We start from the raw sequence: 60948 nt of genomic DNA on the forward strand, positions 1-60948 counted from the left end.
CAGGACTTGCCTGACCCTATGCAGGTACTTGGTGGTTGCAGCTTTGCTAGCGGCCTCTTTGTGGTTCCCATTTGCCTGTGGGATTCCCAGGTACTTGTTTCTGTCCTCATTGCCGGGGACTACAATGTTGCCTTCTGGTAGTTTAATCCCTTCAGTTCTGAGTACCTTCCCTCTCTTCGTTACCATCCGACTACACCTCCCTAATCCGAATGACATTCCGATATTCTTGCTGTATATCCTGGTGGTGTGGATCAGTGAATCATACAGCATCCACATAGAGGTGGTTGAGAATTGCTCTGTTCCGTAGTCGGTATCCATAGCGAGTCTTGTCATTTATCTCACTGAGGGGGTTCAGGCCTTTGCAGAACAGCAGTGGGGACAGAGCATCTCCTTGGTAGATCCCGCACTTGATGGTAACCTGTGCTATGGGCTTGAAGTTGGCCTCTAGTGTTTTATGCCACATCCCCATCGAGTTGCTAACGTAGCCTCTTAGGGTCCTGTTGATCTTGTACAGGTCTAGGCATTCCAGGATCCAGGTGTGGAGTCATAGGCCTTCTTGTAATCAATCCAGGCAGTGCAAGGTTGGTCAGCCTAGTCTTGCAATCTCAGGCAACTGCTCTATCTACTAGTAGCTGGTGTTTCGCTCCTGTGGTATTCCTGCAAATGCCTTTCTGTGCCCCGCTCATGTATTGTGCCATGTGCCTATTCATCTTAGCCGCTATGATGCCTGACAGGAGCATCCATGTGGTACTGAGGTGGGTTATTGGCTGGTAGTTGGATGGGACCAGTCCCTTCTGGCGTCCTTGGGGATCAGGACTGTCTGGCCTACAGTTAGCCATTCTGGATGTCTCTCATCGACTAGCAGCTGGTTCATTTGTACTGCCAGATCCTTATGGAGTGCAGTCAGCTTAGGGTTAGGACACACACACACACACACACACACACACACACACACACACACACATCCACCCTCGTTTGCACACTTTGGCTCTTGTGATTAGGCAGAGGATCAATAGGGGGTCCACAGCCCTCTTAGGGACACTCCCAATAGGGCTTGCTCTTAGATCTGAAGAAGCTTCTCGGATGAGAGCTGAAACGTCTTCAAGAAACTTAAAGAAGTCCAGACGCAGCTCCTTAGACTACAATGACCTGAATGACTGAGAACCTTCACAAACAAAAGCTAAACGTGCATAAATGAGTTTTTTCTTCAAAAATTTGATTTTTTAAAATGTGTTATCCTACAGCAACACTTAATTTGTTAATATCAGAAAGGTTATAATATCTTTGAAAACATCTGTAACTCAATACATCTTCTGCTGCTCTCACAATTTTATGTATGCAATAGTATTAACTGCAGAACTAGCAAAATGATTTCTGAGATCCTAATAAAGTTAAGAATTGTTACTTTACTTTGTATCAGGACTTTGATGGTACCTGCAGTGGTGACACTGGCCATGTGTTTGTTGTTTTGCCCGGTGTAGCTCAGTTGACTGGAATGAATCAGTATCAAATTTGTTTCTTTCACACACTCAAACTGCACAGTGGACTGGCCTGAAACACATGAAAAAACGAAAAATGCGAACTTATATTAATGCAACCTCCATTGCAGCGATAGTTTAACACAGGCACCAATGAAATCTTTGAGGAAATAAAAGTATAGTAGAGAAACCTAAATGCAGATACAGAGAAAACAAATCACTAATAACAGTGAATAAAACATTTGAAGGTAACTCTTTATAATAATGACAAACTATTAAGGCATCCCCTAAAAGTTTCTTCTGTTCATCTGGACGTCCCGAATCAACTTTTTGGGATTTCTTTACCTGGATGATTGATCATGTATCAAGACTATTAAGCATTAGTAAGGTAATAGTAAGTGTGGGGGCTGGGATGCTTGTGGTGGCAGAGGTTGGCTCCTGGCTAGGTGGCTGGCCTGATCTGGGCGGGGCCAGGTGATAGGTCTGAGGTCCCGGTGCCTGTGGTCGTCTAGTCTCTGGCTGGGTCTCTCCTTTTGATGTGTTGGTCTGGCCACCTCACCATGTAGTGTGGGTCAGCTCACGTTGAGATGTCTGATCTGTGCCTCCAGGACTCATGGGTACCCGTAGGCCAATTGGGTGGGGTGTCCAGGAAAGGGAGCAACTGTTGCCGGGTGCAGCTTGTCTTGGACTCCAGTCTACTCTTTGTGTTGAGGGTTCTGCCCCGGACTACTTGGTGTTCCAGGGGCGATGACATTGTGGGCCCCAGGCCGACTTCTTCCTGTACCATGGTGGGATGTGGGGAGTGGGGATGCCTCCTGAGCTAGCTGTTTGCTGCTCCTTCCATGACAACCCATCTGGGCATCCTCCTTCTCCTGCTGGGATGCATTCAGGGATGTTGCGAAGATGTGTTGCCTTACTTTTTGGTTTACATTTTATGAATATTACTGCTACATTACTGTGTCTGCACATTACTGTTATAGATTTGTATGAGCTTTATATATTTTAGGGTAAGTTGACCTGCAGCATTATATTGTATTTTAAGGATGACATGTGTCTGTATCATCTCTCCTGTTAGACCAATTTACCCATTAAGCATCAGCCTTTTTAATGCTGTGATATATTTTCCCTCTTAAGAAAACGGCACAATTTTCTCATCCAATAAAAAAAGAATATTATCTACAAATTTACCCTTTAATTTTATCTCAAACATCACATCTCAACCTATTGTTACCGTAGTATAACCTTGTGATGCTTACTGAAGATAACTGCAAAACACAATGTTACATATGAGTGAAGATAACTACAAATCAGCATTTATAATTACACACATTAATGACTATTTGCAAGAACAGATAAGCCTTATTTTTCAAAATAAACATGCCTGTCATACACCACAACCATCTCTGCTGCTGCTGGTTTAACTATGTGACTTCTTGTATCAAAAGTGCTTGGTCATTCACTTTGAATACTTTCAGAGGAGTTCTAATTCAGCAAGTTTTTTTTTCCATGCTAATATATTTCACTTGTTAGCATTGTGTTAATGGTCTAGTTTGCTAGCTTGCTAAGCATACTACCATGTGCTCAGATGTTATACATATTTGTGTGAATAATGCACATGATCATTGCCACTTTATAACCACATACTGACATATCAACTTCATACAGTGCATAGGAAAAACATACTCAGACAGCTTATCTGATGTGGCTTGGCTCTTTTGGTGCTGATTACAACACACTCTAGGGTCCTCTTGCTAGACATGTATGCATGATGGGAATGACATTCTGACCATCCAATGTGTGTTGTAATTAAAATGCTCTTTGAAAATGTGTTGCAGCAATTTTGGCAAATTAATGGCTTTTCTGTAACTGCACTACACTATATTATGGGGATAATATTTATTAATAGTTGTATAAGGCCACTACATTCCTGCATTTTCTCTCTCTCTCTCTCTCTCTCTCTCTCACACACACACACACACACACACACACACACACACTAATAACCATGGAACCAATGACTTGTAGTGATTCAAACACATCTGTTTTTGCTAAAGTAGAATTTGAATTTCAATACAGATTGATATTCCCTATCCCACTTTTGCTGAAATAAAGGACCTAAACACCATTTCAACCACTATGAAGAACAGATAATTAATACAAAATGATAGTCAATGCACTGTCAGTCTTCATGTTATACACCTTACTTTAGGGCACAGGGAACTATTTGTACAGTAAGGTTTTACTCACCTGTGAAAATGTAGAGACCATTGTTTGGGTCTGGACTGAGACGAGGCCATAAGGTGATGTTGTAGTACTCAGGAATCACATCCATGGGGAGACGGTAGCTTAGGAGAATAAGCCCAAAAATAATAGGACTTATTTCAGACTTTACTATCCAGCTTGTATTATTTATATTTGATCTTTTACAAATGTTTGTCCTAGAAGTTGATGTGTTACAAGCAGAAAAAATGATTGCGCATCAGTATTTGAGCAAGTTTCAAAATGGCAAATTGTGATAGCTAGACGACTGGGTCAGAGTATCTCCAAAACTGGAGCTCTTGTGGGACAAGACCACAAGACAGGGTCATGGATGGTCAAGGCTAATTAATCCATGTTGTGAAGGCTGGCTCGTATTGTCTGATCTAGTAGGCTCAAATTACCAAAAGGATAATGCTGGTTCTGATAAAAAGGTGTTAGAATACATGGTGCATCACAGTTGTTTTCCCGTTTTTGTAGCAAAAAGGGAACCAATGCAATATTAGGGAAGTGATCATGATATTATTCTTGTTCAGTATGTCTAAATAACAGAAATATTTAAAAAAAAACATATAAATACCTCAAACAGTAAACAAACATTTAAATAGACTAGGTTGCAGTAATTATATGGTCCGTGGTTATAAAATGGTAATAAAAACAATAAAAGGAATGTTTTTGCCAATTAATATCCTACCTGTCCCAAGGAGCTGTGACATCACCATGATCTGTCAGGGCAAGAGTCCACAATGTGACAATGGTTGCTATGGAGACCAAGGCTAAGATTACACACAAAACACACAGAGTACTGACTCTGCAGGTTTTTCCCATTGCAAAGATGTCCTACAGATAGATGTGAACAAAATGGCAGAGTGGAAAAAGTCCAGTTGTTGAATAAACCCTGATCTCAGTCTTCAGTGGCAGTTCAGTTGTGAATTAGCAAAGCCCTGTTTAAACTGAGCTTGTCTGGTTTGCTGAATCTCCTATGAATGACAAAGAGAGGTGACTATCAGCATTTAACTACGACCTCCCCTTCTGCCACAATCAAGTCCTCTCAATGTGTGAAATAAATGGATTATATATTAGGTTGACACTTGTGGGAATTGTGCTGCTGTTGACGATGACTTTCTATTTTGTAGTAGTAAATTGCACAATAATATTTTACAGCCTGTTTACATATCAGTCATAAAACACTGCATGTCCAATCAGAATTCACACCTTGGATAACATAAAGATTCTTATCATCTCTGACTCAGTGTTCAGGGGTCAAACCTTGTAAGATACTGACAACACAAAGGCCCATTACCAGTTATCACTCTTAGCCCTATCTCTTGGTTTTCAAGGCTGACATTTAGAGTTGGGAAATTTGAACGGCGAGATGGTGCAGTATACTGCGTCACAGCTGGTAGCCACCCCAGTTTCCTCCCAAAGACATACATGTTAGCTTAACTATTAATTCTTAACTCACCATTAATGTGAGGTAGATAATGTGGTTAAGCCGTATAGAATGTATGGTCAAAGAAGCTGTTTGTGAGTCTGGAGGTGCAGGACCTGAGTGACCTGTATGTACTGACCCGAGGCAGCGGGTCAGCACATACAGGTGGTGGGCAGGGTGCAAGGTGTCACCCGTGATGGCCCTGGTTTTCCTGAGACTGGAGGAGCTGGCGATCATTGGCTGCCTCCAGGGGTGGTAGCCACTGATTTTTTGGCAGTAAATTACCCTCTGCACAGCCTTCCTGTTCTCAGTAGTGGCACTGATTTAGACACGTCTATATAGAACAAGTAATGCTGGTTTAAACAGCATGTTTTCTTTTTGTTGTTATTGTTATTGATTTTGGTCACTTAGGAATGGTTCTCAGGTGGCATGACTCGTCACTTTTCATGTCTTTTCTTTCGTCCTTGCACACCCAGTAAAATGTTGGATCCAGGGAAGTGGCTAAAAATTGCTAATCAACTAAATGACTTACAAGTGTGCTTTGCACACACTTCTACAGGTTTTTACTAGCTCTTATAACAGCTCTCTGTGCTCGGAGAGAAATTGAGTTAAACTGTAGCAGCGACAGAAAATGTATTTGTTTACAATTTGAAAAATAAAGTTTGCCAAATTAATTATCAGTAGTTGTTATTTGCTGTGGAGCAGTTGAAATAAAGACAAGTGTTATTGTGTTACTTTGATGTTAAAGGAATATTTTAAACCAGAGGATTCCAAGACAAGTTCTCAAGGCTCTGCAAACCAGTCCCAGTAATCTATTGTACAGTATCACATAGCTTCTATGATTTAAAAAAAAAAAATCATTATAATGAGAAGCACACATCATTCCTAAGAAAAAGATAAAATTGTTTCTTAGTCAACTGAGTAAACTTAATTTTATAAAATGTGCACAAATATAAAATGCCTTTATGTTGTTGGCAGTGAGTGCGCATCACTCACTGGTGTACAGCTGTACACGGCTTCAGTTATGTCTGTTGTAGATCCATCGCTCTGGCCTCCGGTCCTGGGTCTTAAGACCACAGGGAAACACCACACGTCTATCTGCTGTTTGTTCTCACTGCTTAAATATTTTTTTGTACAATAATCAAATAATAATCAAATATTTCCATTTGTGTAGTTATTTTTATTTCTAAATCAAAAAATCAATATGAAAGAACTGATCTGTGCTACACATCAGTCTTTTTTAAACTGCAGTTTACCTACAGCTGTTATTTCTATTGTGCAGCGGTGGATGTGCTGATTTATCACTAAGCTTCACTTTAATACTGAAAAACATTCAAGAATTCTAGAGCATGTTTTGAAGCACTCCCATTCAGTCATGTGTGTGCAGTTATATGTGTTTGCTGCAGTCTGGACAGTTTTGTTGGGAGGTTTTGTCAGTAATTTGGCCAAAGTTATAATTGCCAGATTCTGTCGTGCATTTCCTTTTCTGATTCTCGTTTTGAGATTTTTGTTTTTTTAAATGTTTTAAATCATAGAAGCTCTGTAATACTGAACAGATTAATGGGACAGCATTGCAGAGACTTCCAAATTTGCCTTAGAATCCTCTGGTTTAAAATATTTCTACAACATTAAATTCAAACTGAAAATGCAGACCATAAGATAACCCTATATGCTGATGATGTAATACTTTTCCTTCGGAACTCACAAATCTCTCTTCTGAATATGATCACACTTATAGATAAGTTCTCATGTATATCAGAATACTCCATCAACTGGAATACGTATAAATTTTTCTGCCTGGTTTTCAGATTTGGCAGGGTTGAATCACATTCCTCAACTAAAAGTAGTAGAGGATGATCTCACATGTTGGAATACTTGTATGAATCACAGAGAGGGTAGCCAAAATTAAAATGATGGTTATGACTATAATCAACTACTTGTTTTCACTGATCCCAAATAAACCCTCTGTTGATTGGTGTAGGTCACTAGATCTTCAATAATTTAAAATTTAAACTCAAAACACAATTTGTATATTACTAAGTTTTTAGACTCAGTTGGTGTCATGTTTCGGCTGTGTGCAGGCAGGAGAAGGACCCAAACGCAAAACTCACCACGCAGGAATTAAACTCAAAAGCTGCTTTATTGCAGAGTGGCATGAAAACCATAACAAAACTAAACTAATCTGGGACATGGATAAACTGACACACAGGGAAACACAGCCATGAGGGAGACTACGACACTGACAAAGAGAAAACACAGGGCTTAAATACACAGAGGGATAACGAGGGAATTAGACACAGAAGGAGAGCACAGCTGGGAGTAATCAGGCTGGACGAGACAAGGGAAGCAAAACTAGAATCACTCACATGAGACACGGACCTTCAAAGTAAAACAGGAAACACTGACTGAACTCTAAACATGTAACTTAACAGCAACTGGGGAGACAGAACATAGGAACCTGAAACATGGTACAAAAAGGTCACAGTAGACACAACATGGAACACAGGGAAGCCATATTACAAAGCCAAAGAACTAAACCTATGAAACCTAGGGAAACAAGAAACAGTACAACAAAGGACTCAAAACATAAACCATAATATACAAACACAAGATCTCTTCAAAATAAAATAGGAAACCTAATGAGACGCAGACCTGACAACCAGAACTTGACAACGTAAGACACAGACATGAAACACATGAAGAGCAGGGGAGACTTAACAGGGGTTGGAAGACACAAGGGGAATCTAATAACAAAGAACTAGAAAAACTCATGAGCTTAATCATATAAACATCCAAATAAACTAAACTCAAAACACTGGGTCATAAGACCCAGGACCGTGACAGTTGGTCTAAATAACACTTGGTCCCCACTGACCAGTTCCATTGCTTAATGGGGGTGGTCAGCTTTAGTCTTGTCTCTCCACATACCTAGCAGGGGTATAGTGGATATATTGGGCAAAGGAGGCTGTATACAGAAATGTAAGACAGGAGGAAAGGAGGAAGACCACTGAGAAGATTTATAGATTTATTGAAGAAGGGCTAGGATAACAGAGGAGGATACTGGGGATAAGGAACAGCTACTTCTTTTGGTCACTGTCTGTAGGGGACACCATAGCAGACCAGCTGCACTCCATATCATCATAAGTGCCAAGTTTTGGTAGAATAAGTAAAGAATAAGTAAAGAAGTAAAGAATAAATTATATTGCATACACTGTGTTAGTGTAGTCATCAAGTCATTACTGAGGCTGACTTTGACCTTAGAGGTTTCAAGCAAGCTAAGATTTGCCATTTATTTAGCTGCATCAGCTATCTCTTTTTATGGGATATCCAGGCCTCTTATATCTTTAGCATATGTCTGTTGGAGTATATCTAAGATATATTTTATTTGGGTTAAAAACTAATTGATTTCTGTCATCAAGTTTCATAGATAGACATCCCATGTATCATTTGCATAACAATGGAAATGCCTAAGTGACACGTGTAAAATGTAAAGTGTACATGCAGAAATAACTAAACTGTATCTAATTTTTTACTGTACAGTAGGTAGTGTCATGTTTGCTGTGTGGCAAGCAGGATGCAGGACCCAAGTGCAGGACTCACAGATAACAAAAGAGTGAACTAAAGGAGGCAGCTTTATTTAGGCTGTAAAAACTCAAACATACAGAAAACCACACCAAAAGCGAGGAACTAGAAATATGAACAAAATTCAAAAGACTAAGACACTGGGAAGCTAAGGACCTAAACTGGGAAACAGCTAGGAAACTACGAGGAGCAAGGAGGGGGAAAAAGACATAGGGTGGTGCAATGCGACAACAAGCAGGGGAAGACTGAGAATTAAAATACACAGGAAGGATCACGAGAGGATGGGGGACAGGTGGAAACACAGCTGGGACTAATCAGACATAATGAGACGAGAGAAAGCAAAACTAGATACACTGACGTAGGACAAGGACTATCAAAATAAAACAGGAAACACACAGACTGAAACTCAGACTCAGGATACACAAGCTTAACACAGTAACTGGGGAGAACTGTTCATAAACAAACTCACAAAGAACCAAACTAAACACAGAACATGAGAACTAGAAACAAAACAGTGGAAAATGAGCACTAAAACACTAAGAAACTGGAAACGTGGAACTAACAGAAAGCAGTAGCACAGGTAGACTTCACACATGCTAAGATAACTACTAAGGGGGGAAGGAATACAATCACTAAGAACTAATGAAAACCAAAACTATGAACAACAATAATCAAATAATATATTATAGTCTGAAACACAAATACTGTGTTGTGACAGGTAGAGGAAATCTCCTTCACAAACATGGTACAAATTTGATTTGATTTGTGGATGACACAAAAGAAGTTGACCCGCTGTGATGCCGCAGAAGATAGTACTAATATGCAAAGTTAAAGCTTGACAATTTACATTTCTCTTATTTAGAAGATTCAGTTCCAGAATGCAGCCATTTTAGTTAGCTGATTTCTATCTGAGCAATATGAGAAACAAACACCTTCTCTAAAGGGTTTGTAAATTCAAACTAAGCAGAAGAACAGAAGGCTGATTTAGAGATAGTGCTTGGAAAAAGTACAAAGGTTTACAAATGGATGTCATGGATGTGATAAGTGTTTAACTCTCCTGTTCATAATCACTGTGGTTTATAGCTGTGTGACAATAAAATGACACTCATAAAGTAAAAGTGTTATGAAAAACTGTTTGTCTGTTAAACTATAACTAAAGGTTCAAATATAAGACAAATCACCTGGAGACCACACACAGTGATCAAATAAAAATGTTATAATTTACTTATTAAGACATGTATTGGAACAAAACTTGCATCCATTTCTTCTGGATAGTTTTTCTTCCATAAAACTGTAATAAAAAGAAAAAAATATTTGCATCTGAATACAAATTAGGTAGCATTTTTTAAATATATCTTATCCTCAGTAAAATTGAATTTCCCAGAGGAACCTATCCAAGGGATTAATAAAGTTCTATCTATCCAATGTAATCCACTGGGTTATAAAACTTAATTTAGCCCTGTGACTAAATCAAGTCTTTCAGCAACTGGAGTACTAAGTTTGCTGACTTCTTGTTTGCTTCAAAATTAAACATTAACAATTTGGTCCTTATGTAAAAGAGTTTGTCTTTTACATAATACATAGACAATTGTATTATAGTGATAACAGAACTTCAGCACTTTACAATCATCTGTACAGACATCATGCTAACACAAAGCTCAGGTTTACATTGTTAACTGGCAATCATGAGACACTGCGATTCAGCAATGAGAAAGCAATGTAACGAAGATGTGTAATGTGTAATTAGTTACCTATTTAGAAGAGTAATTAAGTTACTTTCCTTAAAAGTAATGTTGTATGTAATTGGTAATGTGTAATACATTTGTTTGTTTTGAGTTTTGTAGAGCAATAACCCTAACACTGTTAGTTATGTAATATAAAAAACAGTTTTGTGTCTACACATGACAGACGATTTTTCATGAAACCAATTTGAATTTTTACAGTCCTGATCAAAAGTTTAAGACCACTTGAAAAATAGCAAAAAATCATATTTTCCATGGTTGGATCTTAACAAGGTTGCAAGTAGAGCTTCAACATGCAACAAGAAGAAATGGGAGTGAGACAAAACATTTTTGAGCATGCAATTTATTGAAAACAACGCTTAAACTGAAACAGGCTGTTTTACAACTGATCAAAAGTCTAGGACCACATGGCTTTAAAAGGCCAAATTTTTTTGCAAAAATGTGGATTCATTGTCATTTTCTGTCAGGTAGTCACACTGTCATGACATTCTGATGGCAAAGGCACAAAAACGTTCCCTTTTTGAATGTGGTCGGGTTGTTGAACTGCAAGCGCTTTGAGTGCTCAGACAGAGTAGAAAAGCGCTATATAAGAACAAGTCCATTTACCATTTACCATAAGCAGGGTCTCTCGCATCACACCATTGCTGCTGAGGTGGGACACAGTAAGACAGTCATTTGGAATTTTTTTAATGATCCTGAGGGTTATGGAACAAAAAAGTCAAGTGGAAGACCCCAAAAAATTCACCTGCACTGAGCTGGAGGATCCAATTGGCTGTCCATCAAGACACTGGATGATCCTCCACCCAAATTAAGGCAGTTACTGGTGCTGACTGCAGGCCTATAACCATCAGACAGCATCTGAGACTGAAGGGCTTCAAAAACAAAAAACATCTTCAAAGACCTCGTCTCCCTGAACATCACAGAACTCACGATTTGGACTTTGCAAGAGAGCACCAAACATGGGACATTTTTAGTTTTATATTTTTTTTATATTCTCTGATGAGAAAAATATATATATATAACCTTGATGATCCTGATGGTTCCAACGTTACTGCCATGGCAAGCAGATCCCATCTGAGATGTTTTCTACACACCACAGTGGAGGGAGCACCATAATGGTCTGGGGTACTTTTTCCTTCAGTGGAACAATGGAGCTTCAGGAGGTGCAGGGGTGTTAAACAGCCACTGGCTATGTCCAGATGTTGCAGAGAGCATGCCTAATGACCGAGCACCCTTATCCGTGTGGTAACGACTGGGTTTGTCAACAGGACAACGCTACAGTACACAATGCCTGCAGGACAAGGGATTTCCAGGACAATAACATCACTCTTGTAACGCCCAGTGATTAGAAATTTATACAACAAAGAGAAAAGGAGTTGCCTGTAAGATTCACATGAGCCCTCCTGGAAATCCTCCACAAAGGTGCTGCTCGAATCCCTGGAGTTCAGCCAGCAGCTGGTGGAAACACTCGCTGCAGAGAACTCAGTGAAATCCCTAACCAAGGGAATGAGCCAACTCTAAAAATTTCTAAAAAAATTAAAGAAACAGTCATCAAGCTGCAGGCCAACAGTATGAGGGAAATTTGGTATTTTCTGGAAACCCAGAGAAGGCAGAAAACGACTCACGAGAAACCCCCCGGAGGATGTAGTCAAAAACAAATCTTTAAACAAACAGATCTTTAAACAAAAAGATCTGCTGAAGAGCTGCAGCCAGAACCTGAGAGGAACGGACTTCAGTGTAAACAGTCAGTTTCCGAAGAAGATCCTGGAGAAACGCAAGGTCCTTCCCAATCTGAAAAAACTTTATGCAAGAAGGGTCTTGAGTTTCTGTCGCGGTTAATAATCTGTACGTCAACAGGCAGCTTTATCCGGACCAAAACAACACCCTATGGCTATACTGACTCAGGTGACGTGTATTTAAACGACTGTCTTTGCTTTTCTCTTTTCACTTTTTATTTTCACTCTCCTTTTCCACTAATCTAATGGAATTGTCTACATAGAACAATTAATGCCGGTTTAATCAGTATAGCCTGTTTATCTTTTGGGGGGTTGTGGTCTGCCGCTCCACTGCAGAGGCGGGATGGTGCAGCGGGCTCATGGATCAATGCCAGGGTGGCTGGCAGGGCAGCTGCCCCCACTTGGCTAAGTGGGCTGCCAGGAAAGCTGCTGGGAAAATCAACAATAACCCTTGTGAAAGACACATTCCTTCCACTGTCAGTGATCATGCATTGCTATCTTTCTCTCTGACACAGTAAAAAGTCACATCACCAGTTAGGAGATGGAGATTTAATACATCATTACTGAAAGAACAAGATTTCATTAATTATTTCAAAAAGAAGCGGGCAATGTACTTAGATAACAATGACCTCAATGAATACCCCCATGTATATGTTCTATGGGAAACAGGAAAGGTAAGAATGTAGAGCAAAATTTACTGTTCATATAAGAAAAAGAAGGAAAAAAGGCTTGTATCAGAACTAGGACTGTGTTGCTTTACCACAAGAACATATAATTACCAACCTGAGAAAAACTAAAACTAGAATAAAATGACATAATTAACGAGAGAACAAAATGTCTGATGCAAAGGCTGCGTTTGAAGAACTTTGAACATGGTAATAAATCTGGAAATTCTTTGCTAACAGGTTCAAGTTAAAGTTAGAAAAGAAACGGGCGAACGCGCAGATGTTGCTGAGACATGTGGCCCCATGTCTTTGGTACTCTTGGGAGCTGCGGATGGTTGTCCTGGTTCCATCTACGTCTGCCTCATTACCAAGTACATTTGTGACAAAGACATTCTCTCTCTCTCTTTCTTTCTCACTGACCCACACTACGACAAAATTTTTGATTTATGTATATTGTGTATTATGTATTTTCTATTTTTTGTATTCCGGATGCTGTATGTTTGTTTTTTCTTACACATGTAGCAGATTTCTCTATAATTGTGGGGACTTTATCTTACATTATAAAGCACCTGGAGGACACTATGAATAAAAACTGAATTGAATTAAATTAAAAAATAATTTGAATTAAGAAGACAGAGAGTTATGGATGTGTTGAAGAATATAGGTGGGTATAACAAAATGTGACTTTAAAGGTTGTTAGAATACAGACACGGTCCATTTATGTTTAGAGACACGGAGACATGTTAGTGATGTACCCAGGGGCACCCAAACTAAAGCCACTCGTCAATGACAAGGCACCAGGACCTATTCTGTTTTGTTTTCTGTTTTCTCTAAATGGGACGATAAATAACAAAATAAAATCATGCTGCACTTTAAACACAAGGCGTGGAACTATAAATGAACTGGTTTATGAGATTCTTATTCAAGTGAGAAGTTAGCAAACTTTCTTGTAGTATGTAGTATGGCATGGTGTACTATGTCTGTCTTTTATCTGTAAGTAATGCAAATGTTATTCCAAAACCATTTTTCACTGTGACTGGATGGCAGCTTTACACATCTAACCTTATTTTGCATGCCTCAGTAATATGTTCTGGGCTTTAAAATTAAGTTAGAAGTGCAGTAAAGTTATGGTGAATTATGGTAAAGTATCAATACCAACAAATAGTTCAGTTCAGTGATCTTTAGGAATTTTATGTTCTAACATGGATTTGACATGCTCAAAATGAAAATAAAAAAATTTCAATATGTTCTTTCATTAAATGCAAGAGCAAATATCAAAACCAATTCTCATCAGAAAGGAACAGTCATATTTGAAAGTGAGGAGTGAGTGAGGAACAATCAAATGTAATCATCCTGAGGTAACTGACAGGCTTTCTTGAGTTTTGTTTCTTGCAAGAAAAATCTGTTCTATCCTCGGCAGATGACGTAGGTATTTACAATGCTACTGTTAATGTATCACCTGTTATTGTAAATGGGAGGAGAAATGCTACCCACAGCTACATATTCAATTTCACCTTTATTCAGTGTCTCAGTGTGGGGCTCCTGGGTAGGCAGGCAACATGGGGAAAGGTTTCTTTATTAGTAAAACTGTTGGGATTGTGGGCATCATCGCAGGTGTGGGAGCCTTAGCCACTATCATAGCTTTGTCAGTTGTTTACTCACAGGAAAAGGGGAAAAACAATAATCAAAATGAAGAACAAACAACCTCCAAACCCCCTACCACAACACCCATTCCATCCAATAAACCTTGGGACAAGTATCGGCTGCCCAAGAACCTGGTGCCAGAGACATATAATGTCACCTTATGGCCAAGACTGACTCCAGACCCAACAACTGGACTTTACATCTTCTTAGGTAAGGCTTTATGACTACTTTTCTCTCTTTCTCTGTAACTTTCATATAATAGACCCTCTCCCCCGGTATCAGCAAGATACCAGCATTCTTCTCAGAGGTAGAGAAGTGTGATTGTAATGCTTTTTATTAGTTTTCCAGAGGATGACTGAAAATGCATAATATAGAACAGACAATAGAATGAATAACAGTGACAACACTTTAAATGTCTTTGAAGAACATCACAGTGAGAGTTGTTGAATCCATTCTAAGCCCAACTAACAGTTGTGCACTATATGGAACAGACATTAAGCACAATACTATTAAGCACAAATGAAGCACATCTTAATGGTAAACTTTCTTGGAAAAACAGGTTGCAGTTAAACAACAGAGACAACAATACTTACAGTAACAGGAACATTTGTGGTGGAAAGCCTTAGAATGCTATAGTGAAATATGCATACAGTCTTGACATAGTTAAAGCAATGGTAAGTCCAGGTGCAGGGGCTTATTTAAAACTACAAAACCAAGTCGATGGAGGGGATATTTTATTTCTTTTAACAGCAGATTTCAACTAAAGTTCAACAGTTTCAGCCTGTGGTGCTCCAACAATGAATTGTCAGAAACTGTCAAAAATAAATGCTTAAAGCTGAACGTGAATCTAAATGTGGACTTGAATAATCAGAAATAGTTATTAAGCTACAAAACTGTTTGTCTTAAATTATGCTGACCTTTAGAAACACAAAAGACAAATACAGTTTGATACAGTTTGAAGTTGAAAAAAAGTATTAAAAACAAAATTAGTTTGGATTTATATGACACCAACACAATGCTGCCATTTTTAAATTACCGTTGCATGTGCTTTTGCAAAAATTAAAAACACATTAAAAGCTTGAGTTTGACCTTATAACTATCACACCTATGATATTAAAAACTATTAATGAAAAAAAGTTCTCATCTTTTAAAAAAGTTTAGATCTGATCACACAGGTGAGAAAATTAAATGTAACAAGTAAACAACACAAAATGAAGAAAAATAAATAAATAGAATAGAATAGAATAGAATAGAATTCAACTTTATTGTCATTGCACATGCACAGGTACAGGGCAACGAAATGCAGTTTGCATCCATCCAGAAAGTGCTTTAGCCATGATATAGATATATTACAATATATATTAGCAATAATATAGATGTGTAAGTATATTACAGAAATGGGTCTATTATGGTATGTTATAATGTACACGGTATGAAGTATGTTATGAATATTCTGTAACTATAAGTATGTACAGGGTGTAGTACAAGCTATGTACAGGCTATAAATATGAAATAAAAAAACTATACAGAAATCTGAGATATACAGCTATACAGAAATGTGAACTATGCAAGTTATAAACAGTTGTAGGATTAAAAATTATCGTATGTACAGAATGATTATTTACACAGAACTATACAGTACTGCAGTTAAGATAAGTGAGATATGTGGATAATTTCTACAGAGGCTATATAAAGTGCTAGTGGTTGTGAGTGGTGGTTCAGTCCATGTTATTATTGTGTGTTTGAGGGTACAGTTGTCCATTGTGTGTGTGTGTAGGTGGTTGTGGGTGTGTGTATGTTCAGTCCATGAGTTTAACGTGGGTCAGATGTCAGGAGGCAGAGTTCAGGAGTCTGACAGCTGTGGGGAAGAAGCTGTTCCGGTACCTGGTGGTCTTAGTCCGGAGGCTCCTGTAGCACCTCCCAGAGGGCAGGAGGGTGAAGAGTCCATGTGATGGGTGACTGGGGTCTCTGATGATTTTCCCAGCCCTTTTTTTGAAAGTGTCTGAAACTTAAAGTCCTTTTTAGGTGTGCAGCCAATTGGTTTTTTTTTTCAGTGTGCTGTTTGAATATTCTCTAGTGGCAAAAGAGTTATGGTGTTTATAAAGTTTTGATAGGTGAACTAAAGTGTATTAGCTATGGGTTGCTATTAGCGTTACCTGATGCAACTGAGTTGACATTTTTATATTTTTTGGCAACAAAATCATGGATTGGATAAACCGGTCACATATCCTAAAGTGACTGCAAATAATTTGAAGGTTTCTACGTTTAAACAACTGATTAAAGTGCACATTATTTCTTGGTGTTTCAGGCAATTCCGTTGTGGACTTTGAATGTGTGGAGGACACTGACCTGATTCTTATCCATTCTAATAAATTGAATTACACCAAATCTGGGAACCGGTTGGCAAGACTCATGTCAGTGAGTAGTGTTGAAGCCCCCGCAATCAAGTCCTCCTGGTTCCAAGATGTCACACAGTACCTGGTCCTGGAGCTGGATGGTACACTGAAAAAGGGACACAAGTATCGCCTCTACACTGAATTCATTGGAGAACTCGCTGATGACCTTGGAGGCTTCTACAGGAGTGAATACGTGGAGGATGGAAAGAAAAAGTAAGTGTATATAGTGTCAACAAACCTGGAAAACATCAACATAAGTAACAATGAAGATAGCAAAAAAGAGTACTTGTTTAATAATTACATTTAGTTTTTTGTTTGAATCATCAAGTTAATCTCTTTCCAAACTTCAACCTCATCTAGAACAACTGCAAAATAGTTGTTAAAATCAACACTTACAGTTTCACAGTTATTTCAATAATGAATTGATGAATGCTATCATAAATTAATGGAAAATTCCTACAGTACATACTTTTGATATCTTTTGTTTGACAAAAGTGTCTAAAAATAAAAATTTTACTGTCTTACAAGATAACAAAAGGCATCATGTCTTTGTAATTGAGGACTTAGTTAAACTAGCTCATCTTTCTTATTATAGTAAATTGAATTTCTTCTAAACTGGAGACATTTTTACATAAAGGGAAGAATTACATGGATAAAAGACAGAAACATCACTTAAATCTGAATTTCTCTAGAAGTTTGAAGAACAAAAAAAGTCACTGTTTGTTTTTAATGCATATATAGTTATAATTTTTTCTAAATGATGACATTTGTCATCATGCTAACGTTGATACTGAATTCGCACAAATAGGATAAACTACAAAATGGCATTAGCTGCTGGTTCAGAAATGAATCTAAGACAACTTTGGAGTCTTAAGGTTTGTTTGTTTGTTTGTTTTTTATTTGTCTAAAGCTAAGCCAGCTACTTTACTTGGTTTTTTGTTGTTGGTGGGTTTTTTGCTTATCTAGGCTAACAAAGTTTTGGGTATATAGCTATCACATCATCTGGATTTTGGTGAACCTCCATCCATTCTGTAGCACTTTCTTTACGCACAAGGCTAATTTATCTGCTTCTTGTCAGGGTCATGGCTACCACCCAGATGCAGGCTACAGATGCCAGGAAATCTTTCCCTTGTTTTGATGAGCCAGCTATGAAAGCTTACTTCTACATTACGCTGATCCATGACCGTGGAACTACAGCCCTGTCCAATGGCAAGGAAATAGGTTAGTTTGACCGCAGTGAGAACAGAGCAGATATTTTTGTTTTAAAAATAGATCTCACTACATAGTTAAACATTGAGAATGTAACACATAATTAAACAATAAAATATGTCAACAACAATAATGTATAATAACACTTTATGTGTCTAGTCAGTAATATGGTAAGAAGTGGAAAGCAATCAAATAAAAATGTTACCTCTTTATTTTATTTCTTTTCAGAAACAACTGAAATCAACCTTGATGGCCAGGATGTGCTTAAGACAGTTTTTGAGCGAACAGAGAAAATGTCGACTTACTTGTTGGCATTCATTGTCAGTGACTACGAATATATCGGTAACAGCATTGATGGCGTTGAGGTAATTGTTGTCCCATAGTAATTTTGACATTCTTTAAACAAAGTGGTTTGAATTTCCAAGAAACTTTCACAGGTGAATTTCAGTCATTTCCACAGTTGCCTTTTCTTCCGATCAAGTAGAGCAAATATGTTATTAGTAAAACAGAAAACTAATTAGTAAACGTTTCTTGAGCTCATCCAACTGAAGATACTACAGTTAGGCGGTGTCTGGATGATTCCCATGAGCCATAGCTCAAGTATTACACAGTACATACTCTTAACATACACTGCTGAGAAAATTTAAAGGAACACTTTAATCAAGTAAATAGCATCAATTCAATTTAACATCTGGCCCCCAGGAGGCCCCAGAGGCTGGGCAGGCTCGGCTGAGCCCTGAGCAAGGCAGGAATGAGAACCTCCGGGGGTTAACTAAGACCTTAAACCTGGTCTCTGGCCATGACCCAAACAGAGTTTATGTCTCAAAGGAGCTCTGTTTTGCTGAGCAACAAACAGTCCCAGAATAAACAGTCTAGAAACACACAGTGCTGGGAGTCAGCTGGCTGGGACACCAAACAATCAAGACCTGATACAGAATCCCAACAAACAAAGAGATGCTCAGAAATAAAATGATGAAAACCATCAACTAATAAATAGCTGGTCTCTAGCCGCATACATAAAATACAATTAAACAGAACAGAGATGTCCATCTTGAGGACTGTATTCCAGTCTGTATTCCAACCCTTGTGGCTTCCACAAACCAGTGCCCACACCTATGCATTTTTAATGGACTCATTCTAAGTTCATATAAGTGAGTACATAAGACATAAGTCACACTAATCAATGAATATTTGCCAGTACAACATTATTCTTTTCTTAGAACTGCAAAAAATGATTGACTGTACCTTCACGATCATAGACTAGACTGTACCCTGTACTCTTTCTATAGATTTAAGCTATTTGAAATACAGGTGTATAGAATAATGTTACTTTGCAAAGTGGTGTAAAGTGCTTTTCAATTTTATTTTGTTTTGTGTAATCTGGGTTTAGATCCGCATTTTTGCCCGGAAGTCCGCCATTGCAGCTGGTCAAGGACAGTATGCCCTAAGCAAAACTGGACCAATCCTTAAATTCTTTGAGCAGTATTATAATACCACGTACCCTCTACCCAAGTCTGGTAAGACCACCACACAATTAGCTAGACATATACATCCCTGCACATTTACAACTGCACATGATTTAGCTTCACTGTATCATGTGTCAGTACAGCTGTCCTGAAACACCAGCATGGATTTCCTAAGTCTATGAAATCTTAATCTTATATCTATTATGTACATTTAATTCGATCAAAGTCTATATTTAATAAGTAACAATACTCACATATCAAGTACTAAGTGAATACCTGATCTGAGGCCTTGTCATGAAGTAACTTTATGTTTCTTGCTTGTCATAAGTGACTAAACCCAAATAAAAGACTGTGAGAGCAAGAAAACCTATCCTATAGTGACATTAAATGACTATAAGCAAATGCAAAATTCCATTAAAAAGATGCAAAATAACATCAAGTTTTTATTTTTTGTTTGCTGTTTTTATGCAAATGGGACAAAATTTGGAAGAGATTATATTTCTTTAAAAAAATACAACAAAATGACAAAGCAATGAAAAAACAGGGAGGTATAGAAATGCCATACTTTTTCTTTTACCAGTTGATATGATAGACTTCAGCAGCATCACAATTTCTGTTAGTGTACAAAAAACAGATTCCATATCTTCTTTAAAGCAATGCCTTATCTTTATGGTGTCCTGTTTGAAGTTCATTTTGTTTCCTAAGAAATGTGCCCAATGCACCTTTCTCTGCTCACATGTGAAGTGGGGACATGTGTCTATTCAGTGTACTGATCTAATCTCAGTGGTCATCAGTTTTTGGTCTCATGTTTATTGGCATCAGGTGTATATTTATGGCAAAACTGTAAAATATATAGTTTTACAGCCCAAGACCTTGGCTGCAGCATCCAGTCAGCTCCATTATGTTCTTATCATACGCACATCTTTCAGTTGTGACTTTTTATGACATGTTATGAGAAGGTTATCTTCATTATCAATTATTAACAGGTAAAATGTGATTCTTCATCTTTATATAATATTAGCCTGTCCTATGTTGCAGGCCAAGATTTGATTTACTTGTACTTATTTTATTTTACATTTTGTTATACTTATACAAACTGATATTTATGACACCTTTGAAACTTTTATTTACATTATTTTACTTACTTTTAATTAAGTAGGTTTTTAATCAAAGATTTTTTTTTTTACCCATAGTGGATTAAATTTATATTGTTGCACTGTGATTGGATAAAGGTTTTCAGTATTTCTGCTGTTTTAAACTGGTAATCTCTTTCACTTCAAGCAATTAATCAGCCACATAATCTTTGTCCTAACACAGATCAGATAGCAATCCCCGACTTTAATTCAGGGGCCATGGAAAACTGGGGTCTGATCACATACCGGGAGACACTTCTACTATACGATGAAGCATTCTCCTCCAACGCCAACAAGGAAAGGATCGCTACGATCATTGCTCATGAACTGGCTCACATGGTGAGTTTCAAGTCCTGGAAATAAAGTTTAAGAGGATTCTTGAGATGTTGCATATAGTAATTTGGAAAACATTCATATCAACTCTCAGGTCCTAAGATGCAATTTCAGATATATTTCCAAGTAACTGGTAACTGGACTGGTTCTTATATAGTGCTTTTCTACTCTACCTGAGCACATACAGCTTGGCTGATTCACCCATTCACACCCATTCATATGTCATAGCAAAGGGTTGAAGTTCTATTCACTTCTTTGTAAACTAGTTCAAATGCCGACGTCAATTCTCACATTCCGTCAAAACACAAGCCTTAAATTTGCATTAACCCTAAGAAACAATTTCAAGCTGAGTTTGTGCTAAATAATTATTTATTGGGCTAAAACTGCCTGTGCCTCATTTATAAGTTTTGTTTTCTGAACTGTCCCTCTAGTGGTTTGGTAATCTGGTGACACTCAGATGGTGGAATGACTTGTGGCTGAATGAAGGCTTTGCATCCTATGTTGAGTACTTGGGAGCAAATTATGCTGAACCTGACTGGAATGTGGTAAGAAGTTCATTAACACTAAATTGTCTTGAATATAAGTGTTGGTGCTCGACACATGTTGTTAAGTATACAGTCTCATTTGTTTCATAATAGACAGACCTCATCGTGCTCGGTGACATCCATAGGGTGTTTGCTATTGATGCCCTGGTTTCTTCTCACCCTCTGTCATCTAAAGAAGAAGATATCCAGAGGCCAGCACAGATTAGTGAGCTGTTTGATGCTATTTCATACAGCAAGGTAAAGCCCACATAGACTCTCTAAACCAAAAAGCAAAAACCAAAAAATTTAACAGTGTGTTTTCTCCTCATCAGGGAGCATCTGTCCTCAGGATGTTGTCAGATTTCCTGACTGAAGAGGTCTTCCAGCTGGGTCTGAGGGTAAGGACCACAATATAACAGAACACAATGTGTTTCTATGAAGGTGACTCAACCAGCCAGTCATCCTTGCAGTGGTTTTTGCTGTAATGGCTCAGTCACACATGTAGCAACAGGATAGTATCTACATTGTTTTAAAAACGTACCAGAAGAAGACTAAAAGAACTGCACGCTGCATTTGCCTCAGTTAAGGTCAGTGTTCATGGTTCAACAAGAAGGAGAAAATCAACACCATATCAACAGTTAAACATCTTGCAGAAGACCGCTGTATGCAGAAGGTGATCACCAGCTCAGTCTTAGGTTCAGCAGTTGCCCGTATGTTCTATATGAGCAACTAACTTAAAGGGGGAAAACTGGCTTAAGTCACTTTGCCATCTATATTTGTATGGTACACTCCTAGTAAAATCTAACCACAGTTATAAAAGTACAATATAAAATCTATCCTACATTGCAGAGGCAAAGCATCAGGAGCGACCCTTTCCCTGTATGCAGAAGTTGACCAGCCACTCTAGATTAGTTAACTGAGCGCTCAATATTCTCAACATTCTTATTTGTTTTGCATTTTTCAGCAGGGTCATGGTTTAAAACTAGCTGCACACCTGTTGAATGACCTTTAATTTAATTTAAGTAAAATGAGGGCTAAGGGGTACATCCCCTGTCTGACCTATGTAGTCCCACCTGCTCAGTGTTCTCAGTCATGTTGGTTACTACAATTGCTGCAAAAGCACAAAACTACTCACTCAAATAATTATTTAAACTTTCACTGCAATAACTTTTCAGCATAAGTGTGTTTAGTTTTTTTCCATTACCAAATTATATGAAATAATGTAACTTCAAAGTGCATTTCCAGATTTCATTTGTCACTGCTTCAGCAACAGCCAGCATTCATATCCTTGCATCAACCTGTCTTAAGTCTTAAACAGCCCATTCATACACCAGTTATCTTTGTCAAATTACAATTTGCCCAATGGTGAGTGAGAAATATAAATAAACTAAGAAATCAGGAAGGGGGCAAATACTTATTCACAGCATGGTACATACCCTGTCATCTGTGAAAAGGATAACCCTTTCAGTGAAAAAACTTGGAAGACATTGTAGCAAAATGTTGAACACTTGTACACATTTTTTGAAAGTTTTGCCAACGCATTAATTCTTCATGTAAACAAAGCAGTATGTCTGACACATCTCTCTGTTTCCTGGTTTTTTCTGCAGTCCTATCTGACTGAATTTAGCTTTGGGAATGCAGTCTACACAGACCTTTGGAATCATCTGCAAAAGGCATGTTATCATCTCTCTGCTCTTTTTATTTGAATATTTAGTTAAAATCTAATTAATTACCACCTGTATCTAATATTTTTTCTAGTGCTTTTGAAACATCAGTCTTATGTATATTCATATATATATAGATATATATATACACATACGTATATATACATACACAGTATGTGTGTTAAAGAGATGTACTTTTTTCTTCTCTTTTTTTTGGTGTTGGACCTTCACAGGCTGCTGATTCTAGCATGTTAGAGCTTCCTGATACTCTTGATAACATAATGAACACCTGGGTGCTGCAGATGGGCTTTCCTGTGGTTACCATTGACACTGGGACTGGAAGTGTTTCCCAGCAGCACTTCCTTCTGGATCCAGAAGCTGTAGTCACCACTCCATCCCCCTTCAAGTATTTGCACTGCCTTTTTTTTAATCTTTTCCTCCTAATAGATCAAGTAAAGACCATATTCTTTACGCAGTTCTTCAATTTTTATTATTTTTTAATTTATTTTTTTATTAAATGGCAAAATGGCTACAGGCTGTTTTTAGTTAATAAAAAGCTAAATAAAGAAAAAGAAGCTGCATAAATAATGTTTCAAATGTTCTGCCGTAGTTATCAATGGACCGTTCCAATCAAATGGATGAGGACTGGCACTATGCAGAATCCACTGTGGCTAAAATCCAAATCAGGTAGATAATCCATTCCCAGCTTAAGACTGCCGGATCATTTTCAAAATGTGGTGGTCCTCTGCAGCCCAGCAACCTTTTAATCACAATCTTTTAATTATCACACAAGCATTTTCTAAGTATTGTCATCTTTGTGTTTTCACTGATTTATTTTCACCTTCTAACAATTTGCTTGTTGGAGTTGATTCTCCATTAGCAGAAACCACTGAACAATTGGTTCTGTTTCTTTTTTATATGTAAGTATTTACATTGACATTAAAATGTATATTTTTAAAATTATATTATATGACATTTAAATTCTTGTGGTCCATCTATAGTACCTTAATGTCCCTGAGATAGATGATACAAAAAGCAAACAATATGATGATGATTTTGTGTTCATAAATGAAACAGTTGCAGTCTCTTGACAGTTTAGAGAGTTAAAACTTGAACTTAAACTATCTCAAAAATACAAAAGTCACAAAAAATACAATTCAAACTCAAAATGCTGGGTCAAAAGCCCCAGCGCACTGACACAACAGCTGAAACTTGGCCAAAACTGAGCTATATAACTGGACAATTGTCCAAAGCACACCACTTAAGGTATCTGTACTTTAATTAAGTAGGTTTTTTTTACTCCCTTCATTTTTAAACAAATGTCTGTACTTTCTACTCCTTACATTTTTTAAACAGGCTCACTTGCGGATATTTATTATTTCACGTCAATACAAGACTTTATACATCAAACTGATTTGAGCCTTAATACATCAAACAGTAACACATGAAAGGCAATTCTGTTCAAGTATTAATCACCAGGTGATGTCACATAAAAACAGTGACATAGTAAGGGGTCTAAGTAGCTCGTTACTTTGTTTGGGTTTTTTTGTTTTTGCACGATACTGGAACAACTGCAGGTGTCCAGACGCTGTGGCTGTGTGCATTAGCCCAGATCAGCTGATCACAGCCTGTACACTAAGAAAATCTAACAGAGCTCTCAACAGAAATGATTGAAGTTGTGTTTCTTTTCACAATTGATTTTGGGGTTCACCAGCTGAATCCCACTTTAATCCCTGACTGTGCTCATTTTCCACTTTAGAGGTAGTCACACTCTATAATGTTGGCCTAAGAAAATCTAGATTTTTTTAAATTTTCCTTCTTTTTCTTCTGATTCAAGCTGAGGACTATTAGAATTAAAAATGAGAATAAAGTTTGTATTTCCATTTTTCGAATATTATTTTATTATTACATTATTATAGCACAAGGCTCAGTAATCTTTTCACAAAAATAGCTGGTAGAAACAAAAAGCCTCCAAAATGCTGATTTTTGCTTTCTTACTTTGAGCAAATTTCAAAGCCTGTACTTTTTTACTTTTACTTGAGTAAAGAAGTTGAATCAGTACTTCAACTTTTACTGGGGTATTTTTTTTCACACTGGTATCTGTATTTCTACTTAAGTGCAGAATGGCTGTCCTTTTGCCACCATTGGCTCTTGCAGGATCTTAAGAGAACTATGCATATTGAATACCTGCAACCCTCAATAAACTAAGGCAACTTTATAAGAAACAGTAGATCAGAATTCCTCCACAGCAAGAACCAGAGTCAAGGGATTTACAAAGGATTGCAGAGAGTCCTGTGAAAACCTTTTTTCTTTTTTCCTTTTTTACACATAACTGTATATATTTGAAACAATCTAACAATAGATTGTTGTATTGTTAATACAAATCCCAGAACACAAACACTAAGTAAATCATTAGCTTACATTAGGTAAAAGTTTACATTTATTTTGTTCTTGTGCACCAACTTTGAGTTCTGTTTCTTCACTTTCTAGAAACATCTGAAGCTATGAAAACATCAGGAGATCAGTGGGTGCTAGCCAACGTCAACATGGTTGGTTACTACAGGGTTAACTATGATGATGGCAACTGGGCAAAACTCTTAAATGTTCTGCAGAGTAATCATCAGGTAAGACGGAGGAGCCCAACACACAGTGATTATCAGTCATTATCAGTGATTATCAGTCATTATCAGTGATTATAAGCATGTCTCTTGATGTTTCTTTAAGCTCATTCCACTGATCAACAGAGCTCAGATATTGGATGACGCCTTCAATCTGGCCAGGTAAGTTTGCTGGTGTAGTCTCACATGTACATGATAACTGTTATGATTACAAGATGTACACTGCTGTGAAGCAGGTCATCTAGTAATAGGAGGGTTGGTGGTTTGATCCCTTGCCAGTCTGCATGCCAAATATTTTTGGGCAAGGTACTAACCCCAAGTTGCTCTCCACTGCATTCATTAGAGTATCAGTGTGTGTGAATATTAGATAGAAAGCAATTACATAGAAAAAGCATAGAAAAAGTGCTTTGTGAATGATTTAAGTTGTATAAAGTGCTTTGAGTGCTGAGGTAGAGTATGAAACCACTATATAAGAACCAGTCCATTTACCATTTTGTTTATTTCAGCTTTTTTATATTGGGATCAATATGACCTCAGTAGGGTTTAATCATCTAAAAATCAATACAAATAATATTTTCTTGAAATTACAGAACTGAATACCAGAATCAGGCTGTTATGTAATTGTACTTTGGATAAAATCTGCAAGTTGCATCAAACAATAAAACTTATGTTTTATTTAAAAAAAAAATGTGAACATTTTATAACTGTAATAACAATAATAATAATAATAATCTATTTTTCATATAGTGATATTAACGTGGTAACAATATACTATGAGAAGAATTAAGCCTTACTATTATTCTTATTTTCATATTACGAATTCTCTTGGGGTCCCCAGGGATCCCAGTCAGTCCATGTATTTTAAATATGTTGGTAGGCTGTGGGCTTAAATACTTACCTATCAGATATTAATTAATAGTATTTGTGGTAATATCTTAAAATTATGACAATGGAAAACATAAACATGAAGTATCTGATTAATTTTTACTATATTCTACCCCTTAGAGCCAAGATCATTTCTACAGTGCGGGCGCTTGAAACCACCAAGTACCTGAATAATGAGAGAGATTACATTCCATGGAAGGCAGCCCTTAACAACCTGGACTTTTTCTACCTCATGTTTGACCGCAGCGAAGTGTATGGCCCCATGCAGGTGAACTTCTTCCAACGACATATATATGCAAAAGAAACAAAACACAAATAAGTTGTCACATTTTCTGAGTTCTGTCTTTGTTGCTTTCAGGAATATCTCGGGAAAAAAATCTCCCCTCTGTTTGAATACTACAAGCAAATGACAGACAACTGGAGCAAAGTCCCTGATGGACACTTGGACCAGTGAGTGAAGACACATTTTAAGTTTCAACATACAGCTGACAGCAATCTAAACTGTATTCAAAAATCAGATAGATAGGTTAGACTTTTTCTATAAAATAATAATTTATGTTGTGATGTAATTGTAGAAGTTGTTCTTTTCTGGACCAAGGATACAGTTTTTTTACATGTATTATTTAAAATGTGTAATTCTACAAATTCAGTTCAGCACATATGATAGTTGGAACTTAGAAACTCTGCTACTCGGCTTATATGATGTTGTGTCTGTGAAGGTTCTCAGTCATCCAGGTCATCGTAGTCTAATGAGCTTGGAAAGAAAAGCGTCTGAACTTCTTATATGATGTTGAACTAGGAAATATCCGTATTTGTTATCCCCTTGCTCTCCCCAGTTTTTCCCTAAATGTTCTTGTCAATACATCTGTTTTCTGTTTGTCCATCCTCCAGGTATAATCAGGTGAATTCTATTAGCCAGGCTTGCAGAACAGGGATGCAGGAATGTCAAAACCTGACCAAGACCTGGTTTAAAGAGTGGATGGATACTGGCAGCAACAGGTGTGTGTCCATGTCAATTCAGGTTTGCAAACCATTATAAGAAAAACACTGCTCATAAAAATTACTAGGATAATTTTACAGGTGGAGGTCACTGACACTGACTTTCCCTGCTCATTTTTTCTAACTGTTTTTTTTTTCACTAGTTTGGATTTGGCTTGGGTCAGTCTCATTATTCGTAGCTTGAGGCAATACCTGACATACCTGAGATAGTCCATCTTCTCCAGCAAACCTAGCAATGGCTAATCAATATGTGCCATTGCCAGAAGATTTGCTGTGATTCCCAGCACAGTCAGAGGTTCATGGAGGTGATTCCAGAATACTGGCAGTTACTCAAGGAGAGCTGGACAGTGCAGTAGAAGGTCTCTGCTCATTTATGCAAAGCTCTGCCAAAGCCCTACAAAACGACCCCCAGCAGGCCACTGGCGTAAATATCTGAGCAAACAATCAAAAACCGATTTCATGAGAGCGGGCCCTGTGCCCACTGCCTAACATCATAGACCCTGATTAGCATTTGCCATAGAACACCAGAACTGGAACGTCCACCACTTTCACAGATAAGAGCAAATTCACTGTGACACAATACAGGACCCACGTACACAGGTGTTGGGTCTAACACTTAAACCTTGCTGACTCAGCGACCAATCACTTGTGTACAAAAGCAAGACCACAGCACTTTCTGTCTTTTACTTGCTGCAAGGGGAGAACCTCTTCATCTGATCTTAGCCCAACTCCAAACTCCAGCCTTCCCTCGCAGCCCTTTTATTAACTTCAGTGGTTATACAAACATCTCATTAATCATGTGACAGATAAAACACTCACATGTGAACATGTGTCGTGTGTGTCTGCGACAGTGAACATGTGATGTGTGTGTGTGGAAAACAGGTGAGCATTCTTGCTAATGATCTAATCATCTTGCACAATGACAACATATTGATCCACAGTTCTGTAACAACAGCATTGCACGCTGAGGGAAGTTTTATTCAGTATTCTTTGGTACTTTTTAGTGTGCAGCTTTCCAGCTTCCCTCCTCTCCACACCACACCATACACAGCTCTCCCGTTTCAGTGTCCCACTCAAATAGACAAGGCATGATTAGACCATGGTCATCAGCTGTCCTGGTTAATGACCCCTGATACCACAACCTGAACCCACTGCTCCACCCTTCCCCTTCAGCTGAGCCGCAAATCATACATACCACCACATACTGACATAGGCCAGCCTACCCCTCCCCACGACCGTCTGCTCCCCTGACTTATGGACCCCCTTGAACTTAAAAGGCTGGAGAGCCAGATACCACTGAGTGATCCAGGCTTTGGCATCCTTCATTTAGGTGCATCGCCTCTGTCAGTGCGCCCCAAGGTGGCTGTGGCTACAATGTAGCTTGCCATCACCAGTGTGTGAATGTGTGTGTGAATGGGTGGATGACAGGTTGTGTAAAGCGCTTTGGGGTCCTTAGGGACTAGAAAGCGCTATACAAATACTGGCCATTTACCATTCATGCCATGGAGCCACTAAAGAGGTACCCAGTGGTACCCCAAATATTGTACCTTGCGCCACACTTTTTCAGGTTGGCCTTGTGCCCCACCTGCCTCAGGGACTCTAGGACCACAGCCAGCACTGGACATGCTGGTGTCACTGTGTATAATCACATCATCCAGGTAGGAAGCAGCATATGCAGCAGCAGAGCACCAGGAGCTCGTCAACCAAGGCGAAAGGGGTAGGGTGTTGCAATGCAACCAATATCTGCTCTCTGGACCTTTGTGAGATAGTCATCATAATGGAGGAAGGTGGGAATGGTGGAATGTGGAACCTCAACTCATCTCTTTCCCTAACCAGGCTCATCAGAGAAACAGTTTCAGCTTCTCGCCATGCTTTTAGGAGATTGAGGTGATATACCAGTGTGGCTCCTCCCCTGTCATAGTCAACGTCACCCACTCCCTGTGTGACCACAAAGGGTTCTTGCCACTTGGCAAGTAACTCTGAGCTAGAAGAAGGGAGCAATACAAGCACTTTCCCTTGAGATGAAAATTGTCTGAGTCTAGCCCCTCTGTTGTACAGAGACTGCTGAGGTTCCTGGGCCTGGAGCAAACTCCCTTGTGATTACTTCCCCAATCTGTATAACTTTGCTTTCAGGTCTAGAATATATTGAATATCATTTTTAGCTGGGCTTGCACCTTGCTCCCACTTTTCTTTAATAAGGTCCAACACACCCCGCAGGTTCCTGACAAACAGTAACTTGAAGGGAGAAGAAATCCCACTACAAACAAAATAGGGTCTAACCAGTGATCTCCACTTGGTTCATCATCGTGAATAGAAGTCTTATTCAGCCACTCTGCCAGCCTGTCAGTCTGACGGTGGTAGACCCTGGTCTGAATAGATTTAATGGCAGTAATTCGTACAGTTCTTTTAGTGTGTGAGACATGAAGTGTCAGTCAGTATCTCTTTCAGGATTGTGACTAGTGTGATGAACTGAAACTGATGAGATCCATTCCAATGCGTTCAAATGGCACCTTCATTAAGGTTGGCACTAGTGGGCACAAGGGCACTTTTGAAAAAGAACACTCCAGGCAGGATGCACACCATTGGCAGCCACCAGATGCCAGGCCAATAATATTGGGCCATGATTCACTCCAGAGTTTTATCATATCCCATATGCTCTGCCATGAGGTTATAATGAGCCACCTGGAAAATCATCACAGAGAGCAGAGAAAAGCACAGACAAGCTGGCCAGCTGGTGCCAGCAGGCCCACTCTGAGGTCTCTGCAGGGATCCCCGCTATGAACATTCACCTTGAGCACATATTAAAACATAAAGACAGGATTATGAGATGTACACTCGCACAACATACAGCCATACATGTCATATCAGTATACTGGGAGGTACTGGGATGAAATCCTTGGTACAATTGTCAGATTCTACACTGGTGCAGTGAGTCCTGGGTTCCTCCTGGTGGACAACAATGCCCGGCCTTAAATGGCAAAAGTATGTATGCAGACAGTACCAGGAGGATAAAGGAATCAATATGCATGACTGGGCCTCACGTTTACCTGACATAAATCCAATAGATCCAGGGATGAGCTTGTTAGTAATCTGAAGGAGCACACGTAGAAGCAGACGAATAAGGTCATGTAGTGACTTTGGAAGTGTCCACACTTTAATCCCATAGAAAATCTTGGGAGTGAGTTGTAGTTTCAAGTTCTGAAGCAGCAGCCAATAATATCATTTAAAATGAAACTGTAAAAATTTGAGACAGTTCATTTCCTTTTCTTTTAATTAAGCAATCTTACTAATTCAGCAGGGGGATAAAATAATTATTCCCCTATAGTATAAAGTAATACTCTGTATAATCTATGGTGTACTGAAGTCTGACAATATCCTCTTTCTCTAGGATCCACCCTAACCTGCGCTCCGCTGTGTACTGCAATGCTATTGCAGCAGGTGGCGAGAAAGAATGGGATTTTGCGTGGTCACAGTTTAAGAATGCCACTACTGCTATTGAATCTGATAAACTTCGCTATGCTATGTCCTGCACCAAAGAACCTTGGCTGCTCAACAGGTACATTCATTGCTTTATTAATAAATATGCCACATTATGTAACTTAAAGTTACTATCTAGCACACATATTTACTCTTTGACTGTTCAGGTATCTGGAATACACTCTGGATCCAAACATGATCCGAAAGCAGGATGCCACTACCACCATTATCAACATTGCCAGTAATGTGGTTGGTCAGTCTCTGGCATGGGACTTTGTCAGGGCTCGATGGTCATACATCTTCAATCAGTGAGTACAACATAATACCTCTAAAAAGGCACCAGAATTTCAGTTTAGGAAGGATAGTTTTTTAAAGTGATGCTGGTGTGGGACTGATGATGCTTTTGTTTTCCATGTGATTCCAAGTTTTGGATTTAAAGCAGAGCCTGAACTGACTAGGAGACATTAGGAGAATCATCACCAGATATTATATTAAAGTTGCTAAAAATGACAAAGGGAAAGCAAATAATTTATTTTTCTCATAAACAAAAAAGTAAAATGTCTCATACTTCAGCTTGTGTAGCTTCATAGGAGCCATTACCCTAAGCCATTAGCCATTAACCACTTTTAGGTTAATGAAAAAATAATAAACAAAATATCTTCAAAAAGAAAAGATAACTGACTTTGATGTTCAGCAAGATTTTTATAAATAATTTCAGATATAGACTTCATCCCCCAAAACCATTATTACGGTTTTCTTTAATTTCTTTTCTTTTTTTTCCTCTTCTTTCCTTTCTCATAAACAGCTTGAATATCTTACAGTTTGGAAGGAATTGCACTCTTAAATGATCAGAGTATTTAAAAAAAATATCATCTATAGTATACTCATTAAATAGATGTATATATTTGTAACGAATTATATTTAATTTATGAAAACATGTAGAAGTTCAGTAATTTCTGTGAAATTACTTAAACACGTTCTCAATGAAAGAGAAGACCGTTCTTAAGTGACTAGGACATCAATTTCTGCTAACTGACGTTTGCCTTTGACTGTGCGTCCCTCTCACAGGTATGGTGGTGGCTTATTCTCATTCTCCAACCTCATCAACGGCGTCACCAAACGTTTCTCCACTGAGTTTGAGCTTCAGCAGGTTAGATATTTCTTTGAAATGACTTTTCCACAATGTGGTTTCCCTTTGGTCTCAAAGCAAATTTCAAGTATTGTTTTCAAGCCTTCCAGACTTTACAAGATGTTAATTTGATTTGAACTGAAGTGAACTAATAAGTCTGACAGGACAGGCATTTAACTGCTAGGTGATAGTGTTCTCATTACCAGTATTTAAACCTAAAGACAGTGATAACAAGATAGGTCTGTCTGGCTTATTGTCACATTGAATTCATTTTGGTTGTCATGGCCCTCCATAGCATCAAAGCGCAGTGGTCTCCCATTGCCCCAGTATTCATAATAAACAATCACTTTCGCATCTTCTGAAAACACTTTTAACATAAACAGTATTAAAATACACCTCTCATCATATCCTATTTGGATTTATTTAAACATTGACTGAAATCATACTGACAAGTTTTTAACATTGATAGACTTCTATTACCACACCACATTCAAAAATAGATTAGATGAATGAACAAACTACACATTCATTCATGCTTTTATTTCTATTCTTGGTAGTGATTATTACATTGTTGCAAGACAGGCAACAGTTAAATAGTTAAAATGACAATAAAGGTTTTGGGGGAGACACCAAGGACAGGTCAGAGAGATGAAACTGAGACAGACGGGGCCAAAGGGAACTAACATAATCAAAAAAGAAACCAAGAAATATAAAAAAAATTTAAAAAAAACAATAGGAAATCAGTACACACAAACCTGAATATGATTTATCTCATACGTCCAAGGAAAGAATCAGAAGCCTAGGACAAAACTCAAAAATACTTGGTCAGAGACCCAGGACTATGACAACTTTAACATCAACATGCAAGCATTCAGTTTTGTGCCATAACCAAGGTGCAATATTTGGTCAGTTTATAAAAAGTTAAAATGACTGTGTGCAAGAAGAAATAGTCAAAACACTAAATATGTCAGTGTGCTGCAACATTCATCCAGTAACAATAACGATAGGTTTTTGTTTTTGTAGCATTTTATTAATCACAAACAATATGTCTCATTAATAAAATATTGGAAAAAACATAATTTTAATATTTAAAAAAAGAGATGAGTGATATGAACAAAGCCATGCATTTTCAGTATATGTCTTTTGTTTAAAACTACTCACTGATTTACATTGTCTCTGTTGCATCAGCTGAAGCAGTTCAAGGCTGACAATTCCGATGTTGGTTTTGGCTCTGGGACCTTAGCACTGGAACAATGCATTGAGAAAACCATCGCTAACATTAAATGGGTTGAAGAAAACAAGAAGAGTGTTCTGGACTGGTTCACAACTGACGCTAACGCCCAATGAAGAAGCTGTTTTTACTTTTTCATCATTCGTTTAAAAATGAAAACAGAGGTTCGATCGACCTGAAAATTTTTATATTACATAATCACCTGTGGAACAAAACCGGTTTACCGAACTTTTGCTAAACTTCACTTTGATTCAAGTTGAACTAGAAAAAATAGATACTTAAAATATTATGATAAATTAAAATGATACATTAAGTACTTAGAAGGTACTTAGATCAATTATCTTTGAGGTTTTATACTTTCTAGAATTATTATTTTACAGTGTCACAAAAGCCTTAAGTTTGTGTCAGCATCTACTGTTTCTGTTTTTTATATATTTAATATCGGGATTCTCCAAAACTTTATTCTTTTCTTTTTCTCCTTTCTAAAATAAATGTTTAAAAATGTAAATAATTTTAAGCCCTATCTTTTTTGTTCTTCATATTTGTCTGAACAGTCTCAAACGAAAAAATTTGACAAAAGAAAAAGATTCACAAATTCTGACACGAAATGGAGTTACTGTGGACAATACAGATGCAACTGTACTCTGCTTCAGCACTGAAACTGCTTTTTTACTTTTTGCTTTCTACTTCTATTGCTTTATATTTTAGATGCAAATGAAGCTTAAGTTACTTCTTACTTTGCAGATTTTTTAAATAGAAAAATGTATATGAAGTACATTTAATTGTTAAACCTTTTATGTTACAGTTTCGGACAGATTATGACTTAAGTCCAAAAATGTTTTCACTACTTTAAGAAAAAGTTTTAGACTCTTGCGTATGAAAACCAAGTCTGTATCTTCTTAAAAAAAAATTTATACATGAGTAGAGAGGAAAAAAACTGTAAAGATGCCAGATTTTCATAGTGTAAACTACTGAAAATGCAACTGGTTTTCCTCTTAATGGTGAATGTATGTAGTGTAACTTTACTGGACTATACAACATGTCCTCAGATTGTATCTTTCTTTCTTTGTCTTTTTTCTGATTCATAAAGTTTCATATGTATAATTTTGCATTTCTCCATTTCAGCAATTTTCAAATAAATCTTTCACATTTTATTTTTGTGTCTGAACAATTTTATTAGGCAAAATCAGTAACATTTGATTTTTTTAAAAAAGTCTAAAAACAATAGTGGGCCAGGTTTTATTCACTGGTTACAGAGTTTGAGATCGACGGATTTCCAATGTTTTAACATATATGAAAAACTTTTTGATTGTTTTAGTGTGTTTTGCACCGAGAGGTTTGGGTTATGAACAATGCATTAACTATTTTGAGAACTCCATGAAGAGTGGTAAAAATGACATTCCTGCTCTGAGAATTCCACAAAGCAAATGAGCAAAGCTATAAGGCAGCTCTGAGGACAAAAGGTGATACAGCCTTACACTACCAAGCTATAGCTAATAAAGTAGTCAATGAGTGCATATTTATTGTGCTTGTGTATTATTAGCAGCACCAACACTGATGATGTGTTACTGGCCTTGCCCTTTCATACATGTTTGAAAGGCGTTTAAAGTAATTTGATTGGAAACAAAAATGCAGTGAATGCGAAATGCAAAGCAGGTGTTCTTGGTAAAGATAGTGCTCCATGTGACATGTGTTAATTTTGTTGACACTTTTGCTCTCCCTGCTGCGGAAGTCATCAAGAGCACCAAATTCCTTGATGTTCACTTGGCGGAGAACCTCTTCTGGTCCCTCAACACCAGCTCCATAACTAACAAAGTCTCTCTACTTCTTGCAAAAGCTGAGAATAAAGCCCATCTCCAACCACCCATTCTCACCATCTTCTACAGAGAGAATATCGAGAGCATCCTGAGCAGCTGCATCAAAGTCTAGTATGGAAACTGCACTGTATCGGATCGCAATACCCTACAACGGATAGTGAGAACAGCTGAGAAGATCATTGGACCCTCTCTTCCCTCCATCACAAGCACTTATTGCACCCCTGCAGTCACAAAGCCACCAGCAATGTGTAGGACCCCATGCACCCCTCACACACATTCTACACCCTGCTGCCTTCTGGCAAGAGGTACCAGAGCATCCGGGCCTTCACTGCCAGACTGCGAAACAGTTTCTTCCCCTGAGCCGTCAGACTACTGAACACTCAGTGACTGGGCTGACACACACATATACACACATACCTTCATACACGTCACTACCTCAAGTACTTATCTGCACAATGTCACAGACACACACACCTTTATACATTATCTCAAGTGCACAGTGCTCAGTCTTTTTGCACAACCCACGGTCATTGTTACATGTTTCTGTTGCACTGTTGTGCCTTCACCGTGTTGTGTCTGTATTGTTCTGTCTGGTGTTGCATTGATTTTTGCATAGCTTCACTTTATGTAGTCCCGTGTTGATTTTCTGTTATATGTAGCACCATGGTCTTGAAGGAACCTGTCTCATTTCACTGTGTACTGTATATGGTTGAAATGACAATGACAAGCCACTTGATTTGATGCTCTGGCTCCCTCTAGTGGTAGGTATAATAATTTTGCAGTATGGACCAGGGATTTCCCACAGAGAGCCTTCTTTACCTGCATGAATGCTGGTCTCTCTGCTGGACCACATCTGTGGCAACCTTTCGTGTGAGGTCAGTTAAGGGGCTGTTTACCTCCGTGACGTTCAGCACAAACCAGCAGTAATAATTAGCCAGCTCCTAAAACTGCCTCACCTCTTTTTTGGTTTTGGGACGTGGACAGGACGTGATGGCTGTTGTTTTCTCCACCTGAGGGCACACCTGCCTGCCTCCCAATTGGTTCCCCAGATACAGTACCTCCCTCTGTCCAACCGCACACTTCTTCGGGTAGGCTGTGGGCACGTCTACCTCAGAGACTCCAGGACTATGGTCACTCAAAAAAGTATCATCTCTGTATAAGGAGATACCCAGAAAGGTGCAGAAGAAGAAACGTGAGCCAATATCAGACCTAAGGCCACCCTCAGCTGTTTTAAATAATCATATTAACATTCTGTTTCTGTGACCTGCTATAAAAGTGTTTGTTGCCTGAGATGTGGTGCTCTTTGTTCGTTTGGGTCTTCTGAATGAGCAAAGAGACACGGCAGCTGTGTTTAACTTGAAACTTGAATTCCTTAATAAATTTAAGAAAATGTACTTTGCTCATATTTTTCTTCTCTCTCAAAAATGAAGCCAGCACTTTGCTGTACTGTGATGGATTTAAAGTAAAGAACAGTGTGTGACTGATATTATGGTCAGAGTTAGGTTACATCAAGTGTAGCAGAAATTCATATGAATTTTAGCTGATGATGCTTAGAGCCACTGACTGAATTCTACCAACATAAACAGTGTACTGTCAGTGTAGAGGAAACTCATGAAACATCTGGTTGAATTAAGTTGTGTAGATCCACAAAAAGCAGCACTCAGTAGAAATTATTGTGAGTTGTGATTCTTTCCCCACACTGAGCCATTACAACCAATTTTAGGATTCCTCCACCTGCTCAACCCAATTTAACACAAAGTCACCCTCTACAATGTAGGTGTTACAGCGCTGAAATGATGGGCCTACTCACCCCCTGTGCAACATATTTATTTTTTTGCAGAAAACTGTAAAAACAGAAAAATGTCAGATGAATCAGTTCTTTGGGCCGTACGCTGCCTCTTCCCCACTGACACTACTTCTTCTAGTGAAACTAACATTACTTTTTCCAAACTTGTAGAGTTTCATATTCACATGCACCACTTTTATAAATTGCTTAAATCACAAAAATACATCTTACTGTATGCACAAACACCATAATGAACTGTGATTACCGCTTTCTCTTGTTTTTACTACTGTTCTAATCTATTTATCAATCAGTCTTATTAACTGTATTTATTAAACTAGATCTCTTTCAAATAAAGGTTTTTCTTAACATATTTCTACAGCAATTCACATTTTTTCTTATTGTGGAGCTCACAGACTTTCAGCATAGTCTGATAACTGGATTAACACAGGCTAACAACAGGACCAACTTGGAAATTAGCTCTCTAGCTTAACATTCGCCACAAACAAGACATTTATCATCAATCGCCACTGCTGTCTGTCACCTTTAGAAAATCTGTTTTATATTATCAACCACCCAGCTAACCTGTAAAAACAGTGACAAACAGTGACAAAAACAAACTACCGTAGTGAAGCGTGAGCTACCGATGCGTACGAGACTGAGCGCCCTCTGCTGGAGGAAATTACATAACAGTAAAACTGACATTACAGTGGTCTTACCAAAAGAAAGTGTCTCTGAGCGTAAAATAAAATGGGGGGCTACTATTTTCATGTCTCTATATTTAACAGAGTGCCACATTGGCAACAGAAAACAGAGCTACATTTTTTATTTTCCTTCTTTTTCTTCAAATTCAAGCTGAGTTTAATCAGAATTTTAAAAATTAGACTAAAGTTTGTATTCCCATCTACTGATATTATATTATCATTATTTTAAATAGCAAAAGGTTCAGAGCATGTACTTTTTTACTTTTACTTGAGCAGAGGGTTCACCCAAAGTTGGATCAGTACTTCAACTTTTACTTCTGCTGAGTATTTTTTTTAACAGTTTTTTAACAGTAATATATGTACTTAAGTACAAAATGTCACCTCTGCTCCCTACTGATTGCAAATGCACCCTCACACACGACCAATCCTGTTCCCAAAATTAAGAGGTGCATCAACCGTGGGCTTATGCAACCCCATACGCCCCTCCCAGAAGCGGCACTGATGATCCTCAGGGGAGAGGCTCAGCCGGTCCAAAATCACCCACTGCTCATATCCGAAGATGGTCCTCTGTTTTATATTATATTCTGTTTTGTTTTCTGTTTTCTCTAAATGGGACCATAAATAACTAAAATAAAATCATGCTGCACTTTAAAAGCCTTTAAACAAAGGTATGGAACTAGAAATGCACTAGTTCAGGGGTAGGCAACCTTTCTGATGATGAGTGCCATCTAAAATTTCCTCAGAAGTCAATGTGCCATATGATTGCATTAGCAATAAATTTAATAATGCTCTATATGAACAGTTACACACTATATAGAACAACTTTATAGAATTATATTTGTTCGCAGATGTTGGCAGCTATCAGCGATTAGTTATCAGCTATTTTGAAACAAAAAAAAGACACTTTTTATCCATAACAGCAAATGAACTGTACAACAGAAAATACAAATGCTATTTATGGTCTCCTCACAACAATGATAAGAAAAATAAACTGGGCCAATATGGCATGTTTGTTAATACAGGGATACACATGTTAATGTGATCTCTGGTCTCCCACTCAGAGACACAGGTCTCCAAGTGTCCAGCATTCGGATTGCTACCTGAGGACACTCATGTGAGAGAAAATCTGCTCACACAGATATGTAGAGCCAAATACTGTCAATAAGGCCTCTGCAATGTTCTGAAGACAGTTAAACTTGTCAGGTAGTGATGTCCAGCAGGTGAAAATGCAAGCTCCATGAACACGCACAGCCATGGATTCCAGCTGCGTTCGTAGTTCTGCAAACTTTGACCCCCACAGAGTCGAGCTTTTCAGTTCAATCAGCTGCATTTCGATGTCACATTAACTGGCATTAATGCCAGTTAATGCGAGACAAATCCAGCTGCTCATTAAAGCTTTCTGGTTTGATCAGAAAAGAAAACATTGGTCCATACACCTGAAAGTCCCGAAAACACATTGTGAATTCTATCTCGAGTCTACGGATGTATCCATGTATTTCCGTGGTGCTGATGCAGCGCTGAGCGGACAGCTCCTGAAGCATTTGAAGTGTTGGAATGTGGAAATTTCAACATCGCTTGAAAAAACTGCCAGCTAACAACATCCCTCTTACCGGTAGGCTGAGTTATTTTTAGCCAATTACAAGTTGAATCTGGTAGTTGGGGTTGTTAGCTAAGATACCGTCATTAAGAAGCGGCACAACTAATGTGTGTATGCGAGCTAATTTGCAATGTTCACCGCTACCCCGGCCATTTATTTTTTTAATGCACCTTCTCAGATTAATTCACTGCCTGTCGTGCCCAGGGCTGGACTGGGACAAAAAATCGGCCCGGGCATTTTGACTAGAGACCAGCCCACCAGGTATTACAGGAAAAGCCATAAAGCCTTTGAATGAAAACTAACCTTACAAACAAAATAAAGTCCAACATCAGTAGCATGATAGCACCCACCCAGCAGTCTATAAACTCCGTCATGCTAGCTAGCACGCAGTAGGCTACGAGTTATTATAACTGACGGTAAAAAGTCAGCACAACGAAAATAAATTACACCTAAACTTGGTTTATATCTGACCCAGATAGACTGCAGGTCATATCTTCTTCCTGAAGTTCAGTTCACCTGATACTTGGACCGCCTCGGGTCTCTCCTCCTCCTGCCTCCCCTTTCCCTCATCCACCTGCTGGCCTCTGTGGCAGCTCCGCCATAGCCACCACCAAACAACTGACTTATTTTTACACATCGGCCAGCATCTGGCCAATCCACCACCTTATACTGTTTATACCGTTACAAAAAAAACAAAACAAAACAAAAAAAAACCAAAAAAAAAAAAAAAATCACTGGCCCATGAAAACGAAAAATCACCATCGCCAGTCCAGCTATGGTCGTGCCATCAGTTAATCCTTTGCCCAGGGTTGCAGACCCCTGCACTAGTTTATGAGATTCTTAGTCAAGTGAGAAGATAGCAAACTTTCTTGTAGTATGTAGTATGGCATGGTGTACTATGTCTGTCTTGTTTTCTAAGTAATGCAAATGTACTTCCTAAACCATTTTTCACTGTGACTGGATGGCAGCTTTACACATCTAACCTTATTTTGCATGCCTCAGTAATATGTTCTTGGCTTCAAAATTAAGTTAGAAGTGCAGTAAAGTTATGGTGAATTATGGTAAAGTATCAATACCAACAAATAGTTCAGTTCAGTGATCTTTAGGAATTTTATGTTCTAACATGGATTTGACATGCTCAAAATGAAAATTAATGAAATCTTCTTTCATTAAATGCAAGAGCAAATATCAAAACCAATTCTCATCAGAAAGGAACAGTCATATTTGAAAGTGAGGAGTGAGTGAGGAACAATCAAATGTAATCATCCTGAGGTAACTGACAGGCTTTCTTGAGTTTTGTTTCTTGCAAGAAAAATCTGTTCTATCCTCGGCAGATGACGTAGGTATTTACAATGCTATTGTTAATGTATCACCTGTTATTGTAAATGGGAGGAGAAATGCTACCCACAGCTACATATTCAATTTCACCTTCATTCAGTGTCTCAGTGTTGGGCTCCTGGGTAGGCAGGCAACATGGGGAAAGGTTTCTTTATTAGTAAAACTGTTGGGATTTTGGGGATCATCATAGGTGTGGGAGCCTTAGCCTCAGTTGTTCCCTCACAGGAAAGGGGGAAAAACACTCATAGAAATGGAGAACCAACAATCTCCAAACGCCTTGCCACATCACCCACTGAACCTTGGGACGAGTATCGGCTGCCCAAGAACCTGGTGCCAGAGACATATAATGTCACCTTATGGCCAAGACTGACTCCAGACCCAACAACTGGACTTTACATCTTCTTAGGTAAGGCTTTATGACTACTTTTCTCTCTTTCTCTGTAACTTTCATATAATAGACCCTCCGGGTATCAGCAAGAACTAAAACCAGAGGGTGTTTAACAGCATTCTTCTCAGAGGTAGAGAAGTATGATTGTAATGCTTTTTATTAGTTTTCCAGGGGATGACTGAAAATGCATAATATAGAACAGACAATAGAATGAATAACAGTGATAACACTTTTAAGTCAATGAGAGTTGCTGAATCCATTCTAAGCCCAACTAACTGTTGTGTACTATATGGAACAGACATTAAGCACAATATTATTAAGTACAAATGAAGCACATTTTAATGGTAAACTGCCTTGAAAAAACAGGTTGCAGTTAAACAACAGAGACAACAATACTTACAGTAAAAAGAACATTTGCGGTGGAAAGGCTTAGAATGCTATAGTGAAATTAACTGGAAACTTTAAATTGCCCGTACATATGAATACAGGAGTGAATATAAGTGCGAATGGTTGTCTGTGTCCTGTGACAGACTGGTGACCTGTCCAGGGTGTACTCTGCCTCCAGCCCCCCCACGACCCTGAAAAAGATAAGCGGAAGGGAAATGATAGATTTAAGCTACAAAACTGTTTTATCTTAAATTATGCTGACCTTTAGAAACACAAAAGACAAATACAGCTTGAAGTAAAAAACTATTAAAAACAAAATTAGTTTGGATTTATATGACACCAACGCAATGCTGCTATTTTTAAATTACTGTTACATGTGCTTTTGCAAAAATTAAAAACACATTAAAAGCTTGAGTTTGACCTTATAACTATCACACCTATGATATTAAAAACTATTAATGAAAAAAAGTTCTCATCTTTTAAAAAAGTTTAGATCTGATCACACAGGTGAGAAAATTAAATGTAACAATAGTAAACAACACAAAATGAAGAACAATAAATAAAGCATCTGAAAGTGTCTGAAACTTAAAGTCCTTTTTAGGTGTGCAGCCAATTGTTTTGTTTTTTTCAGTTTGCTGTTTGAATATTCTCTAATGGCAAAAGAGTTATGGTGTTTATAAAGTTTTGATAGGTGAACTAAAGTGTATTAGCTATGGGTTGCTATTAGCATTACCTGATGCAACTGAGTTGACATTTTTATATTTTTTGGCAGCAAAATCATGGATTGGATAAACCGGTCACATATCCTAAAGTGACTGCAAATAATTTGAAGGTTTCTACGTTTAAACAACTGATTAAAGTGCACATTATTTCTTGGTGTTTCAGGCAAATCCATTGTGGACTTCGAATGTGTGGAGGACACTGACCTGATTCTTATCCATTCTAATAAATTGAATTACACCAAATTTGAGAACCAGTTGGCAAGACTCATGCCAGTGAGTAGTGTTGAAGCCCCCGCAATCAAGTCCTCCTGGTTCCAAGATGTCACACAGTACCTGGTCCTGGAGCTGGATGGTACACTGAAAAAGGGACACAAGTATCGCCTCTACACTGAATTCATTGGAGAACTCGCTGATGACCTTGGAGGCTTCTACAGGAGTGAATACGTGGAGGATGGAAAGAAAAGGTAAGTGTATATAGTGTCAACAAACCTGGAAAACATCAACATAAGTAACAATGAAAATGTTTTTTTTTAAAGAGTACTCGTTAAATAATTACATTTTGTTTTTTGTTTGAATCATTAAGTTAATCTCTCTCCAAACTTTAACAACATCTAGAACAACTGCAAAATAGTTCTTTTTACATAGAAGACATATTACATCTAAAATCAACAGTTTCGATTTTGTTCGACAAAGTGTCTGAAAATAAAAATTTTACTGTCTTACAAGATAACAAAAGGCATCATGTATTTGTAATTGAGGACTTTAAAAAAGTGGGATTTCGTTAAACTAGCTCATCTTTCTTAGTATACTGACTTGAATTTCTTCTAAACTGGAGACATTTTTACATAAAGGGAAGAATTACATGGATAAAAGACAGAAACGTCACTTAAATCTGAATTTCTCTAGAAGTTTGAAGAACAAAAATATATATAACTATATATAACATATATAGTTATAAATATAGTGGTGGCTAATCATTTTCTAAATGATGACATTTCTCATCGTGCTAACGTTGATACTGAATTCGCACAAATAGGATAAACTACAAAATGACATTAGCTGCTGGTTCAGAAATGAATCTAAGACAACTTTGGAGTCTTAAGGTTTTTTTGTTTGTTTGTTTTTTATTTGTCTAAAGCTAAGCCAGCTACTTTACTTGGTTTTTTATTGTTGTTGTTGTTTTTGCTTATCTAACAAAGTTTTGGGCATATACTTATTACATCATCTAGATTTTGGCGAACCTTCAGTCAACCATTTTGATTAAATTGTGTAGCACTTTCTTTACGCACAAGGCTAATTTATCTGCTTCTTGTCAGGGTCATGGCTACCACCCAGATGCAGCCTACAGATGCCAGGAAATCTTTCCCTTGTTTTGATGAGCCAGCTATGAAAGCTTACTTCTACATTACGCTGATCCATGACCGTGGAACTACAGCCCTGTCCAATGGCAAGGAAATAGGTTAGTTTCACCGCAGTGAGAACAGAGCAGATATTTTTGTTTTAAAAATAGATCTCACTAAAATATTGAGGATGTAACACATAGTTAAACAATAAAATATGTCAACAACAATAATGTATAATAACACTTTATGTGTCTAGTCAGTAATATGGTAAGAAGTGGAAAGCAATCAAATAAAAATGTTACCTCTTTATTTTATTTCTTTTCAGAAACAACTGAAATCAACCTTGATGGCCAGGATGTGCTTAAGACAGTTTTTGAGCGAACAGAGAAAATGTCGACTTACTTGTTGGCATTCATTGTCAGTGACTACGAATATATCGGTAACAGCATTGATGGCGTTGAGGTAATTGTTGTCCCATAGTAATTTTGACATTCTTTAAACAAAGTGGTTTGAATTTCCAAGAAACTTTCACAGGTGAATTTCAGTCATTTCCACAGTTGCCTTTTCTTCCGATCAAGTAGAGCAAATATGTTATTAGTAAAACAGAAAACTAATTAGTAAACGTTTCTTGAGCTCATCCAACTGAAGATACTACAGTTAGGCGGTGTCTGGATGATTCCCATGAGCCATAGCTCAAGTATTACACAGTACATACTCTTAACATACACTGCTGAGAAAATTTAAAGGAACACTTTAATCAAGTAAATAGCATCAATTCAATTTAACATCTGGCCCCCAGGAGGCCCCAGAGGCTGGGCAGGCTCGGCTGAGCCCTGAGCAAGGCAGGAATGAGAACCTCCGGGGGTTAACTAAGACCTTAAACCTGGTCTCTGGCCATGACCCGGGCAGAGTTTATGTCTTAAGGCAGCCCTTAAGACATAAACGGCCGAACAACAAAAAGTCCCAGAATAAACAGTCTAGAAACACACAGTCTTGGGAGTCAGCTGGCTGGGACACCAAACAATCAGGACCTGATACAGAATCCCAACAAAGACATGCTCAGAAATAAAATGATGAAAACCATCAACTAATAAATAGCTGGTCTCTAGCCGCATACATAAAATACATATAGACAGAACAGCGATGTCCATCTTGAAGACTGTATTCCAGAGTAGCAGGCAACCTTGTGGCTTCAAAAAACCAGTGCCCACACCTATGCATTTTTAATGGACTCATTCTAAGTTCATATAAGTGAGTACATAAGACATAAGTCATACTAATCAATGAATATTTGCCAGTACAACATTATTCTTTTCTTAGAACTGCAAAAAATGATTGACTGTACCTTCACGATCATAGACTAGACTGTACCCTGTACTCTTACTATAGATTTAAGCTATTTGAAATACAGGTGTATAGAATAATGTTACTTTGCAAAGTGGTGTAAAGTGCTTTTCAATTTTATTTTGTTTTGTGTAATCTGGGTTTAGATCCGCATTTTTGCCCGGAAGTCCGCCATTGCAGCTGGTCAAGGACAGTATGCCCTTAGCAAAACTGGACCAATCCTTAAATTCTTTGAGCAGTATTACGATTCCAAGTACCCTCTACCCAAGTCTGGTAAGACCACCACACAGTTAGCTAGACATATACATATGTTTACAATTTCTCACTTTTTAGCTGAGTCAGTACAGCTGTCCTGGTGCATCATCATGGATTTCCTAAGTCTATGAAATCTTAATCTTATATCTATTATGTACATTTAATTCGATCAAAGTCTATATTTAATAAGTAACAATACTAACATATCAAGTACTAAGTGAATACCTGATCTGAGGCCTTGTCATGAAGTAACTTTATGTTTCTTGTTGTCATAAGTGACTAAACCCAAATAAAAGACTGTGAGAGCAAGAAAACCTATCCTATAGTGACATTAAATGACTATAAGCAAATGCAAAATTCCATTTAAAAGATTCAAAATAACATCAAGTTTTTATTTTTTGTTTGCTGTTTTTATGCAAATGGGACAAAATTTGGAAGAGATTATATATTTTTTTAAAAATACAACAAAATGACAAAGCAATGAAAAAACAGGGAGGTATAGAAATGCCATACTTTTTCTTTTACCAGTTGATATGATAGACTTCAGCAGCATCACAGTTTCTGTTGGTGTACAAAAAACAGATTCCATATCTTCTTTAAAGCAATGCCTTATCTTTATGGTGTCCTGTTTGAAGTTCATTTTGTTTCCTAAGAAATGTGCCCAGTGCACCTTTCTCTGCTCACATGTGAAGTGGGGACATGTGTCTATTCAGTGTACTGATCTAATCTCAGTGGTCATCAGTTTTTGGTCTCATGTTTATTGGCATCAGGTGTATATTTATGGCAAAACTGTAAAATATATAGTTTTATAGCCCAAGACCTTGGCTGCAGCATCCAGTCAGCTCCGTTATGTTCTTATCATACGCACATCTTTCAGTTGTGACTTTTTATGACATGTTATGAGAAGGTTATCTTCATTATCAATTATTAACAGGTAAAATGTGATTCTTCATCTTTATATAATATTAGCCTGTCCTATGTTGCAGGCCAAGATTTGATTTACTTGCACTTATTTTATTTTACATTTTCTTATATTTTTATAAACTGATATTTATGACACCTTTGAATTTTTTATTTACATTATTTTACTTACTTTTAATTAAGTAGGATTTTAATCATTAATTTTTTTTACCCATAGTGGACTAAATTCACATTGTTGCACTGTGATTGGATAAAGGTTTTCAGTATTTCTGCTGTTTTAAACTGGTAATCTCTTTCACTTCAAGCAATTAATCAGCCACATAATCTTTGTCCTAACACAGATCAGATAGCAATCCCAGACTTTAATGCAGGGGCCATGGAAAACTGGGGTCTGATCACATACCGGGAGACAGCTCTACTATACGATGAAGCATTCTCCTCCAACGCCAACAAGGAAAGGATCGCTACGATCATTGCTCATGAACTGGCTCACATGGTGAGTTTCAAGTCCTGGAAATAAAGTTTAAGAGGATTCTTGAGATGTTGAATATAGGCAATAATTATGTTTTAAGTAATTTGGAAAACATTCATATCAACTCTCAGGTCCTAGAAAGCAATTTCAGATATATTTCCAAGTAACTGGTAACTGGACTGGTTCTGATGTAGTGCTTTTCTAATCTACCTGAGCACATACAGCTTGGCTGATTCACCCATTCACACCCATTCATATCTCATAGCAAAGGGTTGAAGAGCCAGAAAATAACTTCAAGTTGAGTCTCAAGTGAAAAAAAACTTCAAGAAACAGATTCGTCAATTCTCACATTCTGTCAAAACACAAGCCTTAAATTTGCATTAACCCTAAGAAACAATTTCAAGCTGAGTTTGTGCTAAATAATTATTTATTGGGCTAAAACTGCCTGTGCCTCATTTATAAGTTTTGTTTTCTGAACTGTCCCTCTAGTGGTTTGGTAATCTGGTGACACTCAGATGGTGGAATGACTTGTGGCTGAATGAAGGCTTTGCATCCTATGTTGAGTACTTGGGAGCAAATTATGCTGAACCTGACTGGAATGTGGTAAGAAGTTCATTAACACTAAATTGTCTTGAATATAAGTGTTGGTGCTCGACACATGTTGTTAAGTATACAGTCTCATTTGTTTCATAAAAGGGTGATCTCTTCGTGCTCGGTGACATTCAGAAGGTGTTTGCTATTGATGCCCTGGTTTCTTCTCACCCTCTGTCATCTAAAGAAGAAGATATCAAGACGCCAGCACAGATTAATGAGCTGTTTGATTCTATTTCATACAGCAAGGTAAAGTCCACATAGACTCTCTAAACCACAAAAAAACAGAAACAAAAAACTTAACAGTGTGTTTTCTCCTCATCAGGGAGCATCTGTGCTCAGGATGTTGTCAGATTTCCTGACTGAAGATGTCTTCCGGCTGGGTCTGAGGGTAAGGACCACAATATAACAGAACACAATGTGTTTCTATGAAGGTGACTCAACCAGCCAGTCATCCTTGCAGTGGTTTTTGCTGTAATGGCTCAGTCACACATGTAGCAACAGGATAGTATCTACATTGTTTTAAAAACGTACCAGAAGAAGACTAAAAGAACTGCACGCTGCAATTGCCTCAGTTAAGGTCAGTGTTCATGGTTCAACAAGAAGGAGAAAATCAACACCATATCAACAGTTAAACATCTTGCAGAAAACCGCTGTATGCAGAAGGTGATCACCAGCTCAGTCATGCTGGTTACCAAGATTGTTGCAAAAGCGCAAAACTTCTCGCTCAAATAATTATCTAAACTTTCACTGCAATACAACTTTCACTTGCAGATATAATTTGTCACTGCTTCAGCCACAGCCAGCATTCATATCCTTGCATCAACCTGGCATAGGTTAACACCCATCTTCAGTCCTCCCTTGCCCAGTTTCTGCACATAAAAAGCAAGATGTTAGTCATGAAAGTGTTTTACTTCCTTTGAGAGAGTATATACACTTGTTTCTTTAACCATACTTTCCATAATTTATCTTATCTACATAAGGTTTAGTAGGTTTTTGAGTATGATTTAGGAATACTGTGTGTCCAAAATGGGTAACAACTTAATGGTATGTGGTAAGCGGTCACATGTCTGCAAAACCTCTATAAAGGTTTTGTTTTGTGCAGCCACATGTGGAGTTGTATTTGTTCAGCCCACTTCCTCCCCATCGCCACCTCACAGACACTCCAACTTTCCAATCCAACTTTATTTATAGAGCACTTTAAAAACAACATGGTTGACCAAAATGCTTTCCAGTAAAAAACAGTGAAAAAAGTTTAAAATCTTACATTAAACAGACAAAAAAATTAAATAATAATAAACTAAATAAATAAGTGAAAAAAAAGATTAAAATGATTCAGTAAATATTAAAACATGAATAAAACAGAAAAAAAGTCGACTCTGGTACTACTCCTAAAACGCCTTGGAAAAAAGATGTGTTTTTAAAAGTGATTTGAAATTTTCAAGCATTTGGCCCAGCCTAATATAGAGGGGCAACTTATAAACACTTCAGTAAGAGTTCTATCCAAGTGTCAGTCTTCATCTTCACCACCTCCAGCATGTCGACTCTGGGGGGCCCTGTCCTAAATCCTGTCACCACTGGGTTTCTATTCTGCCATGATGGGTCATCAGAGTCTAATCACCAAATACATGTCTTATATAACCCATCGATATACCAGTTATCTTTGTCAAATTACATTTTGCCCAATGGTGAGTGAGAAATATAAATAAACTAAGAAATCAGGAAGGGGGCAAATACTTATTCACGGCATGGTACATACCCTGTCATCTGTGAAAAGGATAACCCTTTCAGTGAAAAAACTTGGAAGACATTGTAGCAAAATGTTGAACACTTGTACACATTTTTTGAAAGTTTTGCCAACGCATTAATTCTTCATGTATCCAAAGCAGTATGTCTGACACATCTCTCTGTTTCCTGTTTTTTTCTGCAGTCCTATCTGACTCAATTTAGATTTGGGAATGCAGTCTACACAGACCTTTGGAATCATCTGCAAAAGGCATGTTATCATCTCTCTGCTCTTTTTGAATATTTAGTTAAGATCTACGTTATTACTGATTAATTACCACCTGTGCCTAGAATTGTTTTCTAATGCTTTTGAAACATCAGAGAGCATCAGCTGTAGAAATATTGAAACTAAAATAATCTTTTCTACGTATTTAAAAAAAAAAAAAAATTTCATTAAATAGCTTTTGGCAATGAGTATGTTTTTCACTCCATAACATTTGACATTTTATGTTTCTTTTGTATAATGTTTAAAAGATCTGACCAAAGTCTTAACAAAATAGGTAGTGTTTTGACTATAACAGTGTGTGTGTGTGTGTGTGTGTGTGTGTGTGTGTGTGTGTGTGTGTGTGTGTGTGTGTGTGTGTGTGTGTGTGTGTGTGTGTGTGTGTGTGTGTGTGTGTGTGTGTGTAAAAATGTATTTACTTTTTTCTTTTTTGTTTTTTCACAGGCTGCTGATTCTAGCATGTTAGAGCTTCCTGATACTCTCGATAACATAATGAACACCTGGGTGCTGCAGATGGGCTTTCCTGTGGTTACCATTGACACTGAGACTGGAAGTGTTTCCCAGCAGTACTTCCTTCTGGATCCAGAAGCTGTAGTCACCACTCCATCCCCCTTCAAGTATTTGCACTGCCTTTTTTTAATCTTTTCCTCCTAATATATCAAGTAAAGACCATATTCTTTATGCAGTTCTTCATTTTTTATTATTTATTTATTTATTAAATGGCAAAATGGTTACAGGCTGTTTTTAGTTAATAAAAAGCAAAAAAAAAGAAAGAAAGAAAGAAAGAAGCTGCATAAATAATGTTTCAAATGTTCTGCCATAGTTATCAATGGACCGTTCCAATCAAATGGATGAAGACTGGCACTATGCAGAATCCACTGTGGCTAACATCCAAATCAGGTAGATAATCCATTCCCAGCTTAAGACTGCCAAATCATTTTAATCACAATCTTTTAATTATCACACAAGCATTTTCTAAGTATTTTCACCTTTGTGTTTGCACTGATTTATTTTCACCTTCTAACAATTTGCTTGTTGGAGTTGATTCTCCATTAGCAGAAACCACTGAACAATTGGTTCTGTTTCTTTTTTATATGTAAGTATTTACATTGACTCAAAAATTTATATTTTTTAAAACTAATATTACCTTTAAATTCTTGTGGTCCATCTATAGTACCTGAATGTCCCTGAGATAGAGCAAACAACATGATGATGATTTTGTGTTCATAAATGAAACAGTTGCAGTCTCTTGACAGTTTAGAGAGTTAAAACTTGAACTTCATTTCAAATATACAAAGGTAACAAAAAATACAATTCAAACTCCAAATGCTGGGTCAAAAGCCCCAGCGCACTGACAAAAGCTGAAACTTGGCCAAAACTGAGCTATATAACTGGACAATTGTCCAAAGCACAGCACCACTCTGTACTTTAATTGAGTTGGATTTTTAAGTTTATTCCCTTCATTTTTAAACAAATGTCTGTACTTTCTACTCCTTACATTTTAAAAACAGGTTCAATTGCAGAGATTTATTATTTCACGTCAATACAAGCCTTTACACATCAAACCAATTTGAGCCTTAATAAATCAAGCAGTAACACATGAAAGGCAATCCTGTTCAAGTATTAATCACCATCGAATCTCACATAAAAATAGATGGCGTGTGACATAGTCAGGGGTCAACGTAGCTCGTTATTTTGTTTGTTTGTTTTTTGTTTGTTTTTTTTGTTTGTCCAGAAGCTGTGGCTGCGTCCATTAGCCCAGATCAGCTGATCACAGCCTGTACCTCCAAAAAGCTGATTTTTACTCTTTTACTTTGAGCAAATTTCAAAGCCTGTACTTTTTTACTTTTACTTGAGTAAAGAAGTTGAATCAGTATTTCAACTTTTACTGGGGTATTTTTTTTCACACTGGTATCTGTATTTCTACTTAAGTGCAGAATGGCTGTCCTTTTGCCACCATTGGCTCTTGCAGGATCTTAAGAGAACTATGCATATTGAATACCTGCAACCCTCAATAAACTAAGGCAACTTTATAAGAAACAGTAGATCAGAATTCCTCCACAGCAAGAACCAGAGTCAAGGGATTTACAAAGGATTGCAGAGAGTCCTGTGAAAACCTTTTTTCTTTTTTCCTTTTTTACACATAACTGTATATATTTGAAACAATCTAACAATAGATTGTTGTATTGTTAATACAAATCCCAGAACACAAACACTAAGTAAATCATTAGCTTACATTAGGTAAAAGTTTACATTTATTTTGTTCTTGTGCACCAACTTTGAGTTCTGTTTCTTCACTTTCTAGAAACATCTGAAGCTATGAAAACATCAGGAGATCAGTGGGTGCTAGCCAACGTCAACATGGTTGGTTACTACAGGGTTAACTATGATGATGGCAACTGGGCAAAACTCTTAAATGTTCTGCAGAGTAATCATCAGGTAAGACAGAGGAGCCCAACACACAGTGATTATCAGTCATTATCAGTCATTATCAGTGATTGTAAACAGGTTTCTTGATGTTTCTTTAAGCTCATTCCACGCATCAACAGAGCTCAGATATTGGATGACGCCTTCAATCTGGCCAGGTAAGTTTGCTGGTGTAGTCTCACATGTACATGATAACCGTTATGATTAAGAGATGTACACTACTGTGAAAAACTATTTACTTTCATTCCAGCTTTGTCACTTCATGATTATTAAATCGTGAATCAACTGCGATACTTTGATTAAATACATTATTATTATAAGTTCAATTTCACAAGCCACATCAGGCCTGATTATTAACAGACATGTTTAAATGATATATCAATTAAACAGATGTCAGATGTCATTTGCATCTGACTTTGTTACTCTAGAAAGAGTTACAAAACCATTTCTAAGGCTTTGGGACTCCAGTGAATCACTGGGCGAGCCGTTACCCGCAAATGGAGAAGACATGGATAACTGTCTTTTCTAAAGGGAATGTTTGATATATATGAGGGTCACTTCCCTCAGTGCTTCACCATGGGGACCACTGATGCTTTCGTCTTCCACATTCTCTCAGCCCTTGCTATTTCTTGAGCTTCTCGTGTTCCTTTTTCCTGATGTTCTATCATTTGGAATAGCTACATCTATCACTACAGCCATTTCTGCTTGTCTGACACCACTATGTCTGATTAGTTAGCCATCACCAGGCTCTAAATAGAGTAGAGCAGGTCATCTAGTAATAGGGGGGTTGGTGGTTTGATCCCTTGCCACTCTGCATGATGCCAAATATTTTTGGGCAAGGTACTAACCCCAAGTTGCTCTCCACTGCATTCATTAGAGTATCAGTGTGTGTGAATATTAGATAGAAAGCACTTACATAGAAAAGGCATAGAAAAAGTGCTTTTATGAATGAGCTAAGTTGTATAAAGTGCTTTGAGTGCTGAGGTAGAGTATGAAACCACTATATAAGAACCAGTCCATTTACCATTTTGTTTATTTCAGCTTTTTTATATTGGGATCAATATGACCTCAGTAGGGTTTAATCATCTAAAAATCAATACAAATAATATTTTCTTGAAATTACAGAACTGAATACCAGAATCAGGCTGTGATGTAATTGTACTTTGCATAAAATCTGCAAGTTGCATCAAACAATAAAACTTATGTTTTATTTAAATAATTATAATAATTATAATAACAGTTATAATAATTATAACTGTAATAACAATAATAATAATAATCTATTTTTCATATAGTGACATTAACGTGGTAACAATAATACTATGAGAAGAATTAAGCCTTACTATTATTCTTATTTTCATATTACGAATTCTCTTGGGGTCCCAGGGATCCCAGTCAGTCCATGTATTTTAAATATGTTGGTAGGCTGTGGGCTTAAATACTTACCTATCAGATATTAATTAATAGTATTTGTGGTAATAGCTTAAAATTATGACAATGAAAAACATAAACATGAAGTATCTGATTAATTTTTACTATATTCTACCCCTTAGAGCCAAGATCATTTCTACAGTGCGGGCGCTTGAAACCACCAAGTACCTGAATAATGAGAGAGATTACATTCCATGGAAGGCAGCCCTTAACAACCTGGACTTTTTCTACCTCATGTTTGACCGCAGCGAAGTGTATGGCCCCATGCAGGTGAACTTCTTCCAACGACATATATATACAAAAGAAACAAAACACAAATAAGTTGTCACATTTTCTGAGTTCTGTCTTTGTTGCTTTCAGGAATATCTCGGGAAAAAAGTCTACCCTCTGTTTGAATACTACAAGCAAATGACAGACAACTGGAGTAAAGTCCCTGATGGACACTTGGACCAGTGAGTGAAACACATTTTAAGTTTCAACATACAGCTGACAGCAGTCTAAACTGTATTCAAAAATCAGATGGATAGGTTAGACTTTTTCTATAAAATAATAATTTATGTTGTGATGTAATTGTAGAAGTTGTTCTTTTCTGGACCGAGGATACAGTTTTTTTACATGTATTATTTAAAATGTGTAATTCTACAAATTCGGTTTAGCACATGTGATAGTTGGAACTTAGAAACTGAGTAGAAGAGTTTCTATGATGTTGAAATCGGAAATTTCCTTATTCATTATGCCTTTGCTTTCCCCAGATTTTACCTAAATGTTCTTGTTAATACACCTGTTTTCTATTTGTCCATCCTCCAGGTATAATCAGGTGAATGCAATTAGCCAGGCTTGCAGGACAGGGTTGGAGGAATGCCAAAACCTGGTCACGAAATGGTTTCAAGATTGGATGGTTACTGGCACCAACAGGTATGTGTCCATTTCAATTTTGTAGTCAAGAAGATTTCCTCAGGTTTGTAAACATTTAAGAAACAATACACTGCTCGTGAAAATTAATGGAGTCTTTTTAACTGGAGTATATCAGTCAGATTAATGTCTGGGATATTGATCTGAAGCAGCAGTAGGGGTGGTTAATCACTTTCAGTTGCGCTAATGTTAATGAAATTCATAACAGGTGCACCGGTTTCCCAAAACTGGAATAATTTTACAGGTGGAGGTCACTGACATTTCCCTGCTCATCTGTTTTTTTCTCTAGTTTGGATTTGGCTTGGGTCAGTCTTACTACTGGTAGCTTGAGGCAATACCTGACATACATGAGATAGTCCACCTTCTCCAGCAAACCTAGCAACGGCTAATCAATATGTGCCATTGCCAGAAGATTTGCTGTGATTCCCAGCACAGTCAGAGGTTCATGGAGGTGATTCCAGAATACTGGCAGTTACTCAAGGAGAGCTGGACAGTGCAGTAGAAGGTCTCTGCTCAGTTATGCATGGCGGAATAGAATGAGCGCTGCCAAAGCCCTACAAAATGACCCCCAGCAGGCCACTGATGTAAATATCTAAGAAAACAATCAGAAACAGACTTAATGAGAGCGGGCCCTGTGCCCAATGCCTAACATCATAGAGCCTAATTAGCATTTGCCATAGAACACCAGAATTGGAATGTTCACCACTTTCACAGATGAGAGCAAATTCACTGTGACACAATAAAGGTAAAGATACAAGTGGTACCCATAATACTGTACCTCACTCCATCCAAGCACACACATCATCCAGGTAGGAAGCAGCATATGCAGCAGCAGAGCACCAGGAGCACGTGAGGAAAAGGGTCGGGTGTTGCAATACAGCAACATCCTCTCTCTGGGCCTTTGTGACATAGTTATCACAATGGAGGCAGCATGCCTTCCTAATGGTGGAATTTGGCACCCCAACTCATCTCTTTCCATAACCAGGCTCATCAGAGAAACAGTTTCAGCTTCTCGCCCTACTTTTAGGAGATTGAGATGATATACCAGTATGGCTCCTCCTGTGTCAAGGGTCAATGTCACCCACTCCCTGTTTGACCACAAAGGATCCTTGGCACTTGGCAACTTTGAGCTAGAAGATACAAGCACTTTACTTCGAGATGCGTCTAGCCCCTCTGTTGTACAGGGACTGATGACATTCGTGGGCCTTGAGCAAACTCCCTTGTGTTACCTCCCCAATGTGTGTAGCTTTGCTCTCAGGTCTAGAACATAATGAATTTAATTTTTAGCTGGGATTGGACCTTCCTCCCAGTTTTCTTTAATAAGGTCCATCACCCCCCGTAGGTTCCTGCTAAACAGTAACTTAAAATTAGAAAATCGTGTGGATGCCTGGGGAACCTCTCGCACTACAAACAACAGAGGGTCTAACCAGTGATCCCAATGGGTTCATCCTAATCAATGAATGTCATTACATTTTAGCCACTTCACCCCTCAGCCACTTTACATTTTACACCGCCAGATTGCACCTCAGACTGTTGAGGAGCTCAGTGACGACCTCCAGATCCTGGAGACCACATAGGACACCATTCTTTTTCTCATTAGGAGCATGCCCCAATGTTGTCAGTCGTGCATACAAGCGCATGTGGTCCACACAAACTACTAAGTACCATTTTCAGTTGCTGCAATTAAGATTTAGTAAAATGGACTTGCTTGCAACATTTTTTTTTTTTTTCATTTTCATTTTTGGGTTATCCTCTGTAGGTTGATCATTTGATCTTGCCCCATGGGGTGAGGATGCTCATGAGAAAGGTGGTGGAAAACCCAGGAACTTCAAGGACAAGCTTGTAATAAATGTGAAGAAGCACATGTAGAAGCACATGAAAGAGATCATGTGGTGACTTTGGCTGTCTCCACACTTTAATCCTATAGAAAATCTTGGGAGGGAGTTGAAGAAATGAAATGAATGAAAAATGAAACCATAAAAATTTGAGACAGTTCATTTCCTTTTCTTTTAATTAAGCAATCTTACAAATTCAGCAGGGGGATAAAATAATTATTTCCCTATAGTATAAAGTAATACTCTGTATAATCTATGGTGTACTGAAGTCTGACAATATCCTCTTTTTCTAGGATCCACCCTAACCTGCGCTCTGCTGTGTACTGCAATGCTATTGCAGCAGGTGGCGAGAAAGAATGGGATTTTGCTTGGTCACAGTTTAAGACTGCCAATATTGCTATTGAATCTGATAAACTTCGCTATGCTCTGTCCTGCACCAAAGAACCTTGGCTGCTCAACAGGTACATTCATTGCTTTATTAATAAATATGCCACATTATGTAACTTAAAGTTACTATCTAGCACACATATTTACTCTGTGACTGTTCAGGTATCTGGAATACACTCTGGATCCAAACATGATCCGAAAGCAGGATGCCACCGCCACCATTGTCGACATTGCCAGTAATGTGGTTGGTCAGTCTCTGGCATGGGACTTTGTCAGGGCTCAATGGTCATACATCTTCAATCAGTGAGTACAACATAATACCTCTAAAAAGGCACCAGAATTTCAGTTTAGGAAGGATAGTTTTAATATGAAACAAGACTATTCAGAATTACAGTTTATCTTCAAAGTGACAGTTTAAAAAAAGGTTGCAACACATATATGAAGTGTTATGTGTCATATCTATGTGAACCAAAGAACACTTACAGCATAATCCATAACATAATCATAACATAAAGCCAACTGATGCAACCATCAGCTGAGGATCCACTGTGGTTAGTGCACAGTGTGTCATGCTGGTGTATGACTGATGATGCTTTTGTTTTCCATGTGATTCCAAGTTTTGGATTTAAAGCAGAGCCTGAACTGACTAGGAGAAAATCACAAGATATTATATAAAAGTTGCTAAAAATACTAAAAGGAAAGCAAAAAATGTATTTTTCTCATTAAAAAAAAAAAAAACTAGTAAAATGTCTCATACTTCAGCTTGTGTGGCTTCATAAAAGCGATTAACCTTCAAAATTTAAGGCAGCTTTCAGTCACTTTCAAGTTGATAAAAAGTAATAAACAATTATCTTCAAAAAGGGGGGGTAACTGACTTTGATGTTCAGCAAGATTTTAAAAAAATAATTTCAGATAAATAGATTTCATCCCCTAAAATCGTTATTACGGTTTTCTTGAATTTCCTTTCTTACATCATAAATGCAGCTTACAATTTGGATAGAATTGCACTTTCAAATGACCAAGCCTGAGTATTTAAAAAATATCATCTATAGTATACTCACTAAATATATGTATACATTTGTGAAGAATTATATCTAATTCATATAATTTATGAAAACATGTAGAAGTTCAGTAATTTCACAGATGATAATCACGTTCTCAATGAAAGAGAAGACCGTTCTTAAGTGACTAGGACATCAATTTCTGCTAACTGACGTTTGCCTTTGACTGTGCGTCCCTCTCACAGGTATGGTGGTGGCTCATTCTCATTCTCCAACCTCATCAACGGCGTCACCAAACGTTTCTCCACTGAGTTTGAGCTTCAGCAGGTTAGATATTTCTTTGAAATGACTTTTCCACAATGTGGCTTCACTTTTGTTCATTTTGTTATCCTACTTTTCAATGTAGATACTTTAAGTCTTATCAAATCTCAAGTCATCCTCTGGTCTCAAAGCAAATTTCAAGTATTAATTTCAAGCCTTCCAGACCTTACAAGGGTTTAATTTGATTTGAACTGAAGTGAACTAATAAGTCTGACAGGACAGGCATTTAACTGCTAGGTGATAGTGTTCTCATTACCAGTATTTAAACCTAAAGACAGTGATATCAAAATAGGTCTGTGTGGCTTATTGTCACATTGAAATCACTTTGGTTGTCATGGCCCTCCATAGCATCAAAGTGCAGTGGTCTCCCATTGCCCCAGTATTCATAAGCACAATCACTTTCCCATCTTCTTTCAGCTGGTGTTGTCAACATTAACGCTGCATTAACACGTCATAACGATTAACGCAAACACAATTTTTAAAGCAATCAGTCCATCTGGAGCTCAGAATGGACAAACTTTGGACAAACTGCCCGAAATGCATTGACAGAGACATTTCAGGGATTTTGAATCATTCTGCGCTCCAGATGGGTTGATTGCGTTAATTGTGATGACGCAGTGTTAACATGTTAAAGTTGACAGCCCTACTTTTAACGCAAACAGTATTAACATATACCTCTCATGATATCCTATTTGGATTTATTTAGACATTGACTGAAATCATACTGACAATTTTTTTTGACATTGATAGACTTCTATTACCACACCACATTCAAAAACAGATTGAACGAACTACACATTCATTCATGCTTTTATTTCTATCCTTGGTAATGATTATTCCCATGCTCGCATTGTTGCAAGGCAGGCAACAGTTAAAATACTCAAAGTTAAATAGTTAAAATGGCAATAAAAGTTCTGACCAGAGAGATAGCCCATGTGAAGCCTTAACTATTGATAATCTTCAATTCAAGGCTTCATGACGCTTCATCACTAGTCTGGACTGACTCATAGAAACAGACTGACAGAGGTTGACACAACAAAGAACACAGATGCAGACTATATATACACAGGAGGACATTAGGGCAGAGTAGACACACAAGGGAGCACAACAGAGAAGAACAGAACTAACAAGACAAGGGAAGCAAAACTGAAAATGATACACACAAGAGAGAGGTCTAAGAAAATAAAACAAGAAGTAACACACACTGAGACACAGACTAAGACGCATGAACTTGACACAGAGACCGGAGCTAGACAGAAACATGACTGGCTGGGGAGACAGAAAGGGATACAAACATGGAGACAACCACTGTGATTACCACAGAGACACTGAGTTAGTGAGAACAGGTTAATTGGAAACACTAAATTGTCCATAGGTGTGAATGGGTGGGTGAATGGGAGTGAGATTGGTTGTCTCTGTCTATGTGTTAGCCCTGCGACAGACTGGCGACCTGTCCAGGGTGTACCCTGCCTCTCACCCTAAGACAACTGGGATAGTCTCCAGCTCCCCCCGCAACCTTGAAAATAAAAATAAATAAATAAAATTTTATTTATATAGCACCTCTCTAGAAAGAAAAGAAGTACTGCACATAAGATAACAAGTCATAAAAGATAAAACAAACAATATAAAACGATAAGAGGAAACGAATGATTGGATGGATGGACACTGAGGTGACACAGAGGTGACAGACAGGGCACCAAAGGGAACTAACATAATCAAACAAGTAACCAAGAAATATGAATAAAAACAGATAAACAAGTAATAGGAAATCAATACACAAAAACCTGAATATGATTTATCGCAAATGTCCAAAGAAAGAATCATAAGTCCAGAACAAAAACTGAAAAATACTTGGTCAGAGACCCAGGACTATGACAACTTTAACATCAACATGCAAGCATTCAGTTTTGTGCCATAACCAAGCTGCAATATTTGGTCAGTTTATAAAAAGTTGCAGTGACTGTGTGCAAGAAGAACATTCATCCAATAACAATAACAAAAGGTTTGTGTTTTTGTAGCATTTTATGAATGACAAACAATATGTCTCATTAATAAAATGTTGGAAAAAACATAATTTTAATATAAAAAAGAGAGAAAGAGATGAGTGATATGAACAAAGCCATGCATTTTCAGTATATGTCTTTTGTTTAAAACTACTCACTGATTTACATTGTCTCTGTTGCATCAGCTGAAGGAGTTCAAGGCTGACAATTCCGATGTTGGTTTTGGCTCTGCCACCTTAGCGCTGGATCAATCCATTGAGAGAACCGTCGCTAACATTAAATGGGTTGACGAGAACAAGAAGAGTGTTCTGGACTGGTTCACAACTGAAGCTAACGCCCAATGAAGAAGCTGTTTTTACTTGTTCATCATTCAATTAAAAATAAAAACAGAGTTTCGATCGAAATATATATGAAGTACATTTAATTGTTAAACCTTTTATGTTATGGTTTGGGGCGTATTACAACTTTTAAGTCCAAAAATGTTTTAACTACTTTACAAAACAGTTTTAGACTCTTGTGTATGAAAACAGCTTTTATACAAGACTAGTGGAGGAAAAAAATATAACGATGCCAGATTTTCATAGTGTAGACTACTGAAAAAGCAACTGGTTTTCCTCTTAATGGTGAATGTATGTAGTGTAACTTTACTGGACTATACAACGTGTCCTCAGATTGTATCTTTCTTTCTTTGTCTTTTTTCTGATTCATAAAGTACAATTTTGCATTTCTCCATTTCAGCAATTTTCAAATAAATCTTTCACATTTCATTTTTGTGTCTGAACACTTTTATTCTTCGTCATTAGGCAAAATCAGTAACATTTGATTTACAAAAAAAAAAGTCTAAAAACAATAGTGGGCCTGGTTTTATTCACTGGTTACAGAGTTTGAGATCGACGGACTTCCAGTGTTTTAACATATATGAAAAACTTTCTGATTGTTTTAGTGTGTTTTGCACCGAGAGGTTTGGGTTATGAACAATGCATTAACTATTTTGAGAACTCCATGAAGAGTGGTAAAAATGACATTCCTGCTCTGAGAATTCCACAAAGCAATTGAGCAAAGCTATAAGGCAGCTCTGAGGACAAAAGCTGATACAGCCTTACACTACCAAGCTATAGCTAATAAAGTAGTCAATGAGTGCATATTTATTGTGCTTGTGTATTATTAGCAGCACCAACACTGATGATGTGTTACTGGCCTTGCCCTTTCATTCATGTTTGAAAGACGTGCTAGGCTGAACGAACGGCAGAACACACAGAAATGCAGGGAATGCAGAAAGTGCTCTTTATTTACAATGTCTGGATTATTTACAAAGGGTGGGAGATTGTGTACAGTGATAAATAAACGAAGGGAAACCAGGGA

The 60948-nt window shown here is 37.7% G+C and overlaps 3 protein-coding genes across 3 annotated transcripts in view; 2 read left to right on the forward strand and 1 right to left on the reverse strand.

The window, feature by feature from the left end:
• The window catches only part of LOC116331015 (aminopeptidase N-like), a 37325-nt gene extending 29956 nt beyond the window's left edge, over positions 1-7369 (reverse strand). Inside the window, exons 1-4 of the mRNA XM_031753528.2 lie at positions 7278-7369; positions 4429-4714; positions 3726-3823; positions 1435-1551 (exon numbers count right to left, since the gene is read on the reverse strand). Coding sequence (XP_031609388.2) covers positions 1435-1551; positions 3726-3823; positions 4429-4562 — 349 coding nt within the window. The 5' untranslated portion in view covers positions 4563-4714; positions 7278-7369. The remainder of the gene's footprint in view (positions 1-1434; positions 1552-3725; positions 3824-4428; positions 4715-7277) is intronic.
• Positions 7370-14433: 7064 nt separating this feature from the next.
• LOC116331014 (aminopeptidase Ey-like) lies at positions 14434-34753 on the forward strand. The gene is made up of 21 exons (XM_031753527.2): positions 14434-14745; positions 16844-17144; positions 18010-18152; positions 18369-18505; positions 19531-19657; positions 20924-21078; positions 21504-21617; positions 21711-21854; positions 21929-21994; positions 23204-23269; positions 23494-23666; positions 23871-23947; positions 25751-25884; positions 25985-26040; positions 26884-27031; positions 27122-27213; positions 27655-27762; positions 31151-31318; positions 31407-31547; positions 32308-32389; positions 33557-34753. The coding sequence occupies exons 1-21, from the start codon at positions 14451-14453 to the stop codon at positions 33713-33715; spliced, it is 2886 nt and encodes a 961-aa protein (XP_031609387.2). The 5' UTR covers positions 14434-14450; the 3' UTR covers positions 33716-34753.
• A 6211-nt stretch (positions 34754-40964) lies between these two features.
• Positions 40965-60325, forward strand: LOC116331013 (aminopeptidase Ey-like). Its single transcript, XM_039614441.1, has 21 exons — positions 40965-41244; positions 42499-42799; positions 43652-43794; positions 44004-44140; positions 45169-45295; positions 46540-46694; positions 47160-47273; positions 47367-47510; positions 47587-47652; positions 49192-49257; positions 49714-49886; positions 50093-50169; positions 51575-51708; positions 51799-51854; positions 53250-53397; positions 53488-53579; positions 53935-54042; positions 56168-56335; positions 56424-56564; positions 57508-57589; positions 59772-60325. The coding sequence occupies exons 1-21, from the start codon at positions 40974-40976 to the stop codon at positions 59928-59930; spliced, it is 2862 nt and encodes a 953-aa protein (XP_039470375.1). The 5' UTR covers positions 40965-40973; the 3' UTR covers positions 59931-60325.
• The last annotated feature ends 623 nt before the right edge of the window (positions 60326-60948 follow it).

This window comes from Oreochromis aureus, linkage group 7 (genome assembly GCF_013358895.1).
Source record: "Oreochromis aureus strain Israel breed Guangdong linkage group 7, ZZ_aureus, whole genome shotgun sequence".
Lineage (NCBI taxonomy): Eukaryota > Metazoa > Chordata > Actinopteri > Cichliformes > Cichlidae > Oreochromis > Oreochromis aureus.

What these genes read in the sequence shown, in the direction of transcription:
- LOC116331013 (XM_039614441.1), top strand. Translation starts at nt 40,974, where the DNA reads ATGGGGAAAGGTTTCTTTATTAGTAAAACTGTTGGGATTTTGGGGATC. An exon ending in GTACCCTCTACCCAAGTCTG is followed by an intron (nt 45,296 to 46,539) that starts GTAAGACCACCA and finishes GTCCTAACACAG; the next exon opens with ATCAGATAGCAATCCCAGAC. An exon ending in GTGGCTAACATCCAAATCAG is followed by an intron (nt 50,170 to 51,574) that starts GTAGATAATCCA and finishes TTCACTTTCTAG; the next exon opens with AAACATCTGAAGCTATGAAA.
- LOC116331014 (XM_031753527.2), top strand. Translation starts at nt 14,451, where the DNA reads ATGGGGAAAGGTTTCTTTATTAGTAAAACTGTTGGGATTGTGGGCATC. An exon ending in ACAGCATTGATGGCGTTGAG is followed by an intron (nt 18,506 to 19,530) that starts GTAATTGTTGTC and finishes ATCTGGGTTTAG; the next exon opens with ATCCGCATTTTTGCCCGGAA. An exon ending in ATGGATACTGGCAGCAACAG is followed by an intron (nt 27,763 to 31,150) that starts GTGTGTGTCCAT and finishes CTCTTTCTCTAG; the next exon opens with GATCCACCCTAACCTGCGCT.